We start from the raw sequence: 72,089 nt of genomic DNA, 5'->3' as shown, positions 1-72,089 counted from the left end.
TGCCTTATATAGCAGAAAGCTTTTAGGCTACAAGCATCCCATACCAGAATGGTTTTCAGCCTAAAAATTACATTATGATGACAATTCAGACACTAATTTTTTGTTTAAGCCCTATGGATTGAGCAGTTCTTAAAACACAACACTTAATAAAAATAATAATGAATAGTAAATCCATGTATATATGGAAAATGATTACGGAAAAGTCTCTCTTTAGGAGGTAGAAAAAGAGTTGAACAGAATTTACTGAGAACTTATAGTATTTTGTAGTCCATGATGCATGTTTCTATTATTTTCCTTTAACATTATGCTATAGCATAGCAGTAGGGGGACGAAGTGCCTCATAAAAAATCTGTACAGATATATTTTTGTGTAAAGATTAGCCTTCTTCTATGAAAGCCTATTTTTTAAAACACAGCTACAGTTAAAGAAAGAAAACCAGCCAATTTTCTTGAAATGCAGCCATGTGTGGAAGGTTTTACTTGCTAAAACACCAGGAAACACCATCTCAGTAATGCTTTTTTACAGGATGTACCTACTTCAGCTCAAGTGTTAGTAAACAGGGGGAACAAAAGTCCTAAGCAATCTGTGGACCACAATCCCCACCACAATCACCCACAGAATAGTTAGCTAGGGCTCAGATTCTCCCTTACACTAATAAAATCTGAAACTGGACTTCTTGGTCTCTCTTTTAGCCACCAGACTTGTGGCTTAGGTGGGCTCTCACAGAGATTTGTCTGCTCAAGGGTTTGCATCAGTAATAGCTGAACAGCTCACAAAAATTAGAAACAATAATAAAAAAAATCCAACTAAACATGAGCCCAGGACCAGCATCACCACTCAGACAAAAACACCTCACATTTAATTCTGAGCACAGGAGAGTAATTTTTAAGCAGCTCTGCTAAAGGTGCCCAACCTGTACATATGGTCCCTGCGATAATCCCGACCCAACGCATCCACCAACCTCTGCACACGGGTCCATATGGTGACCACCAGCACTTGTGGTGCTAAACCACAGGGCCAGTCCTGTCAATGTCCCTGAAGGCCAGAAATAAAAAGTTGTTAAAATGGGACCTTTCCATTTAGTAGGGTAACAACGCACGGAAGAACACTAGGATAACGTGGTCACGCACTGGTACAAGAGGCACAAACCAGCTGACTTGACAAAGTCATGCCAGCGTGCATGGCATGCACCCCTCGATATACAGGTTTATACTGGAAGGCTGCACCCCACAACGGCCACTCCTGAACACGGTAAAGCAGGGCAAAGCCTCATGTCCTTTTACAGAAAAACACTTGCTCTTCTAGCACTATCACAGCAGCAGCAAAGAATGCAGAAGTGCAGAAGAGCCCATTGTTTCTGTGCCAGCTGAACAGCCGTTTGCTGGGAGGGAGCAAAAAAGCAGAGTGATGCTCTGTGATGAAGTTACCAATTGCCCCAGTTCAGGCTGGGTCTCTCTACATCACGTACTCTTTGTGCCCAAGGGCAAGCGTGGAGAAGGAAATCAAGAGAAGGTGTTGTCCACACTTTACATCAGAGAAGACATAAAGTTGGTGTCGTGAACTTGAGCACTTCATCCTAAAAACTCCCCCCAAAGGTTGTAAAAAGCTGTGAATTTGTAGTAGGAGAAACGGAGCCCTGGAGGACGGAGCAGGTGAGAGGACTGGAGGTGAAAGCACTGTTGCATGCTAGCACCTGCACGCATAAGGGTGGAGAGAAATGCCCAGGAGGCACTGCAATGAAACCTCCACATCTCCTTGGCAATAACATAGGCATCGGTTTTGATCACTGGGTAGAAAAGCAGTGCAAAAGGCCCAGAAAGTCATCTGCAGAGCATAAAGCTAACCCAACAGCACTGACTGGCAACACAAGATGCTAGACGATTCTGGATTAGCTTAATGGCTTCATGTCTCATCAGCATGAAACAAAGGAGCCCTTGTTATTAGTAAGTATTTTATATTAAATTAAGATAATCAAAAGAAAAAAAAAAATCAGTATGAACATTTAGAACAAAGGCAGAGGGTAAAGAATGTGTCCTTTTAAGATAGCCTGTATTTCTTAGGAAACGCGTTACTGACTGAAGAAAATAAAATGGGAAAACCTGTATCTAGCAACCTTCTTGATTGACACAGAGAATCTTAGAAAACAACATTGAAAACTGATTCCTACAAATTCCCTTAATAAATGCAAGTCCCTCAGTCTGAGATGAAGACAGACAGAGAGTAAAGAACCAGGCCCATTTTTTTGGCAAAGGCATGTAGTTGGTGTTCTTGGCTAAACTCATGATCTTAAAATGATGACATGCGCGTATTTATTTTGGTGTGGCAATTAACTAGGAACTCAGACCAGAACAACTACAAACAGATTTCTGCCCCATGGGTTTATATAATGCTTGAAGAAGGCACGTAGGAATCATAAAGGTAATTCAGAAGTATTTTTAAGTTATTTTTCATAAATTTCAATAGAAGAAACAGGAGTTTAACATCTGGTGAGAGAGTTTGAATCCAGCAGCTCAGTCTTATCAAGGCATATGTTAAATATATGATAAAAAATCCAGCTAGCCCATTATCTCTAACAGCATCTGTGAATTTTTGAAACTGCCATTTCTGTAGACATTTGAATTGGTCACTGGAGGTGGTAAATAAGATGATTTGCCACAGATGCAAGGAATCAAATCCTGGAGCTGTGCACAGAACAAATGGGAGCTCTGTTCGAGCCAAGATGGAGCCTTCCCTCCTCGCTACTTGAGGCCAAGTGCACCCACAAACAGCTGCACTAAAGCCCTCACATCAGTTACGGCCTGACCGCTGCTGAGGAATTTCACAAAGTTGTATTTACTTGTTAAAAATGATTGATTTGAGCTCCCCTCCATCTTTGTGCAATTCGTCTGCACGCTGTACCATCTGCCGTAATTCTCCCAGGTTGGCTTTGTCATACCGTAACACACAAAAATCAATCACAGCTTCTTGATATGTCAGTGCCTGAGGAAGAGCGGCCGCATGCATGATCTCACCATTCATTTCACACTGTACTTTTGCTCCCTGCCCAGCGAGTTTGGAGACGGTACGTTGCTCCCCTTTCCAACAATAAGATCTTATCACAGGCAGCTGGCCCACGTTCTGCACTTTCATTTTTATTGTGTGGGTTCTGAAACTCTGATGCAAATAGTCTGCCGAACATCCTCCCTCCACTGCATGTGTTTTTTTTTTTTTTTTCCCTCTTCAACCTCCTTGCATGCAGTGTGCTCCAGCGTCATGCTGGCTCCAGCCAGCTCCCATTGTTCACATTGTTGTTTTTGTGTCAAGGGCGTGAGAGGAATTTTTTCTTTTTTCTTTTTCTTTTTTTTTTTTTAATTTTTATTTTTGCCAGGACAGCAATTTAAAGCTAAGGCCTTGAAAGTACACTTGCCATTTGCAGGAAAATAGCTACTGGATTCACCACAAGGCCAAAGATGAGAGGAAGACCCAAGTGGTTAAAATACAATAACATAAATTAAAGAAGGACTGAAGAAAGAAGCCATTTGCAGAATAGGATGAAGACACCAAAAATTGAATATTCTCTGCAATGGCCTACATAGAAGAAGAACTGCCACAGCAGATTAGATGAGTGGTCCGCTGGGGCTGCCGTGCCAGCAGCACGGTGGTTATCTCTAAAAGCGTGAGAGAAATGATGCGTGTGACTGGGAGTGACAAACGGGACAAGGTAAGCAGCCAGCTAATTGTGCAGTGCTGTGCATGGGTTATGCACGAGATACTTCCCGATACCTACTTGCGAGCAGCACTACTTATTTCTGTATGGAGTGTGTGTCTTTTTTTTTTTTTTTTTGCTTCATTCAACAGGAAAAACAAGAGGAAATGAACATTTCACCATTCCCTTCACAGTTTTGTTTTGTTTTTAATTTTTAAATACTGTTCTCCTTCACAGCTCATAAAATCTGAAGCCTGTCTCCTATAACCTTTCTTCTTTAAAATCTCATCTATGTTGATCCTGCCTCCTCCTGTGACCACTTTTATCACATCTTTTGCAATTGTTGCAACTGAAGACAGCAACCTTTCAGGTGACATTCCAGCCTGTCCTCAATACTATGCCCTCTAGGTTTACACCTTCTAGTTGGCTTTTATTGCCCTCCAACCAAGTATCCTAGGAACTGCAGTGGTTATTGTGGTTTCCCCAAAGCTTCCCACCAGGTTAGCACCAAGAAGCCCCGAGTGTCTAGGGTGAAGCCCATGAGAGTTCTTCAGAAGCTCTGGTCTTCTGTGGGACTTTCTGCTGACACAAAATTTCCCCTGCTTTCTCTCTGTGTCTTCAGTGCCCTTCCCCCTCCTCCTCTCCTCATCTGCTGGCTGTACAGATATTTGCAACCCTTCAGGTGCTTTTCATCCCCTACACTCATGTTTTGATCTGAAGCTCAAGGGAAGCCTTCCCATTGATTTCATAGAGCCTCAGGCCAGTTCCCAATTTACTTTCCACTCCCTTCTCTAAATCCTTCAAATCCCTACAATGCTCTTGTTCAAGTACCAACTCCTCCTAACTACAAGTCCCCTCTTAATTTTGCTCTGCTCTGAGCTGCTGCCAGTCATCATTTGTTTATTCTGTGGCTTCAGAGCATGCCCTTTGTTTGGCATAGAAAATATCTACGCTTCCAAATCTTACCTCATCAGTTCAGGATAAATGGTCCTTGCCTAGTAGTTTGTATTTTCTTTCAAAGTTTCTTATAAAGGGCTACACCAAAAAGGTCATGAAAAAATGGAGGCAGTTGGCCAGGAAATGGTTCTTCAAGACCCTACGCTGGCCTTTCCTCTTCCTAATTATGCTCTGAAGTGCCTCAGCAAGCAGTCAATAACAGGCCCTACACTAACAACTTCCACTCACCACAAACAGCTAGTCATAACTTGCTGAAATACAAAAGTTATTCATAAAGCTGTCTGCTCCTTTAAAGAAACCAACAACTCTGTTTGTTACACACTTGGGATGTTGTCCTCCACCTGTAGAAGTGCACTGAGACTCCCCTAGACTCCACCAGGATTGGGCTGAAGCCCACAATTCATTATTTTTGTGATTCCACACTACTTATTCCAAAAGCCTTAGATGTATACTGGTACCTTTTAGTCCTGGTAATTTATTGAACTTTAGATTCTCAAGAGGTTTTACATCTTCATCCTTAGACACTTCTGTCTCTGTTAAAGAGACATAGATAGGTTAAAATTGTATTTACAGAAGTCAGCTTTCCTCTCCCTAAATCACGTAGGACTTACACCAGCTACCGACAGTACTTCAAGTACTTTTGTCTTCTGTTGAACATCCTGTACAAACCATGTGGAAATTATGTTGTTTTCCCTCAGAAGTGCACTGGAAACAATGTGCACACACCCATGCATGCAGGAGTACAACACAGAGCTAAAAGTCCTTTTTCCTAAAACCTTACCTCATGCTGGGGAGCAGGTGACTCTGGGACTGACTGCAGGAGAGGAGCTGCAAGTCTTTGCTACTGGTCTGTTATTGCAAATAAGAGCAGACACATGATGAGGGAAATAGAACTCCCCCAGAACTTGCAGAATTTATCTGATGTGAGAAGAAATCAGGTCACCCACCTCAAATGCGCACATGCTGCATGGTCTTTGAGTGAGATGTACTGACACCTCATTTTAAACAAAGTCTGTAGCCCCATACAGTTTTCTCTGCATACACTCATCAGTCCTCTAAATGCTAGAACCTTTGAGGCTTTGACTAAGAAACCATTGCTTTATTTTATGGGCTTTGGTTAATAAACCACCATTTTATTTTACTGCTAGGCCTGTCTGACACCATGCAACAAGATTAATTAGGATAGAAAAATAGTAACGGAAGAGGACAGCTATGACGCAGGAGTGATGTGCACACCAGAAATATGCTGAAGGAGCTTGGGACAGGAAGATGGGAGGGCAGGATGTCTGCCCACTGCTGTAATAACACAAATCCCATCTTTTTTGTCCCTCCTCTTCACATTCCTCCAAAGCAGCTATTAGGATAAGGGCACAGAGATCACCAGAGACATCTCCCACCCCTTCCTCCATGTTACTTGTCGCACCACTGCCAGAGGTAGGCCAGGACACCAATTTACTTCCAAATTTTAAAGAGGGATACATGCATTTTGGTAGGCATCAAACCATGTGTCATTCATGCACCTGGTCTAGGTGACATATTTCTCTGATAGGAGTATGTCAGGGACTCCAGCTCGGCCCCACACCCCAAGTCTAGGCCACAAGTCCAAAGAGGGTGAAGGACTTCACTGCTGTACTCTGTTCTAGTAAGCTTTGCTTCTTCTTTCAGCCTTATGCTCTGCTGTCCTCATAAAATTCAGTTATAACATTATAGCCAATATCAAAGTGTTGACCTTAACATTAATTACTCAGGCTAGCAATAGTTGCAGGTCCCCAAAGAGTCCTTTCATTATTCCTGGTTTTGGACATTGACATCACTGAGGAAGAGAGATTTCTCAATAAAGCTGGAGCTAATGCTTCTCAAAGTTTAACTCATCCCCCTGAATTTTGATCATGCAATTGATCAGATTGTCGCAAAGAATGGGAAAAGCTTCTAAAAAAAAAAAAAAGAAAAGAAAAGAAAAACACTGGATTCCATTTTCAAAAGTGTCATTGAATACTCTTTGGGTTTGTCAGCTCTCTAAAATAGCTTGGTCTAAAAATTTCACATTCTTTTTATTCCTGCTAAGGAACGGTGCCCTTGACTAGTCTCTTGTGCATATCTTTCTTTCCTTTTTTATTTATTTATTTATTTATTTATTTATTTTTGGTGGAGATTACATGAAGAATTAAACAAATTAATAAAGTGCCCAAAGAACACATTAGCTCACAAGCAATATAAATGACACATCCAATCAATCTGACACATTCACTGCAGACCTATTCCTGTCTTCCTGTCTAGCTGGTTCTTGGGAGACTTAATTGTCAAAAGATCCCAAGGGAGATAAAAAGGGAGAAGAGTGAGGACAGAGTGGGGAGCACCATCTGAGGTCTTGGAGGCAACTGCTCCATTTCCTATCAAGGCTGAGTTTCAGATCCCCTGAAACAAGTAAGGGGTGAGAATATGAAGAAAAGTGAAGAATGAGCATGGACCTGCTAGATGAAGAAGATCCCATGGGAAGCCAGCAAGCTCCCTGTTATGAATTCATGATTTCTTCCTGTGCCCCCAGCTAACACAGTGCTATCAGAGGCACTGTTATGCCTCTCCTTATTTTCTCCTGCTTTAATGCAGAAGACGACATTTCTTAGACTTGCTTTCTTGACCTCTGCTACTTATTAGGTGCAGGAATAACTTGAATTTAAAGCAGTTTTTTTGTGCCAAAGACAGACTTGATTAGGAACGGTTAAGTTCCTCTGTAACAGATGCTGATATAATTTTTTAAAATCACATCCAATCCTTAATTGCTGATGACAAAGACTATTTGCAGCACACAGGGATGCCAGGAATACCCTTCCATCTCAGTGTTACAGGCAAGAAAAACATTGGTCAGCACTGATCATTTTTCTGTGGCACACTTTGCACACGCTGCTTTGGCTCACACCACCAGGGATGACAATGCTGACAAGAGGGGTACACGGAGTGCTTGTCAGAAAGCTGCCTCACTCTAATGTAACCATAAAAACAACAAAACTATGGCCAGAATAACTGCCTCCAGACACACTCCAGCTCCTCACAGCTGAGGGCTCAGGAGGGTGTCTCCTCCTTGACCTCCTTCCCCCTTACTCCTACAATTCCTCTGTGCCCATGAGCATTTCAAAAAGGGGGAGAAGGCCACTGGGCCTCCTCAGAGGCGTGAGCTCTCTGAGGGAACCATCCTGCTACCTGCAAATGGTGAGGAAGGCCCTGAGCTCAAGGACTGCTGCTGTGTGACACCAGGCTGCAGGGAAAGGACCTTCTCATGCCACACAGCCCTGGTCCACATGAGGGGCGTCAGTGCTGGCAGGTGTACAGGGAGAGGGGAAGGGCACAGGAGGCCCAAACCCACAAGCTCTGCTTTTCATTATGCTTGAAAGCAACAATATGCATCCTCCCCTTTGCTTCCATTTGGGCAGAGGCTTTGAATGCCACATTTCAGTTATGCCCAGAGCAAACTGCTTAGTCCTACTTTTCATGAAACAGCCACTAACTAGGAGAGAGATACAGGGTGGAGAAGAGGTTGAAGAAGCTGGGGGAAGGGTAACTAGGTAGGCAGACCAGTTGGTTGGGGCTGTGTGAGGGTACCTGTTGGGCAGCCTTGGTCTTGATTCCCTCAGCTGGGAGCCAGACAACACACAAGGCCTGCTGCTTGGACCATACCAGACCCACCAAGCCTGCTTCTGCTGCCAGGAGGAGCAAGGGGGTCCCAGCTGCCCACCCCTGCTAGCAGGGGAGCACCCAAGGCCTAGGAGGAACAGAGCAAGTGAACTACAGCATCGTGCCCATCCAAGGCACCTTCCTGGCAACTTCCTGACATGCATACCTGTCTTCAACGTCCCTATTATGCACAAGAACAGCTGACTACTGAAGACTCGATCATTTCTCATTTTTCTCCATCCTGTTGGCTGAAATGAACATCTTGCCCAACTAGCATCAGGGGACATGACAGATGTGTCTTTTTGCAATGACTGTATATATAGCCTTAACACAGCACTGTAGCCTTAACACAGCACCAAGCAGTAGGTTAAAAATAAAAAAGAATAAAAAAGAATATAAAATCAAATTTTTGGCAGCATTCATCAATTGCAAAATTTTATCTCACATACGAAGTTTCCAGAGGGAGCTGGTCATACACAGAAGCCACCCCCTTTCAGCCCATTGCCCTTCAGTCCCCCCCACTTCATCTCCTTCCAGAGCAGGCTAATGCCTTGCCCCAGGGGGGCACTCTGTGTACTTGGAGCCACCACCTTCAGAACTGTTCATTAATTATCTTTCCCCATGACCATTCTTTGTCCTCCAATGCTCTTTTTCTTGTCTCCTTCCTTGCTTGCAATCCTCATGGCCTTCAGTTTCTCCTTTCACAGCTTACTGAAGATCCCCCCATCCCTTGTGAAGGCCTCCTGCAGCCCATTGCCAACCGTGTGAGCCTTCTCATCCCTAGCACTCAGATTTGCAGTCACACAGGTGAAATGCAGATTGAGGCCTTCCAAGGCATCAGACTAAACATATCTCCTGACTTTCAGCTAACCTTCTACTGAGCAGCACTGTAATACTCACTTGCACATACTGTAAGTGCAGAGGCACATTTTAATAGTAATAAAAATAATGTTCTTTTTCCTCTGTTGAAAACATGGAAGATTTCCAGCAGCAAGTCAGGCAGTCAGCCTCCCCTGTACGCCTACTCCTGCAGGCGTGCGTAGGGAAGAAGTTCACTTTGTGACATGGAAGCCTGTCATTCCTCCAACCCGTCTTTCTTCTCTGATGCCCACATAGACACTCTTATATTTTTTTCCTGGATGCCTTCCCTCCTTCAGAGTTAAACTGAACCTCCCATCCTGATCACAGGCCTCTGCATTCAAGGCACAGCACAGAAAAGGAAAAAGAACATTTTTTAAAATTATTATTATTTTATTTTTTTATAACATCCTAAGCTCTGGCTCAGTGAAAGAACTGACTGGTCAGCGTCTCCACGCCATCATAAATTTCCTTTAAGTGATAAAGTTACTCATTCAGTCTTTACTGCCTCCTCTGACGAAGACTGTGGTGGCCAATTACTTCAAGAAACGCCACATTACAAATGGTAACTCATTCACTGAATTGTTTTATAGACCAGTGTACATCAATTTTGCATAGACTATTTTGTTTTTAGAGCTAATTCCTAATCCTAACTCACATCACAGACACATATCTCTGCTTGGATTAATTAAGATCTTAGAGAGAACCTTCTGCTCCATTACCCTCTGTTACTGATTTGTAAAAGAGGCCACAAAGCAATGCTCTTAATGATAATGAGGGGAATATATTATCCCTTAATGTCATTCCTGGTTCCTATGCTTAAAATGTGAAGAGAGAAGAAACTTGGACATTTCAGGGAACAAAAAGAAAATCTTTGTCAGCTGCATGGCATTCTTAAGTGGCAGATGTAACTCTTCAGTAGATGACCTACTTAATTCTCCATAACAAGCACTTTGGTCAGTGATTCCTCAAACCTGAAAACACTAACTAGGAAGAGGAGAGAGACTACCAGGAACAGGAAGTTACAAACAAAAAGAGGCTCTTGTTTATACTACTAATGACGTGAAGCAGCTCGACAGGACCAAAAGCACTAAGGGTCAAAAGAAGATGAAGCTTTTTTGGAGCACACTGAAGGCCAGTGCTAACTGAGATAGGAAGACTGTGCAGACCCTCCAAGTAAGGGAAAGAGCTGTGTGGGAAAGTGCAGAGGAAAGACAAGTTCTCTTGCAGGGACCAACTGAGCTGCTGAGCATCCTCAGGTGGGAGAAACCACCCTGGCTGATTTTATAGAACCTAGGTAAAAATAACCACATCAGCTGTGACCAGAAAAATAAATAAATAAATAACCAATAATAATAATAATAAATAATAAAAAAAAAAAGATGAATTGCATAAGATTCAGGATTTGCCCCCTACCAAGCTTCCTGCTCTTTGATGAGACAGAAATCCATCTTCTGCAGGAAAAGGCACCAGAGCAAAGGTGGAAAGGCTCAGTTACAGCAACAGGGCTGGACTGCTGAAGTAGCCAAAAAAAAAAAAAAAAAGGCCAAGTCCTGGCTCACAGGACTCTTCTTTCATCTTTATTTGAACTGTAACCCAACACAATCCCATTCCCACCATACATTTACCTTAAACAAAAGCAGCAGCAAAATCAAAAACTTCTCAGTGCTGGGGAGGGGAATCCCAGGATGCTTTTCTCACAAGCAGTCACTGGCTACTTCCAGAGAAATGCAGACCTTGGGTGGGCAGCCTGTTATTTCCAGACACTGAAGCCCTGGTAAATAGGGCCACCTTTTCCCCTGGTATGGCCTTCACTGCCTTCTTGTCTACACATCCCAGCATCTGCCCACAGTTATTTTGACTCAGAAAATAAGACTAAAAAAAAAAAAAAAAAAAAAAAAAAAGGCCAGTTATCTTCATTTTAAATGGCTTACTTAATCTCATCTAATCCAAATGTTGACTATGTTATTTTTGCAAAGTTGTGCAACTTTGGCAAACTGAAAGCATTTGCCTTTTACCTATCTATAACACCATCACACACAAAATACTCACACTGTAAAACGCATGTCTGCTTCTTTCCAAAAATAAAGAGGAGGTAGCTGAGTAGCCCACAGAGCTCACTGCAGAATTTACCCAGGGCTGGTCTGTAGCATCTAGGCACATCTGTCTCTGTTTTATACTAATTTGGCAGAAATATAAACCAGAAGTGACTTCCCTTAGTCAAAAAAAAAGATTAACAGGGAACAGAACAGAGAAGCATTGGCTTCTTCAGAACATATACATAACAGCTAAAGAGGTGAATAAACCCATTTAAATGGGTGTATGCAAGGCCAGGCCTATAGGAACTGTATCTCACTTGGTAATGTGTACAAATTTGCTGGAAAATGATGTGTATCTCAGCATGCAAACTGTTATTTGCCATTCCTGGGAAATTTTTAATGGGAAATTGTTTACCATGACCCAGTTATTGCCCTTGTTTTCAGACTCAGGAATAAGAGGTTTTACAATTTTTGGATTAAATACTTTTGGAAAAGTATTCTGCTGTACTACATTTTTTCCATATTTTCAATTTCTTTGTACTGGTTTAATTTTGGTAAAACATGCAAACAAAAGCACAAACTGAAGCGTACAGCATTTATGTTTGTAATTACAGAATAAGAGAGCCATAACCCATGCTGCCTCACACTTCACCAAAAACTTCTCAAGCCTCTGAAGTCAAGGATAATTTTACATGTACTCTTGCTGAAGCCTCAATCTAACTGGATTCTTAAAAGACCAGACAGAGTTGCTCTGTCTCAAAGCATGAGGAAGACATGTATATATTCACCAGTAATTTAATAAACTAAACTTATTTTGCAATTAAGATGGGTTTGGCAGGTACAAATAGAATCAGATTAATTGTGTCTGATTGATTTATAATAGTTTCTAATCTGAGCCACCAAAAGGGAATAAAAGGAGAAGCTGCTTTCATTTACACAGCGCTACCTGGAGGCCAGATTTCCTTTCCAGTAGTGCCTGGCTACTGCACTCTGCTGATTCTGTGGATGTTCAAAGCCAGACCAAACTTTCTACTTCTCTCCATGGCATGGCTAATTGGACCACCACTGTGCTACAGAGCTGCTAAAAGATGATGGCCTTTACTACAGAACTGTTTCATTGATGTTGATTCCTGTAACTTCTGCAGATGGGTAATGACAACAAAGTTGGACTCCATAATTGCAAAATACAGCTGATATTCATTGCCTGCATACACCTTTGTTTCTTATGAACCCATGTAGCTGCATATTAGCCAGAAGCTCTCAGCTCCCAATAGCCAGGTCTTTCCATCTGGGCCTAAGAACGGTCACTTGTAAGCAATCTATCGACTAACCAAGGACCTCACAGCAAGGAGTACTTCCAGGAACTATTTGCAAAACAAAAATGTGTGCACATGCAAACAAACAGATGGTGACATACTTCAAACTACCTGGACCTTATAGAGCCCCATGATGAAGCACCATGAAGCAAACATAGCAGCAGTTGACCTGTGCACAGAAAGACTCTCACAGCTCATGGGAAGATGCCTGGTCAACATGAGGTGAGTGCAGAGATTGTGCTCAATCACTGCCTGAAGTCTTCCCAGCACAAGAATGGCAATGCCACAATAACAAACTGGAGAAACCACTGCAAGGGATCAGTCGGAGCAGCTCAGTGACTGATCTACTATTAACTGAAAGACAAATCAGCCCCCACTCTGGCTACAAATTTACAGAGACCTAGGGCTTGCCCACCTCTTTGGGCATGTGAAACCCAGCCAGCCCAAGGAACCTTGTCCACTTTTTCCAGTTTCACTATAATGATGGTGTTTTCTCACATCAGTCTGACAAGACGGCTCAAAAGTTAAGCAGTAGAGCAACCAGAGCTAAAAACACTCCTGGGATTATTCCCATATTGTACGCAATCAGCTTTGCTTCCATTTTATTCCTACACAGTCCGAGGACATATATATATACATATATATTTGATTATTTTAATAGGAGAGGTGTAGGTGCTCTATTTGTGATTCATTTCTTTAGAGACATATTTTCAAGCTGCTTCTGATTATCACCTCTTCATTCAGATCTTCCTTTCCAAAGACAAGATTGTAACAAAAATGCCATTTACTGTCCCCATGTTTACAGCATTTTAAAGTTGACAGTGTGTTCTTCAGGACTGAAGGGCGCAGTGGATAGGGAAGTTATTTGTTTAAAAATGAAAACACGCAAGCTGTTGGAACAGAGGGAATGAAACCTCATAGGGCTCAAGCACTCTTTAAGAAATTCTACAGAAGCAGTGTAATAGCACTGAAGGCTGATTCACGTAAGGGGTGATGCATCAAATGCATGTAATTTTTGCTGTACAATCAAGAGCTTGGTCTACATATATGTCCTCATGCATAGTGAAAGCCTGCAATGTAAATAAGGCTGAGTCAGACTGTAAAAAAGGCTGTTTAATTCTCTAACATAAAGCATATGTTAAAAGCATGCTCTCTAAAAATTTCAGCAAAAAATCTAAGTATGTTGGTTTAGATACCAACATGAATTCTGAAAAAATTCCTTGAATAAAATATCTCTATTTGTATCTTTCCAGGCTGTGTTCTAGGTGGCTGCATCCCAATAAAGAGAAAATGGGTAGCAGATTCTAAGGCCTTAAGTTTCAAAGCACTTTGTAATTTTAGATGCCCCCTCTGATATGCTTTGGGTATGCAAAAGATGAGAGCTCAGCATTTTCTAGAAGTCAAGCTCTCTCCAAATTCAGATATAAAAGCTTAGGCACCTAGTTCTATATTTGGGGACATTTGAGTTTAAACACTGACAGTTCCAACACATAGTATTAATTCATACTTTTTCCCAGGATACAGCTTCCTATAGTCTATATAGTTAATTGCTTCTATGTAAACAACTTAACTTCTTAGGTATTTACTGGCTTCTCTTCCAGAGTCTCTGAAAATCATACTATTTTTATTTAGGAGTCCAAATATAGAATTGAGCTTAGCATGATATTTAACAGTCATACAAATGCTACTGACCAGAGCTCTCAATACTTTGCAACAGAAATGAAGTACCACAATTCTTTCACAGATGTTTTCTTAGACAGGAAAGCTTAAGGGAGAAAGACATCTTATTCCAAGTGGAGATGGTTTAAAAAAAAAAGAAAAATGGTAACATGCAAAGACTGCAGTATTACAAGCTTCTATAAAGATAACACATTGAAGACCCTTCAAAAGCCAAATATGTCACTCAAGTTAGGCAGAAATTAGCACATGAAAGACTTTCTTAGAAGACTAAAGAAAGCTACAGTTTCTCAGCAAATCTGATCATTATCATCAGAAAGTGAAATAGCAAAAATTAAGCAATTCGCTAACCTTCTGACAAACAGGCCTAACAGGGAATTTCCCTAACAACAAACTTGTGAACCAAGAGGCTCATTTGGGAAATATATTTCTCTGCTTGTTCTGGTGTATAATAGCAATCTCCTAAAGTGGCCGAATGTTAGCAAGTCTTGTGTAACACCAAGGACTCTGATTTAAGAGTATAAGGATAAATACAGTACTGGGAATTCCCTAGAAGTGGATCACCTCCACTTTCCAAGAACTCCTTAGAAAGTAACGATTCAGAGAAGAATTTTGCGTTGCTGAGTTAAAAATAACAATCAATGTGATATCTGCTTGAGATCTCAGTTAAAGCTCTAGCAAAACAGCTAAATACCAGTTCAGTTAGGTAGCTTGCTGATTTGCTTTCTGGTTTTCACGCTTCCAGATGAACGCGAAGATGTACTTTTCCCAATTCCTCTCCTGCTTCATCTTCTGCATAAAGACAGTGCTAGGCATCATATAACAGTAGCTGTATCTCCTTTTCAAAGTCTGACAAGAAGTATAAATTGTAATACTAAATGAACAGGAGTATGCCATCCTGATGAAAATTTGCAGACTGTGAAAGTAACTAACAGAATGTGACCAGAAAGTCAAGACTTACAAACATTGCTTCAACAATAGCTTTAACAAGCAAAACGTTGCTTGTTTTGGTTGGGGTCTTTAGAAAAGAAAATGGTATATTTGAAAGTGGCATGTTTTACGTAGTTGTCAACAGTATTCTTCTCCGTTTTGTTCAGTTGCCGTTTTGTATTAGAAAGAATGATTACTCAGGGAAAAGATGAACTTTCAGAGCAAAAGAGGATACCAAGTGCCAGTGGGCGACATAGGATGGGGAAAAACTGTTTTATATGGGGTAGCTCTTCACTCTGTGCAGTGAGAGATGAACAAGTTCTTATTTCTGCTTATTTCCTGCACTGTCACTGTGCCAATGTGGGGAGCCCGACATCTTCACGGGCTCCAAACAGCTCAGACAAGAGTAAGTTTCTGCAGAGGAGGAGCCATATTGCTCATCTTCTCCCTACACAAAATAACAATTTCAGTCCAAATCTAAACTGACTATAGGGTACTCAGGGGACTTAGTGAAGATTTATATTAACAAATGTGAATAATGTGAATACAGGATCTGTTCTTCCCCCACAGGTAAACAATTTATTAGAGGGAATGTAACAAACCAGACATAATGCCTTAATCACTTTTTTTTTTTTTTCTTCTGCACAGGTCTCCGCCCTTCACAATAAATCTAGCCTTGACATCTAATTGAACATTTCTGCCCAGGAACTCAGGTAGGTAGGTTGCTTGGTTGGCTTGCTGGCTGGCAACCCCACAGCCATGGTTAAAGGTCTTCATAAATTAACGTCAATGCTTCATGCAATTGTTTTTTTCAACCTGGTCAGGTTTCTGTGCACTCTAATTGTTCTATAGCAATGTGGTAAACACTTCCTGCAGACAATTTGTTAGGAAGTTTGGATTTTATATAACCCAGGAAATGAAGTCATCAGACCTGTGGGCTGCCTGTAATGATTCAGTCCCCTGGTTCCTGCAACAAGCAAGCACTTCAGACACAAAAATCCAGAGGCAATGAAAAACTAATGGAAAGAAAAAGTGTGCATAACGGTTTCTCCATTTGTATTCAGAAATTCAAAAAGTTGTAAAGAACCTCCACAGACTTCCAGTTGTTTATTTTTATCCTTGGTACCAAAAATATAAATAAAGTTTGATCTCTCTCCTCCTCTTGTCTTGATTACTTTCAGGAACAGAATGGGATAGGACATGTAGGTGGGGATTGAAGTTTCTGTCGATACCCTTTCACTGAAGCAACACTGCTTTTTTTTCCTTGCCTCATATTTCCATTGATTACAAAATACACATTTCCATTTTCATTAACTTCCCTGCTTTTGCATCATCAATCACTTCATCAACACTCTGGAAAAATGCTATATTGCTACAGCTTGCACAGCATTCCCTGAAATGGCCTAAGGGCTCTGAAATGCTCATAGCTTCCTAGTTCAAAACTAACTTGGATTTGACCATCTTTGGCACTTGCTGCAGGTCTCATTTATTTCAGAAAACCTTTGAGGAAATTCAGAGAAGTTTAAGATACTTTCTGACTTATAATATTATTTGCATTTCGCCTGAATAAATGTTCCCTGGGAAAAGGGATAATAAGATCAAATCCAAATGCACTAATGTTTCTGGAACTTGAGGCAAGTGGCAGACTGCTGGAATCCTCCAAATTACTGCTTTCTTCAATGCACACCAAAATAATTTCAATATGACTGGCTACATTTTGAACCTCAGTCATGGCATTGTACAAGTGATCAGTTAGTTATACTTCTGTGCCTATTCCATGCCTTCTACCTCATTTGTAACCTTAATACTATCTCTCCTTTTAAGTTTGTTTTACATAGTAGAAATATTAGTATCTTATGTAATCCTTTTTCTGTCCCATTCCTAACCTGTCTTGAAATGTAAAAAGTTCTCTCTCTCCTTGTGACTTATCTCCTGGGCCTCACCATTTTGCTCATGGACGTTCTCATCTAGACTTCAACACCATGCAGCTGTGGTATGTGACCTCAACAGAGTCTTCCCCCTAGTCCTCTAGCTATGTAAGAGGAACCAAAATATTAGTAAGCAGAACAACATTTCCTCCCAATAGTCACAATAAACGCCACTCCAAAGAAGGAGGAAAAGGAGAGACAAAAGAGAAAATGTAAAAAGGAATTTCACATTGCAGACAAAGAAATAATCCTTGGCTGCCTAATATCCTGGAAAATATTCCCCATTTAATCAAAATAAATGTTTAGACCAGGAAATCTGTTCAATCCATATATGTTCAAGTGCTAAGAAGAAATCGCATCATCTGCTTCTGAATCAACTGGCTTTGGGAATAGTTACTGGAACCTGGGGACTTCTTCAGGTCTCAGCTTTCTGCCAGAGGAAGAGCAACTGCTCTGCGAGCCATTGTCAGCTTATTTTTAGCCACACACAAAGCAATTTCAACACTATATGACCTTCATTTTTGATAGAGGTGGGTGCACTTAGGTCTTTCTGCACTTATCTATCCAACATGTAGGCAGAGGGTTGTATTGGTACAGCTCGTAGTGCCAGCCATCCTATTATTGTAGTAATGCGTCTCTCCCAGAATTATACAGCTGCAAATCTGGGTCTGCCACTGGCATGCACAGTTTAACAAAGTGCTACGTTATCCTTACACTGCTGCAAACATTAGGGCTTAGCACAAGCTAGTATTTGCCTGTGAACTCCATCTGACTCTGAATTCAGTGGAAAGTAGCCTGTCCCATATCTGGCAGGTTTTCTTTTTGGCTGGGACACACAGAAAAATCTGAGCTGGAAAAGAGGAGGAGGAGAAATCTGAATGATTTGACTGGGGCCTAAACAACCTAAGTGGTAGCACACAGATGAGAAGACAGAAGGGGAGGTCTGAGCGGCATCTGGTGCATGTGAATCCTGATCTGTTGGATGGGGCTTGACATTATCAGTATTCACCAGGCTTACACATATCCATAAACACTACACATGAAGGGAATGAGTGGATCACATGTATTTTTTTGAGTTTCTTGGGAAATACTTGTAAAAGCAAAGAGTAGAAAAAAAAAAAAAAAAAAAAACACAGGTGGGCCTGGCATGTGTGGAGATAGAAAACAGGTAATAAGAGATATAGCACTGATGGTCTCAGGAGAAATACGGAAAACAAGGGAATTTCAGCTCCCCCCATTACAGAACGTAATCGTCTATCATTAGATGCCATTTAGATGTGCTTACCCTACTCTGATTAAATGTACATAGCCTCTTTTATTATCTTTGATATTTCAAAGCTATTAGAGCTATTAGCTATACTGCACAACTTACTTTATCTTGTTCAATTTTGGTCTCACTGAGGTTCTTCTTTTCAGAGGTCACTTGATCCTGAAGCCAATGATAAAATTCATCTTCAAAAGAGGAGTAGAAATAAAATTAGAAGAAAAAAAGTCCTTCTGGAGAGCATCCTCCTGACAGCCTGTCCCACTGAATTTGATAGGAATACTCCTGGAAATTAAGCAAGCCTGGTTTATCCTTCAATTACGTTCAATGCTGACATTTATTAATTCCCAAGCATAACAACAATTCTGTTGCGTGTTTTTACATAATATACATGCACTCACACTGCTAAGTTCTTCACAGTTGGAAAACAGATTCAGAGCTCAAACGGGTAAAAGAGGCAACAGTCACAAGTAAATCCCAAGGGAGAAATAAAAGGACTTAATAGCAGGCTATTATTAAACTCTATTTGATATATTAAAAAATCACAAGGAAGCCTGTCAAAAAAATTACCATGATCAAATAAATTACAAGGCAAAGCTGCCAGTCATGTCTTGTGAACTGGTACAGCAGAGACACGATGGGAAATAAAATACCCGGAGCTCAGAATAAAACGAGGCTTGCGCTGTCAAACGGCCTGTCCTGTCTGCAGCCTCCCTGCCTCCAGGCAGCTACCACCTGCTGCCACCTCTGCACCTTGGCCTTCGCTCGTTGCTGGCCAGGGAGAAGCTGAGAGTGCTGTGCAGTCTGCACCGGGGCTAAAAGCCCCACTCCCACTTTGTTCCACCTCCTCCCCAGCAAAACCATTCTTCTCCTCGAAGCTCCTCGTTATCTCCTGCCTACACACTCGCTGCATTCGCATGTACTTTGCCACTTTGCAAAGTGCTCTTGGGATTACTTAGGTACTGCAGAAACCCCAAAGTTGCTCTGCTTTACAGCACCGCAATCCTGGCTTCATAAACCTCAACCTCGCACAATGGAGAACTGCTGGAAAATTAACTTCAAAATGTTCCCTTCTGAGTGCGTGACACCAAAACTCTGCACAGTGCATTGCAACAAGGGTTTCTGCAGAGAAGAAGCCACCCAGTGAAACACCTAAGGGACAGGCAGCAGAAAAGCTGAGGCTGGACACGCAGCCTCATCTCTCTCCTTCATGCCCATTCACAGCAGGAACTCCTGGGCAGAGCAGTATAGCCTGAGCTATAAGAGGCACTTCTCTTTCTGCAGCTGTCCATACACGAATTTCCCAGAGACACATGACTGAGTTTAAAGCAGTAAGTGTTGTAGCCTAATGATCTTACAGTGTAACAGAGGAAAGGTTGGAGCAAGAAGCAAGATTTGTCCGGGTCAGCTGACAATGCTAGAGAAAATGGAAAGGCATTTGGGCACAGGAAGCCTCTTTCAGATTTTAGGAAGACAAAGGCTATACACTATGGGAATTTGAGAGTTAAGATTTATTTATTTATTTATTTAGCTTAAACCTGTAATATCAATGTCTCAGGTAATTTTTCCCCCTCACTGCATTTACTAGACATTTGTTTGCCTGTTTTTGTTCCCAAGTTGCAAGCAGCAAGCTGAGCATCTGAAACCCTAACGATTCTAGTCAAAAAAAAAAAAAAAAAGAAAAAAAAAAGCAGCCAGAAGCCTGTGCAGCTCCAGGGCATGTATGTGCTTCTGCACCTGGGTGTCCCTGTGCATTTTATTCCACTTAATAAATAAATGTTTATGGAGCAAAGACATTGCCCTGCTTCCATTTCTAGATGTTTCTTGCTGTCCCCCCACCCTCGAGTCCTGCTGCAGTTAAAAGGACATCAAGAGTTTCTGTTTAGCTGCTTTTTTTTTTTCCCCTTTTCCAAATGGTATAAAATCTTGATAACCTCTAACCTAGCTGTCAAATCTAGTATGCTTAAGTGAGAGAACCCACTGACGTCAACAGAGCTACTCACATGAATAGTTACAGCTTCATTTGGCCTTAAGGCTTCAGATGTGTTTAAACCATTTAGATCAATTCTAGGCCTCGGATTGCTTTTGCAGTTTCAACCATTTCAAACAAGGAGGAGCAGGAGGAGGCAAGGGAGGAAACACCGGGGAGACAACAGAGCTGCCACCACTTCATTCGTCCTGGAATGCAGTTAATGGCATTCCAGGTGCACTTGGAGGAGCTGAAGCTTTCTCTCTCCACCGTACACACCCTGAAAGGCCCTTCTCCCAAGGCAAAACGTCAGACAAACCAAACCCTGCCCCACACGTTTGGTCCACAGTCATTCTGCAAACACTCCTAAAGGCTTATTTCAAAGCAAACAGAAAGCGCTCTGCAACCAAGCACAACTCCAAACCCTCTCAGAGGTGCCAGCTCTGTACAGGCTCCTGGGAGAAACCCTGGGGCAGCAAGAAGCTGTGCTAACAGCATTGCAAGGCGGGAAGGCCCTTGCTGCTGGAAATGCAGTAACTTCCTGCGGTGAGAACAGCTTCTAGAAACCAGCCATCTTCCCCCGAGGAAGCCCGTGAGATTTTTAAAAACCAAACAAACAAGCAAACAGACAGACACTGCAATGACTGTCTGTCTAATCTCTGGGGAAAAGATGGCGTAATACATCCAGCATGTGAATCACAGTTCTGCAAATTGGGTGTTCAATTTCAGCAGTCCCACTGGCATCAATACACCTAACCAATCGATCAAGCCAGGCCAAACTGTTACATGACGTTCAGCTCCTAGCTTGCTCTATATAAAAGGGAACATTTGCTCCTTGGGCTTTAGCAGTGGAGGGTTTGAACACAGACCTGTTTTGAAGATCAGGTTTTGTTACCCTCCTCACTTTCTTTCAGTTGCGTTGAGCTGTCACTGACATTTATTCTTGCTTGTTGCTCAGAGTCCTTGGGACAGCTACTGTAATCCTTTAACCAGCTGGCCTGCTGCCAATGGATTTTATGCTGTATTATAAACAGAATCTGTCAGACTACTTATCCTTGCACGTCCCTCACAAAGAAGAGCCCAGGACCCTAAAAGAAGAGAGTATGCTTTTTGTCGGAAAGGTTGTTTTGCCCCGAGGTTCTTCCTCTGTCCATCTCATGTTGCAATCACCAAAGATATTCTATCTGGGAACATGCAGGCCACGTTCCTACCAATCACCTCAACAAGCCTTACTCCTGCAGTGCTCCTCTATACCCTCCAAGTTCTCCAGCTTTCTCTCAGCCCTGACCTCATATGCTGGAAGCCTATGTCCTTTCTCCATCCCCTAAACATCCTTCTGAACACAGTCTCCCTCCAGTCTCCAGCCTGGCTCAGTTTGGTCCAAAGGCCAGCCAAGAGGCAACACACACTATGACAGGTTCAGAGCCAAATGTGTGACAGCCTCCTGATTCCTAAACACTTTGGGCTGGTTCTGCCCCGCTGACAGGGAAACCCCAGCAGAAGTAGGGGCTGAGGGCCCCTCCCTGCATGTTTGGGGGGTGCTTGTTACAGGTTCGCTACTTGCTGCTGAGTCCTGCAGACCTTCCAGAAAGATCTTACTTCCAAGCAGCTAGAATGTGGCCTAAAAGCCTGTGTGCTGGACTGAAAAGCAAACAGGCAACTTGCACAAAGCAAGACAATCTGACCATGAAGTCTTTTTTCCTCAGGTAACCCCCTTTAAATTACAGAAAAATTTAAATTATCCCCAAACCAACCACTGCAAGGCCAAGAAAATGTTGAGGTACAGCATGTTAATGGATTTGTCAAACACCTAGTAATAAAAGCACAGGTGTAGCATCCAGATGACCTAAAGCAGGCCCTGGAATAATGCTAGGCAATAGATTTAGGACAATGATGTGGACGTCCTTCTGCCAGTATACTACCTTAATGACCTTGAAAACCTCAAGCCTGTTAGTACATCTATGTGTAGTTGCTGGTAATTTCACAATTTATGAGCCAAGGCCAGGCTAGAGAGTGAAGTATCATGACTACCTCAAAGAAAGTACAACACCAGCATTGCTTCAGCACAATCTCTGCCTGGACCTATCATCTGTCATCACAGAAGTGAGGCTACGAAGCTCGATTTTAATATGGTCTCACTGAAAGGCATTCTTCCATCCACTTCCTCTTGTTTATTATTCTTTCAAATATCTGATAAGATACTTTTCAACTGTGGCTATTCACTTTCTGTTTGCGTAGGTCTTGGGTTCATCACAAGCTACAAGGTCAGCATTAATCTAAACAATGGTTGGTTGTGGGCGATTTTGCCAAGTGGAAAACAGTCTAAAGGCTAGATTGTTATCATCAATAGGGCAACAAGCAGGCGGGAGAAACGAGCCCTACGTACACGCGTATGGATGAAGCAGAGCTACTCAGATGCCAGGTCATGGGTGTAGCACATGCACTGAGAAGCCACAGCTCCTGTCCAGGAACCGTTAAGAAAAAAAAGTAGGGAATGAAGCAGGAGGGGCCTCCGGTCTGCCCTAGCATGTCAGCCAGGTTGGCCAGCTGGACACCTATGAGGAGGATGAAGGAGCTTTTCAAAATGTGCAGTAAGCTATCTGCTTCCTACCTGAAGACCACATTTACCCAGTGAAATAGGCTGCAAAGCATGGCTCTTCCAGCTCTGACCCACACTGTCAGCCAACCCACAGCAAGATCTTTTGTGGGCAGTGTACTGATGGAGTGCCCTGAAGAAAAAACAACAAACAAATAAACAAAAGCCTCAGTAAAACAAGCAAAATGATGTCTGCATAAAAGCTTTACAAGTAATTTCTTTGAGGACTGCTGATTGACAGCACAACCAAGAGAGCAAAGCTCCATCAGTTTGCAATATGAAAATATAATAATTGTATTCACAGCTTGTCAATTGTAGAGCCCAAATCTTCCAAAATATACTCCCCAAACCTGGAAATCATGCAGTTTCTCTCTTATCCTTTACATTCCCTTCTCTGAAACACACCCCTTCCTGCAATCTCACCAGCAGTGACTCACAGCAACCTAATGAAAAAAAAATAAAATTAAAATGCCGACAGTAAAGCCTTGCTTATGCAAGCAGTTTCATAGCCCTGTATTATATGAATCTATTTTCTCCAGGTCATCTGTCCACAGGATATACTGAGTTTCTCCCTGCCTACATGCACATTTCTGAGGCTGGGACAAAGCGTGATGAACACTGTAGCACTGGAACTTAATGGAACAAACTGCAAGTGACGTTCGTTCTTCAGGTTTTGTTTGATCTCCGGATCGGTGAACCAACCTTTCTGGAATCTAAAACTTTAAAAAAGGAAGGTAGATACAAGCACTGATAGTACAAGGCAAAGAGTGCTAACTCCAACTCAGAAGAACAGCAGCTCAAGAGGTAGAATCTCTATGGCAATTTAATTGTTGGTTTCTCTAAGAAGGATGGTAGATAACACTGTTCTGTGATCAGTATTTTGCAATGAGTGAAAAAAAAAAAAAAAAAAGATAATCAACTGAATAATTTATTTCCTTTGCTCAATATTCACAGTTTGCAGGAGCTGCTATCTCAAGAGATATCTGGTCCAGAGGCCTTCAAGGGAACCATTCCTGATTCTCTTATTAAACACCTCTGAGATATCCTGTTCTCTATATGGCTTTTATAAACACCCAAGGTAAAAATATTTACATGATGAATTAACTATTCTCTCTGACTGTGCAGTAACCTTGGGCTGACAATCCATATTGTGCTTCGAGAATTCCATTTTGTGCAGCAATTGTTCAACACACAATGGTCTGATGGCCCAGCTGCAGCCAAGAAGCGTGCTACAAAGCCAAGGAAAAATGCAGACATCCAAAATTGATTCTCTGGCCAACATCATGCCAGCACCCACCTAGCAAGGCCAGTTATCTAGTCCCTCTCAGTCAGACCAGCTGCCAGCAGCTCCAAAGGCCAAAGGACTTGCTGGTGATAGCTGGGCTGTGAGCAAGTCAGCGTGACTTCAGCCATTGGTAGCAGTACAGCAACTACTGATTAAAAGCTTTAAAACCATGAAAAATTTTACTATGTTGAGGTAAGCCTCCAAAGTAGCCAAGGATGAGGACTAACCTCTTGTAACATCAAAGCTGTTGTATTTGGGGTGATTATTTTGAAACGGTGTATGTGGAAGAGAAAAAGGTGAAAGGCTAATTCAGTTTGTATTATAAGCAGCTTGCTACACTTCACTTCTGCAGCTATACACATCTATGTAGATACTTCTAGCATGCTCGCTGAAGCAAATTTCCTACAAGGATATTTAATCCTGTTCATCAAGAACAAGGTCAATGAAGGAAGTAAGATTAGATATTTCAAAAGACGTGATAGTTCCCTTCTGTTGCCATAACAAAGAAAGGTACTTTAAATCAACATTGCTACACTGAATACAGATTTAAGCAGCCTTCCCTGCAGAGGAATCATCCCCTCAATGTTCTCTCTCCGGTTATGAGACGGGCTGCTGCAGTCGGGGTTACATCATGACTATACATGGCCTTCCCTTAGCAACCGGCTTCACTTTATTGATTCGATCACTGATTATTATGGCAACAAGCTCAATTCTTACTGTTCAGACACTTTTTAAAAGGTCATCAAGAAAACAGAAATAAAAGCAGTTTTTCTTGACTGTTTTTGTGGCACACAGAACCCATGAAGCTATTGGGAGAAAACAAAAATGTAACAAGAAGGGGAGATAAAGGCGCCAAATCCCAAACTACATAAGGGAGGCCATGCCCTTGGCTGTGTTCTCTTCTCAGCTCTGCCATAAGCTCCCTCAGTAACCTTGGAAGGGAACTGAATCTCACCACCACTTATGCTTTGGAAAGTCTCTCTCTTTTCAGATTTGTAGTCCTCACCTTAATTTTTGAGGGTGGTTGGTTTGTTCTCCCCACCCCAGTCCCAGAAGGACTTTCTGAATAACCTCACTCTCAATAAAATAAAATAAAATAAAATAAAATAAAATAAAATAAAATAAAATAAAATAAAATAAAATAAAATAAAATAAAATAAAATTAAAATAAAATAAAATAAAATAAAAAGTTAAGAAACAAAAGTGAGTTTAGTGTTTTTAAGAAAGTATGGAATTGCAGGCAAATGGTTGCAGGGTTTCATCATCACCTGGCAGAGAAACACTAATCCCACAGCTGTGTAACTATCTGAGTCAAATGTGCATGTCCAGTCTGCAGTACCCCAAAATGCAATGATCTGGCTTTCTTCAAGTCTATTCTGTTATTCTATAGCTCTGACATAAAGCCTAACTCAAACTGTATCAGAGAACTATGAAATCACACACAATATTCCCATTGCAAACACTCAAAGCTGATATTCCTCTGATGGCACGGATGAAGTACTGCTATTCCACCTGCACACATAGAGTACTTTTAAACCCCACAAGAAACACAACAGCAAAGTTCAAGCGTTTTGTAAAGTAAGCAAAGAGCAGACTATATGGTGGCCAATTTCTTGTTCAGAGGTTTGTCTGGGAAAAATTCCAACCCATGTGATGCGTGAGACCCCATCTTATCGTTAAAAGGAAATATCACTTAGCAATGTTTTAAAGTTCAAGACAAGGAGTAGCTAACTAAATATCAATATTTTAAAATAAAAGAACAGCATTTCCTCTGCTTCACCTGAGTTACTCATAGGTAGCTCATAGCATTTGTGCTTTCACACGGAGTTCTCAAAATATGATTTGATACTATTTCAGAAATTAAAATAATGGCTAGTTTTACACCATCATTTGAATTAGATCTGTGTGAGCAAACTACTGCATTTCCTGAACAGCACGAATATTCTCCTTATGAATGAATCAACTATTTCCAAATATGGATTGGAAAATATTCAGCTACCAGATATTTGGAAGAGCAAGCACCAAAACAGGCTCAGAAGTCTGATACAGATGTCTAGGACTCAAGAAAGCATTCCATCCAATCAGTTGCTGGATTTACAGTCAGTCATTTCTCTGAGTCATCCATTTCATTGCTATTCTTCATTTATTTTGGGTGCGGACTGAAAGCAGTTGCTCTTAGTTCCTGAAAACTCTATGTTGTAAAACTTCCCACACCCCAAAGCAAAAGAAGTAAAGAAGAAATGATCACTGTTCCCTTCTGTGATGAACCCGCTCCCTTTAACGAGTGGCTTCTTATCCATCTCCCCTATTCCTGCTGATGTACATGTCTAATGCCTGCTGCTAACTGGTGTTGCCCATCTCCTAAGCTTTCCAAGTTCCTACTGCTCTGCTCTGTTCACAGGAACTATTTATTGTACTGTGCCTGTGACTGCAGACTTTGAGGCCTTGCATCTGTTAACCGTGTTCTCTCATTAAGGTTCCCACAACAAACAAAAGCCTCAGAAGTCTCCTTTCTTCCTGTTCTTTTCATAATGATGTCCTTCATTCAATGTTCATCATAATTCATACTTTATCCATCTTATTTCCATTATAAGTTCAAAATCTCAGCATTCCAAAACAGCATCCAAACAAAAGGCTCCCCAGATATGAATGCCATCTCAAATCAATTACCAGGGTATTCATCCTTCACAATAATATCTCTATTATATTCCCCTCCTATTGAATTCAAAGATTACACTGCTGACATGCTTCCAGTGTTTTGGGAAGGAGGGGAAGGAACACTACTCTCATAGCTAGTCAAGAGAATCATGTTTTTCAAGTTCCTTAAAACGTAAATCCTAAGCAATAAGGAACAAGGAGCATCTTTTTTGTTACATGTGTACTCTGTACATAACACAGAAGCACTTGACACACCCGCAAGGTGCTGCCAGAATGCAGTCTTCATCAGACAAAATCAAATTCAGCGTTAGGAGGATGACATTTCCATTGGAGAAAATAAGAACTGCACCTGCATTTAGCCCTCTCTGAATCTCATTATTCTGAAACAAATGGAGACAACAGAGAACACTTGCCTCTTAAGAAAAGCAGCAGGTCCAACAAACTATCAGCAACCAAGCATTAGTTATCATAATTAGCAATTTTAAGGCTCAGAGTTTTTTAATTAAAGGATGGATAGTTTGAGTTATAGCAAACTAACTAGAAGATTCAATAAAATATTCTAATATCTGTGCATGCCAGGAATCTCTATTTAACCATCTCTTAACGCTTTGATTATGCTTGAAAATTTGATTAACAGAATAAATGTATAAAGCAGCCCAGTGTGAGCATGAAATTACTTTCATATTGTATTCAAAAAAACAAATCCGTTGCTATAATATACTGAACATTACCAAGATTACGCTGCTACCTCACCAGTACAGGTAACACCACACTGACAACTAAATTCAACTTGCCCTTTTCTAAATACCTTTAGAAATGTTTAATACATTCCAGACTGTGTAGTCATGCATGTCAGCTAGGACTGGGTACGCTAAAACCATAAAGAAATATATGCAGCCTCCAAAAACCACAGCATACTTCATGATTCATTCTCCCTTATCAAACCTCCTTTCATTTCTTGCCTCTTCCTACTGTTTGCGTCTTACGTTAAAGCCCTTCACAGCCAAGTTTCTGCCTTTCCTTGTCTTGTAATTCTACTTCTAATAAAGCCCTTTGGCACTGTATCAACACCAACAACACAAAAACAAGTAATAGAGAGTGCTGATTATAGACATGTTTATCAGACCTTTGAGTCCAATACCCGTTAACCACAGTCTTCTATGACACTCAATATCTCTTCAGAGGCAGCCAACATGATATCATAGAGGTGCTACAAAGACCACATCATGAATCACTTTGTTAGTTCACACAGCTGTGTCTTTGGGAACACAGAAGTCAACTGAAAACTCCAGCACCAAATCAGCTGCGATGCTGCTCTTGCAGCTAGCAGTGTTAGAAAGGCCTCGTGGTCAGTACCCAGTAGTTACAGTTGATTTATTTGGGTTTTCAGTCTGTGCTTTGGATAAAAAAGCAAGCCTCAAGGAAAAGATTATGTAGAGTTTTCTGGACAGAACTTCACATTTCCCTCCCTAGCATGGGACCATGTATGGCACATGACCAGGGTGGGTGCGCTGTTCTGAGAACACAAATACAACTACATGCTTATAGACTGAGTTATTACTCAAAAGAAAACTAAAGCAGCAAGAAAGAAGCATGCAGTATCTTATTTAGCAATCACATCTTTCAGATGAACTCAGAGGCAACTTTAAGTTGACTATGGGGTACGCCTTACATATTTCAAGTATTCAAACTGCACACATGTTCTGGACTAGAAGAAAGATGGTTACCTTACCCAGTCCTCCCACCTACTATAGTTTAGCAAATACTTTTAATGTACTAGTAGTACTTTATTACTTTGTTGTGATTTTTAATTCACATGTGTGTCAGTCAGTAAGATTTTGCTTTTCTGCACAATTTAAACTTTCATTCTTGCCAAATTGTAAGTTATTAAAAGATTTTGCTCAAGTTTCTAAAAAGAAAAAAAAATCTTCCTGCGAGAAAGTCAGAAAGAATACTTTTTGTTCAAAGAGAAAGTTGTAAAAGGTGACAGCCTATGGACTATAATATAAATAATTTCATAACTTTTCATATGGTATCATGAATGTTTTTATATGGTATGATGGCTGCTGTTGTCTACGTCAACCACTATAATGTATTTTGATGAGAAACTCCTTAGAAGTTAAGTCAGGATTTGATCCAGTTCCCCCTGAAGTTTATTTCTGAAGAATAATTTTCTGAAGATTATTTCTGAAGATGAGACAGAGAGGACGCAACAAGAATTTGTATCAGCTTTCTACATACTTAAAAAAGAGTTCTCCATATTCTCAATGGACCGGTTAAGCAGTAATAAGCTTAAATTTAAGCAAGAAAGATTTTCTTTCAATATTAGGGAAAAACTCCGAAGTTGATGTTAGCAAAACATAACAGTAGATTGCCTGCTGAGGTTGTGGGATGTTTGTCACAGAAGACACTGAAGACAGACCTCCATCACAAATCATTGTGTTTAATGATCTCCAGCCTTCAAAGAGGTGGACTGGATGGCCTCCAGCAGCTTCTGCCCAATCTTCCTATGAACCTATGACCCTAAAAATCAGTTTTACAAATAGCAGAACTAATGTGGCATAGTTTACTACAGATTTCTGTTCTACAGCTCCTAATGCTTCCCTGCTCGGTTAAATCTCTCCCATGTGCCAAGAGGCTTTCCTTCTCTGCTTGTTTCCCTCAGCCATCTGTGTTGGGCTAGCCAAATAACAGCACAGGCCTTGACAGCCTGTGTGCTGCTGGCAATAGGATCGCTACCTTTGAGAAGACAGAAAGGAGAAAATTTTAATGGAGGCTTGCTTTTGATAGTCCCTTCTATACGGTGTCATCCATTTTTTCTTTTTCAGGAAATACCATCTTTATTTCTTCTAGCCCTCCAACACTATATGTGGAAAATGGATTAAAACAAATAGAAAAGCTATGTGAGGATAAGGGGAGGGACGGAAAGACAGATATAAACATTGTGAAAGGATTAGCCTTGTTACAAATGGACTTTGGAACAATCTCCAATAGGGTTATGAATCTTTTCCAATAATTTTTTTTGTAAAAATACACACACACAAAAAGTGAGGAAATTTTATGACACTAAATTTCCTTAGCAAAGTTACTGTAACACAAAGAGCTTTAAGTCATCACATGAATCACTGACAATTTAATCAGCTTCTCAGAGTTTGTCATCCTCATCAAGAGTTGAATTTAAGACCTTCAAAAAGTTCTTTCACTCCGTTTATGAACTGCTGCACCTACTGATTCAGCCACCCACACCACACTTTAAGACTACTAGAAATTCAGCCAAGATTCCAGAAAGCTAATATTCATCCTAGAGGCTAAATATGCTCCTACCGATGTAACCCCTAGCTCTTAAGAAGCAGCAGCACATTTTTCTTCAGCTGGGAGAGATACAGGGAATCAATACCCTAACATGGAACATCACCAGGTGAGAGCTCCTTTCACCCAACTGCAGCAACCTTCACAGACATTTTTTGAACCCCTTCATGTGAACAGCGCTGGGAGACCCCATACACTGCAAGAGGCAGAACAGATACAAAACCCAGTGCTAGATTCAGTTCATCCACATTGGGGCTGTCCTTGAAAAGAACTTCAGACTGTTAACATGCTTAGACGAGGAGGTATTATTTAAAATAAAATTACTTAACATGAATGCATTTGGCACCTAGCAGGAACAGCTTTTTAAAACTAAAGCTTTGTAGGTCACAGCCTGATCTTGTGCCAAACTAAATGAATACTGCCATCAACAACAACAAAGCCTGCCATTTGGAGTTCTTGGGCTGAGAGATCTTCAAACCCTAAAATATGAACATGTCAGTTCCCCCAACATGTACTGCCTGATCCTTCTTTGAAGTTGAATAAAAGCACCAACAGTGTAGATGTCCTGTTTCTAACCTTCTTTATTAGTTGCTTGATTTACATTATGTCTGACAATGTCTTTGCAAAAAAGCTAGCATTGAGCATCTCTGGGCAAAGAATCTTGCTGAAGTACAAAGAAGTGATGCAGTGACCAGCAGGTCAGCTATTTCTTCTGGCTTCTTTGGAAGAAGTCTTGTCAGTCAGTGCCAAACAAATTGTGACCCTCTAAAGTGAAGGACAATACAGTTGCGTGACTTTTGTGGTTCAATTTTGACTAGTCTGAAAAGCCCTTGAGACTTTTTCTAAGAAAAGGGTTTGTGTGTCATTGAAAAGACAAGGGCAATGTGTTCAGTACCCCATAATTTGAGTACCTGGTACAATGTCATTCCACAGCCCGCAGATTTGTGGATAACACACGATTGACGTTTCATTGTGAATTGGATCAACATATTTGCAATACCTCATTTTGTTTTCTGTTCCTTGACTTTTACTGACATCCAGTGGAGACACACTCAAACCTTTTTCAAGTGCTAACACAACTGTTTTCTTCTAAAGCACCTCTAAATTAAGCTGTCAATGGGAAGGAAAGGCTGCTTGGAACATGTCTGGTTTTCAGAAGGTTCTTCCTTATTTAGTCTGTTTACAAAATATATTCCTTTACAAATTCAAACCTTGAAACTGTTTCATTATTTTCAAACACTACTTATTCCCAGTTCAGATAAAACCATCCTCATGGGTTAGTTTCTGTTGCACTGGTGCAATTTCATATTCTCCCCCTGCTGCTTCTTATCAACCTACAAATATAGGAAAACAGGCTAGAAACAACATCTGTTTCAAAGCCTGTGTGCTCATCTCTGTCAAATTAAGCCATCTCTTATGTTCTCATCATAATTTGAAAGAAGGCCAGTGTTTTATTTTTGTATGTGTGAACTCTGCTTACTGACTGGAGGAAGACTGTGAATATCTTAACTAAACCCTCACATAAGAGCACACAAGACTCAGATCTCAACAATGGAGCATGTGGGGTCCATTAACCAGAATCACTTTATGAATAACTGGAAATTAAACCTGAACTCTTCTTATCCTTCTCAACTAATCAGAGCTCCTAAATTCTGTACTTACTACTGATACTTTAAACCCCACTAGTGCAATGTGGTGTATTTGGTTAGGCTGATCTGTTAAGCAGCACAGAGGAAACCTTAAATCCACACTTCTAGATCCTATCCACCCTGTACTGAGACCCACTGTATGGTATATTCAGAAAATCAGGGGTGCTCTGAGGTTTACATCATCCAAAATCTTTTACAGCCCTTTAAAGAGGGAAGCATCTTCAGATTTAAGAACACGTGATTACTACAATCCGAAACACAGTTATCTCAGGGTGGAACGCATTCTTCCTTGGATACTTGCGTGCAAATGCCACTTAGATTAAACAGGAGCTCTGGACAAGGAAGGGAGCAGCTAACACAACCTCATATGAAAAGTCTGTGCTCGACCATCAAATAGATAAAAGCATGACACAACTCACTAACTGTGGTGAGTCACTTCTCACCATGGAAGGGTGTTCTTTGCCTAGGTAATTGTTAATTACCAGCAAGACTGGGAGACTTGATCTTCTTTCAAAACACTTCACTTTTCTTCCAAATACATAGAATATCTTTGTATGTGGGAAAGGGTGGTTCAGGCCTCAATTTCACAGGTAAGTGGGTTTGACCTGGATAGCTTAGGTTTCAAAGTATTCACATAGCTTACAGTGCTATATGAACGACTCACAATCTGGGTCAAATGGCCAGCAACAACAGGCAAGATAGCTCCCGCGATGGTACCACCAGACCAGGAGAGACAAGAGCTCACATTATTTGAGATACAGATCTGCTAATTAAGTGAACAGCAACACGAAAACTGAAATTTTCAGTGAAGTTATTGTAAGATAAACTGACATAGTGGGTTCCTTGTGTTTTCTCTTGTCTTAAAAATAATGATTGAAATTACATTGGGAATATCAAAGATGGACTGAACAGGTTCAATACTAACACCAAACTCAAATTCAGACAAAACTCATTTATGTACCAGTATCCAAACTGTATGGTTCAGTTGCCTCTAAAAAAAAAATAATTCTACTAGATTCTCCTGATCTTGGTTCCAGTAAGACAAAACAAGTGGGTAGTATAATCACTTGCGTGTCTCTGTGAGCACAAGAACAGAATATGTTCTCTGAGATACATAATCATTCTCAAGACAGCATCCTGGCATGTCTCAGATAATCCACATGACCTTCTGGCCTGTACCTCAAACAGGAACACCTTCTTTGTTTGTTTTCTTTGGCACAGATCTCCCTCTTACTTCACCTCCAGTTTAAGCTCCCTGCTTTCAGAAACTATTTCCCTAATAGAGAGAGTGCTATCTAGCAAGGTTGGAAGAGAAATTTCTTCATGGAAGAAAATAAAACTTCCTGGAAAGACTGGGAGCCATCCTGTAGCCATCCTGCTCTTCATGAAAGAGAACTCTTTTCAAACAGTTTTTTCATGTATCACAGGTATCTTGATCTACAGAGGGGCCAATTCATACCTGTTCATGTAAAAATGGCAGTAGGATGTTACCCTGATGTTGATCAGTTATCTCATTAGTAGTCACTAAGCAGTTGGGCCATTGACAGCCTTGGCACATAGTCCTGTTAGCCTCCCTAGGGTGCTGCAGCCTGAATTCCTCAAGGGAAGAGTTGACGGGAAGCAGGTCACCAAGGTGCAATCCCAGAAAGTGGATGTAATTCCAATAATACCCATGTCCATCCTTCTATGAAACGAAGGAACAGCAACCTAAGAGGAGATGATTTCTTGCTGCACTGGAAGTGATCCACATTACCTTTCCATAGATATTTCACCAAGGTGCCTAATTACTAGACCAAGGTTTACAAACTGCATGCATTTTCTGCGTATCTGCACCTACTACTGACCCACATCTCAGCTACAGACTGAGCCATGCTGTCTCTCCAGCAAAATCTAGGTGGCCATCACCTGCTTTTGCTTTGGGTTGGGACACACTGCTACTATTAAATGCTGCTTTATGGCAGAGTCCAGCTTTTCCCATACTTCATAGTTAGAGCACCTTAAATGATGTTTCAGCTAACAACAATATTACAGGCATGGGTGTAATACTGAAAAGAAAATGCAAGGAAAGCTACACAAGCGTTTTACCTGAAGCTTTCCAACTAAAACAGCATCTGAAAAATTAAAACTGAAAGATGACAGATTTGAGGAGGAACACCACCAGAAAGTAGTAGCATTCCTCTATCTAAAAAGCGTGAAAACAAGCAGAAGTGACAAAATTCAGACTCCAGCTTCAGGATTCCATTTTCCCACATTACATGCAATTACCTTGAAGAGTCAATTCCACCCTCCTTACCCACTCCAACATCCTAACATAGGCATGGTGTTCAAGTTTTCTTTTTAACAGGAAAGTAAACGCTTCTAAAATGCAAGCCAGCAAACTATTTCAGAGAGAATTTCATTGTTCTGCTGTCTTTGTTAGGATACTAATCACATAGTACTGAAAACAGAGGACGTTTGATCATTACTTGCTTTCAGCTGCCAGTAACTAGGGGAGAAGGTGGAGAATTTAAAAAATAAAACAAAACAAAACAAAAACAAAGCAGTCAAGCCAATAAGATTGTCTTTCAGAAAGGGCAAATACAAATATTTATTAAAACATTTATTTTACACACAAACTGCCTTGATGTGTACCATACTTCTTGGTATTTCAACCCATCTGAAATACCAGCTGTAAGCAGTATGTTAAATACATTGACAAGCTGTCTCATTTCATTTTACATGCAGCTCTTTGTCTTTTGTAAGTACTTTCTTTAAGACTTTCTGCTTTTTTTTTTTTTTTTTTTTTTTTTCCAGTGAATTATCTTAAACATGCCTATCCTAGCTGTAGAAGTTTTAATGTGGCACAGCCTACATCCATGATTTTTTTACAAATGATTGATTAATAACACCATTCTTTACACGTAGGCCACCATCACAATGGAATTAAGTTATTATTAAGTGCCACAGTGTACCTTTTTTGAAATATACACTGACATTTGGATTATGTTCTGTGCAATCCGTAGCACAAAAGGACTCTTACCCGGTATTGGAGTTTAGATACAAGATCATTATATGAGATGTGTTTTAACAATAATTGTTCTGCATATCTTGGATTTGGGGTCCCGTTTTATAAAGAAAAAGTCTAATTTTCACATGATCCATCTCTCTGAAAAAAATTTGCCTACCTGAAAACTTCAGCTTGCCAGCATGCCTGAGAATTGTGCATCACATTCTTGAATATTAAGTATGCTACATTAGTGCAAACACATCAGTAAACATGAATTTGGGTGACTTGGTCAGTATCATGCAAGTTAGACATTGATAGAAGGAATTCTTAACTTCCTGTTCCTTTCTAAAAAAAAAAAAATAAATAATAATAATAATTAAAAAAAATCTTTCTCTTAAAGAAATGGTTGATCAGTGACTTTTACCATATTTTATGCTCCTGAAACAAATTGTCATAGGACACAACTATAGTATTTCTAGGGGCATATATACCTAAAGATTCCTGTGGACAACTTCTGCTGAACGTCACTCGTCTGACCTCTCTCCCTTGACATTGTCTCAGACTGGGCACAGAAATACCTTGGCTTGGGTGGCACTGGCACACTGAAGCTATTTTTATTTTATATAGCCAGTATGGGCTCCACAAGTACTGCAAGGCTACTAAAAACAGTGGACACAGGCAGCTGCCCCACAAAGCTCTGCTTCATGACAATCAATTCCTCTGCTATCCACCTGCAGTGTCTTGGCTCAGATATAACTGAGCAGCATGAAAAAATTCTGGTCAAGGCATAAATAGCACAAATGATGTTAAGCAATATGTCTCATGGTCAGTTTTTTTTTTAAAGAAACTAATTATACCCATGAGAAAATAAATTCAGTAATACCTGAACACAACAGTGGAGTCACAGATGACTTATACAACATTATACAGTGACTTATACACTTGTGCAGTGTCTGTTTTACTTGGGCTGCACATGTGACAGTAGGTGTTGAGAAGAAAACAAATTTTGTCCTTTCATACAATGAAAGTATAGACAGGTGCACATTTCCCAGGAGATCTAGGCAGATTTGTGCTACCACCAGCAGAAGTGTGTGTGGAGTGCGCACCTCATAAGGTATGATGTAGATGCAGCCAGGTCTGCATTTGAAACAAATCAGATGGTTCTGTCCCTGACAGATTAATAACCTCAAATTGAAAATAAATTAACAGGCTACAAGAAAACTTTTTAAAATGAAACTAAATTGTTGTAATTCAAGAGTTTAAAGACCCTCAAGCTTTAATTTTAAAGAATATTCCAATGCAAGATGTATGCAAGCAAACCAACAGACCCAGGAAATGCCTTCCTGACACCTAAAATATTTAGAAAATAAAGGTCTGCAATCAATAACACATGGTATGATGCTGCTATAAAATTAAAAGTCTTCATGTGCATCAGGAAAGCAAACAAAGAATGAATTTTCAGATGAGTCAATACAGACATCAACTGCAAGAAATTATACATGCAGTACAGCCCAGCTTAGGGCATGCTGCACTGGTTTTCTAACATACACAAGCAATACCATTAGGACACATTTGGGTCAAATTTATATTACACCAAGCATATGTAAGAAACATTTCAGAGTAAAGTCAGAAAAAAAAAAAAAAGTTTACTCTCAACCAACTTTCTAGAAATAAAATGCAAATGCTTTTAATTATCACAGATTAGAGAAGCCTATTGAAGTATTTTTTCTTTAATAAAACTATTCAAAACTGCTCACAGCTGGTCTTTAAGCAAATATAGAGCAGGTAGGGAAGAGAAAAAACTGCAGGCCCTTCTCCTGACCTACTGCGGGGAACAATTTCAGCTTCCGCTTGGAAGAGCAGCAACAATTGCTCTATCCCAAAGCACGTGTGGGGATAAACACACACACATATACCACCCAAAAAAAAAAAAAAAAAAAAGAAAAAAAAAAAAGGCATTTATTCAAGAACAGAAGATGTTTCACCAGAACCACTGAGATGTTCCATAATGTTCTGAGTTAAAACAGACGTGAAGTCACAGCACCGGGATAGTTCGGGCAGCAGAGGACCAGCCCTGGGCCTGAAAGCTGAAGCCAGATGCAAGTTGAAAGTAGGGTACAAACTCTAAAGAGAGGAGATGATTAATCACTGGAACTAGCTACCAAGTGAAGCAGCAGACTCTCCACCCCTTGAGATCTTTGAATCATGTCTGAATGCTTCTCTGGACAATCTGCTTAGCCAAACAAATGTTTCTCAGTACAAGACAGTCGAAATGGGTAACGTGAAACCAGCTGTACTACGGAACAAATCCCACAGGGCGATCTAATGTCCCTTCTGGCCTTACGTCTTGGATCATTCTATGAATCACACACAACTATTTTGGTAGGGTCAGGACCTTGGACTGCAAGTTACTGGTGAAAAGAGAAATGCCTTCATATTTATTTGTAAAACAATACGTGTATATTCATATAACACATAAAGAACACAATTTCCAATACCATTATTAAACAATATGGCGAATCTGTTATGGTTTTGCCATCCTGACTTTTAAGAAACATATTGGAAAGAAATATGGTTGTAATTAACTTCCAGGAAAATTATTATTCCCAATTCTACAATTCCACTTAAAATTGATTATCTGTATTTCCATATAATAGAATATTATTTTATTACCCCTCTTTCTGTCTTGACTTCACACAATCTTAAGACTGCCATGCAAAACCTAACACAACTCAGTTCTAAAGGATTGAAAAATCTATCTTCCACCATGAACATTACAAATGTGTGTATCACGTTGCTGTTTTAAACACATAAGAACTCACTTACCTTACATATCTATCAAAAACCTTAAACTCTTAAAATCTTTAGTTAATCTCTTAGAATAGCAATCTTTGCTTTCTTCCCGTAGTTTAGGTCAGCAATCAATCACCCCAAGTCATTTTAATTGTCTGGTGCTTTTCTCATCATGTTACAATTAAGAATTTAACATTTGAAAAAAAAAATCCTATGCTCATTAAATTAAATGAATGATGAGTAAAGCTGTGTGAATATGTATATATATTTTTTTCTCATTTCAGCTGTCGAATACTAATAAAAATTCCTGGGCTTGCATTAACTTTGAAATGTATTTCTCTTTTGGAACAAAAGTAGGCATGTGAAGGATGACAAGACAAAGCCCAGTAAAATGAACCCCTCTCACTTCCAGTCTTCCCTCGTATTGAAAGAAATAATACACCACTCACACCATAACCTGATGTAATTTGCTTTGGACAATTACAAGAGAGAAGGAGGACAAGGAATGACCAGATTCACAAGAAGGAAAGGTTGCCAATCTCTTTACCCAATATGTAACTTGGTAAAGACTGGTCAGACAATACACATAGACTGTCCTTCAATCTCAGTATCCAGTTTAAATTCTCATGGTGCCCAAGGTGATTTGAATGCATTTATTTTATCTATAAGAAAAATATCTAAGTCTCCAGTAATGGAATATCTGTGGAAGTCTCCACTACCTCTTCTCCTAGAGCTGTTCTGAAAAATTAAATACACCCGAAGAAAATGACCACACCACAGCACACACACCTGGGAGCTGGGGCACCCTCTGTCTAACTAGGACAGCTGCTACACAGGAGATTGCATTCTCTCTAGCTCAAAACATCCTCTCATAATCTGTTTACAGTTCTCTTGGCAAATAGAAAATATGAAATTTCAAACTTCTGTAGGAGAGAATTTAAGTTTTCCATTATGTTAAAAGATAGAAAGGAAATTCTTTTTTAGTCCTATCATTTTACCTAATCTCCTTTCCCTCCTCCCTTCCAGTTAAAACTGAGTTCAGAATTTGACCCCAATTTTCAAGTTGTCTCTGGAAAAAAACTTGGAAGAAAGTAAGTTCATTTAACAGAAGTGAATCTTGGAAAGAAAGAGAAAGAAGTCGATGTGTGAAAAAGCAGCAGGAAAACTCTCTCTTCCCAAACCTAAGGAATAGGGAGTTGCTTTTTTGTTTTGTTTTGTTTTTGTTTTTCCTGCTTTGAAACAGAATTACTGAAATTTTTGCCCCTTTTAAATGTATAGGCAACTAGAACGTGCAAAGCTTTCATTTTTTTCTTGCTACCCATCCATCCTCCTCATTTTGTTCTCCAGATGCAGCCTTTACAGTCTAATCCAACCCTTCACATTTCAGTAACAGTTAAACTCACATTTAATTTTGGGCATGGATTTTCAGAACCATTTGTCTAAATGGATAGATTAAATTCTTTGAAATCTGGCTTAGCTGTACTGAAGTGGAAGGAGACATAAAGCTTCCTAGCAGGCCTTTTATACAAATAGTCAGCCTTACAGATTCAGTCTACAGACTGAAGAATGGATGGAGAAAAAGAGTCGGGCTTGGGAAGAAAAACAACAAAAAAAGTCAGGCTGAAGTTTATATTCTTATCTTCCACTTTTGGCAAAGTCATGATTCAGGAAGAGGATAAAACAGACTTCATGAAAGGTGTGTAAACTGTAACAGAACACGGCAGGAAAGTGACTTGTCTCCATCGACATTTTTCTTTTGCACATATAAATCAGGCTTGATCTTTCAAGAGACTACAAAGTCAATGTAATTGCATAAACCAACAATTTATACATGCTTCTAAAGCCACAGGAAGTTTTGCTACCAATATCCGTGGCAGACGGAACCATGCTTGGAAAGCATAATAATTTATGAAACTCACATTTTAAGGAGTCCTTCTAACTGAAATCCTCTCTCTTTTCTTTCATGTTAACAAGCATTGTAGAGAACAAAAGCAGGAGAATAAAAAGCCTTGAATTTATGACAACAAATCTGAAAAAAAAAATGGAATATATCTCTACATCATATACAGCAAAAACTGAACCAATTAGGTAAACAACTGTCTTTGAAGAGATTGAAGAATTTAAAACAAAGTAGTAATGATCCATAACAGTTGTGCAGCACATTATAAATATTTCTCTTAAATAGTTCAATATTTTGTAGCAGAATATCAACAAAAATAGTATGGTCTTTTGTTTAAAGACTTTTTTCTAAATTGTTTCAAAAAGGTTGAAATAATTTAATTATGCCCCTCTGCAAACTGAAATCAATATTATAATTTGTGTTAAATCTGCAATAGCCCAGAGAAAATAAACTGAAGAGCCATGCTAAGTGATATAAAATGTTAGTGTTTTTTTTTATTTACTTTACTTTCTTTTTTCCCCCCTCTCAAATAAGTCATAACCAAAAGTAGAGAAAATCACTCATATTTGAGTATTTGGAATTTTCAAAGAATGTGTATCTTTTCACCAGATGTTTGTAATTTATGGAGTTAAATAAAGGTTGCCAAATGATCTGTTTTAGTGGTCATAGATGTTTTTATTTCTATGTAGTGAAAGTACAATGCAAGATCAGAATTCAAAATGGACATAATCAAGAAGCAAAGTCCCAAGGCATCTCCCAGATCTGAACAAGGGTATGACAGCTGCTCTGCATCAGAGAGAAAACAATTACAAGAGAGGACACCCAACGGTTAATTGTTACTCGCAAATACAACCAAACTCACAAAGAGCAATTCTAGATGCTTACTTTTCTGGTGGAAACCTGTAACTTCTAAAATAGAAAGAAGCAAGACAGGGAAAAAAAGAAAAAAGAAAAAAAGATCTCTTTTTTTTTTTTTTTTTTTTTTTTTTTTTTTTTTTAATTCTTTAATTCTTCTTCTTTTCAAATCAAAGAACTAGTACTGGACCTGGACAAGTAGCAACAAGCAGACTGTTTCTGGAGAAACAAACCTAATCAATTCTGAACACATCCCCTCTTTTGTACAAACCAGAAGATTTCCATTACACCTTTGGAGGTTAAACACAGGCTTTGCTTTAGTTATTTTCTTCAGAAAAAAAAATAACAATAAAAGAAACTTCTCAAAATTCTTCCTTCATTATGGACTTTACTGAGCATCAACTCAGACCATCACTTGACACTGCTACCTCGATTGTCCTCTGTAGACTTTTATTTTCCAGGTCCCTTTTCTGCCCTTGCAGAGTGCTTTTCCATAGCAGGATTTCCCCTGCAAATTTACCACCAAATTTATGCAGGCTCACTTTGTGGCACTGTCACAGCACTGTGGTGCCTGAACCCCACTAACCCACTCTCTGTCACAGGAAAGTTCATTCTGGAGAACTCTGAAAGTGCTCTGAAGGTTTTTTGCTCTTTGTTCTCAGCTGATGCATCACATCCCCCATCATAAAACAGGCCCCCAGAGAGATGCTGCTTCACAAGGGGTCAGGAGATGACTCCTCTGCCCCTGCTGTACCATGCGCTGCTTGATTTTTAGCAAGACACCAACCTGCCCATTTTGCTCTGTACCTCTTTGTGGTAAGGACCAAATCTCTCCTGAATCTTTTGAGTGCATAGGCACATTTTAAAAAGCAGGAAAACTCACCTGTCTGGCAGATAGGAGAGATGGGTACATGCTAAAGTGGGCACATTAGAAACAGTAAATTCCATTCATCTGCATTTCCTCTCATTTTCCTGAGGAGCACCCTGACACCGGAATAGCTTCTTTGTCCCTTAAGCTCAGTGACACTAGAAATAGCAACACAGACCTCCAAAGTCCTTTGGATACAACCCTCTGGAGCCTCTACCACAGCACAAACAGAGAAAAGACAAGAGACCAGTCAAGCACGAGGAGAATCCATTAAGCTTGGACCCTAATGGGACAGAAATTGTTTTGTGGGATCACAAGGGGGCAGTATTAGAGGTCTATCAGAGGGGGTTGGGGGAAAGCCTATTGTAATGGGTTTTAAATTCATTCTGCAGGACTGCACATAGCCTTTGGAAAATGTAATCGTTGTGTTTTTCAACACATTTGTTTTGAAAATATAATGTATTGTATTATAATGTATTGTATTAAAATGTCATGTAATGTATTACATTATCAAACGACATTAAAGCCCTAAACATTTTAAAGTAATTTCTCTTCCTCTTTCTCTCATCTGATGGCCAAAGGAAAGTTAAAAGCTGAAACAGATTAAAAAGATGTAAAGATCTAAAAACAGTACAACTGGAATGTCATATTCCCTTGCTGGGGACAGTAAGCCATATGCCTGCCTTTAACTTCTTATTAGTAATAAGTTTTAAATAAGCTGCTCTAATATCCTTCTCTCTACCTCCTGGTACACAGTACTGCATTTTTGTTACAGCTGTCGTGATAACTTTATATTTATCTTCAAGCACCAACTTACAGAATCAGGTGAGTCAGGTGATTGTATAAGAATCTGAACAGTCATTAAAAATAATAGCAATTTCTAGTTTTTGTAGTTGTAGAGGAAAAAAATCCAGAAAGTCTTGTTCACTGATGACCTAATGACTCAAAACTCAAAACTGTATTATGAAACATGCTTTGTTACTCTTAGATGAATTTGTAGATCCCTCTTCTCAGTTACAAACCTTTGGACTCAAATACGCAAGTCATCTTCAGCCTACTTCCCAAGTATATCTGCCCAAACAAAGGAGATTCTCTTCAACATGATTTTATATGTGTGTGTGTGTGTTTGTTTTTTTTCTTTTTGTTACAGGAGAGATGTATTAATCACTAGACACACAGCACAGAAGTAAAATCCATCATTTCTCAAGCTGTTTATATAAAAGTATAGAAAAAAAAATAACAAAATACAAGCCTTTGTACTTGTATCAAGTCAAACAGTGGTTTCCTTACAGAAGCAGCCTTCCTGAGAAATTCCCATATTGGAAAGCTTTGAAAATTAAGGGCTTTTACCTTTTCTAGTTCCCTGAACTTTCAAAATAAATACTTTAGGTACTAGCTTCCCACCCCCAGAGCAGATGTTGCTTCCCTTCATTAGGGACTTAAGTCCAACAAGATTGGTATTTGACTCAAATGTGGTCATTGCATATTTTAAAAATGACTTCATTGAACAATAACTGCATTAAGCAAAAAAGAAAGTGACAGTGAAACACATTTAAGCCCTTAAATGTTAAATAAAGATAGTTTGTGTTGTTTAAAAATAATAATAATTATTATTATATATCTTAATAATAATTATTATTATATATCTTATTTACATGACTGTAATCAGTATCAAAGAGAGGCCTTTCCAAAAACGCTAGGGTTGAGAAGTCAGCAAGAAGAGTTATATCCAAATACAATTTATGTACATTCTTGGCTCTTATGCTGATGTTGCATGTGAGAAGGGCACTCATCAAAGGCCACAGGGAGCACATGAACATGAAGCTGGTCTGTAAGAGTCACAGCAAAAGAAGCAGATTTAAAAAAAAAAAAAAAAGAGAGAGAGGAAAAAAAGCTAACTTTAAAAAGGCAGCTCAATGAAAGTAATAATTCCTCCATTATAATAGAGCTATATATATTTATTATCACAGAGGGTCTTAACAGCTGTGGTGAAAGTTAAAATTAGGCAACAAAAGGGAAAGCTTTGCAGAGCACAGCTAAGTTGATTATTGTAATTCATATCTGGAAGCGAAAGCACACATCCTGAAAAACTCTCCATCTGGCATAAGAGGTGACAGCCTGTTTAGCAATACAGATAGCCCTGAACATACTATCTTTATGCTCTCATCAAACACTTGGTCTCATCAAAATCCAAGTGGTGATATGCAAAGACCTGCACAGAATCTGGCCAGAGGAATAAATAACCTTTTGTTCCAGACCCATGTCCATCAACTACATATTACTGGAAATACATAATTCTTAATCAATGAGGAACAGACAAAAAAATCACCAGAAAAAGGCCTAAATGTAGTTCACTCTCAAGAGGTAAATGAATGAGCAACGATTTTGCTACTTGCCAAATGCATGGGTATCAGCCTTCTTTCTGCAAGGTTTTCACTTCCTTTCCTACAAATGCATCAAACTAATCACATCCTAATGTTTACATTAACAGCAGTGAATTAGTGGCAACACCTGCATATGCTCATGGTCAAAAGTTAAATAACAATATGAAGAGTCCATCAGTTTCTCCCCAGCATCAATGCAAAAAAAAAAAGGGGGGGGGGGGGGAGGGAAATTTTACATTTACTATCACATTCCATTTACTATCACACACCACATGAGATCTAATATAGATAATTCTAATTGTATAATTAATCAGGCTGATAAACACCTATAAATTCATATATATTTTTTTTTCGGTCAGGAGATAATGTCTGCCCCTGTTTAAAATAGGAAGAAATACAGTCTATATGATTTCACAGACAAGCTAGAAGCTTAAATGCAATGTGTTTCTAAACTGAAAATCACTGTTATGTACGGAAATTGAAGGATTGAAAAACAGAAAACACCACCTCTAAGATGGAAAGAAACAAGTGTGCTTGTTGCAGTTTCATAAGTAGGGACTGGATAATCTCCTTCCCAGAACACTAGAACACCTGACATAGGAAATTGCAAATACAGGAGAATATATTTTTAATACTATAAATTCTTTCAATAGGGATTCCCACTAGAATTCCCTTGAAAGAGAGAGAGATGGTACTACAATTTTCAAACACTGGAAAAGGCTTCCTGGTAAGACAGTTGATGCCCCATGCCTATCAGTGTTCAAGAGACATTTGGACAATGCTCTTAATCATATGCTTTGACTTTTGGTCAGCTCTGAAGTTGTCAAGCAGTTGGACTTAATGACCTTTGTAGGACCCTTCCAACTGAACTATCCCATTCTATTCTACATCACTGGGGAACAACACACAGCATCTACATTAAAAAAAAAAAAAAAAAAAAAAAAGTGAGGTAGCCACAAATTAAACTTCAGGCCTAAGATTCTATTAGTTTGTTCACAGTAGCATAGAAATCTTTAAAACCAATGTAAAAGACAATTAAAGACATAGGAAAAAAATGAAATTGATAACATTACCATCTATCAAAGACAGGTAGTGTCAGAGCAGCCTATTCTTTCAGAGGATAGCTAATTTTCTTAAGAAATAAAAAACAGTAGACCTTAACTACATAGATTTTAATAAAGCATTTGGTGACATGCCACAAGGAAAAATTGTTAAAATGGAGACTGATGCAGAAATATTACGTGTAGGAAGATGGCTAAAGGGGATACTATGAGTTGTTCTCCAAGCCAGAGAAAGTGTAATGGAGTACCCCAGACTTAATCTTGAGACCAACATTTTTTATAATGAGTTTGGAACAAAACATAGGCAAGAGATGATGAAATCTGCTGAAAAGGCCAAGCCCTGACTCTCACTAATACTGATGTGATTGAAGCATCTTCAGGAAAAACTAGAGGGTTCAGAAACAGGCTGAAATATGATAATAAGAGCATAAAGTGGTAAACTTAAGAACCCTGAAGAAGAAGTTAATTGTTTGGAACTGACAACAGAGGCAGAGCAGGCTGTAATCACAGGATGGATGAAGAGATGACAGTGCGCCACCATGGATCAAGCAGCCATGAAAGAGGCAAATGTGATTTAACAGTGCATTGGATAAGACATCTGACACATTTCTCCTCAGCAATTCTGTGCGTAGTTCTGGTTACTCACTTACAAGAAATAAATAGTCAAACAGAAGAATGATGCTGTGAAAAGCAGAACAGGAAATCTTACCTTTCAAGAGGAGGCTAAAGAGAATTTGTCTTACATAGCTCTGCAAAAAAAGAAACTGAGAGGGAGCATGATTAGTCGCTGAATATATTTGTTAGGCAGCAAGTTGGAAGGAAAGGAATAGTCTTTAAACTAAAGGAGAGGACATGAGAAGTACAGTCCAAGCTGATTCTGCACAGTCCCAACTTGAAAAGAAAACCTCCAAATCTATCTTGTTTAACAAAAACTAAATTTATTTTGGAACTTGTCAGAAGGGAGTGGAGGAGGACTGGCCTCTCTTCAGGCCAGTGAGTTGAACTCTAAACTAACCCCAGGGCATATCTTCAGCTGGTTTCTATCATAACCTACTTCTATCATAACCACTTTCACAGTGGACGCTTATGCTGCAATGGTTCAGTCTCCACATTTCTTCAGAGAAAATGGTTTACCAGGCTGCTTCAGTGACGGAAGCAGCCTCAGCGACAACTGCAGAACTAGCAACTGTTGTGAGGTTAGAAATAACACACCTAGATAAATTAAATTTACCTCAGAAGAACAGAGTATTCAAGCATCGCATGAGGAGTACTTCTTCAAGTCCTGTAGAAGCTCTGCTTTCACAGCAGTCTGAGCTGCAGACAACAGAAAGCAAAGGAAATCTTTAAAAATGTTTTAAACAGCAGAAATGAAGTTAGAGCTAGAGACTGCTTGGGAACCGCTTTTTTACTATTTAATATGTTCTTAGTATCAACTTTTGGAGGGAGTACAGCTAGAAATCTGAGTAAAATAAACTGTAATCTGAGAAATACAAGAAAAATAAACTGGCAAAGCTTATTAGTGGTATGCTGATAAGTTATTAAAATCTGGCTAAACTTTAAAGATGTGATGAAGGTGGCTCAGGGGGAGTGTGTACCATTATGCAAAATTAAGCACAGAATTTCAAAACCAATAAGTCTGAGTGACAAGTTGGTTACATTAATTGCAAGTAAAAATGGAGCTCTAAAAATTACAGGGAGCATGAAACTACAGCATTGTTACTTCTAAAAAGAAAAATTAAACGAACATAACGATGGTACTTGAGGTGCATAAAGGAATAATGAAGCACAAATAGCTAGGAGTAATAAGACTTAACAATAAGAATTCAAAAAATATATTGGAGGATTGAAAAATGCAAGAGAACAAGTAGTTCCATAAATAAGGTGACAGAGCCCAGAAATATTTGCTATCAGAAAAACAGAATTAACAGAATAATTCATTCCTTTCTTGTATCTGTATTTCACAAGCAGAATGTTATTAAATATAAGGCCACAGAGAACATACTGTGGTCACAGAGAAGTTCTGAAGGCTGAGATTAACCTAATCCTCTTGTTGAATCCCAATGAGCATCTGAGATCTTGCTTAAATTAAAATTTTGAAGTTTATTTATCTTGACCATGCCTTGCGTTTTCCACAATTTGAAAAAGGTGAATCTTCTTTTTAGGAGAAAAAAAAACCTACCATGACTTGCATCAGAAACGTGAATCTAGCAGGGAACTCCTGTGAGGTCTGCAGTCACTTGCAAGCCCTCTGAATATTCATTCAGAAAGGATCATGTTAGGAGCTGTAGTAAATCACCATCTGTTGACCACATTAAGCTCAGGCTTTAGTAAGATCTCTAGACATTCCCTCTGACTAAGCATGTTTCTCTGCGTCATTCCCCATCAGTAACAGGGAAAAACAGGCACGGTCCGCTGAAAGTAAAAGTAAGGACTGCATTCTCCCCAAAAGGATGATTGTTTCAGCTTTCCTTGGCACACTTAAAGAGAGAAAAAAAAAAAAAAAAAAAAAAAAAAAAGCTTTCCTGCTGTCTAAAATGCAGCTTCTTCCTGCTGTTTAGCTTCTTTCAGTGCCTCCTGGATGCACCTGGTCACTCCCGGTTCTCAAACACCAGCTCAGCAGGACGGCGGCACGCCAGCTCCACTGCAGCAGGGCCGAGCAGAGTGCTCCGCATGGGCTGGGAGAAAACACCGGGGACAGGACAGGTCATGATTCCGGCGAGGAGGGCACGGAAAACTGTGTGGGTGCACAAGCACATGAAGGTTACTGTCAAGCATATGGATGAGGTGGCAGAATTAAAGCTGCAGGGGTATTCACTCAAATTTTCAAACATAAGCAGTGCTTTTACCATCAAAAGACTTGGTGTCATTTTAGTTTTGGGGTTTTCTTACCTTTGTTTTTTCATGTTGAACAAGAAAAGCACGGGTGGAAGGGAAATAGTACAGCACCAGGGAGCTGCTTGGAAGACAGAAGAGAAAGAATTGTTCCCCTCAGCAGGTAGAGCTGGACAAAAGAGACGCTGCTTAATCGATAGGGAAAACCTTTTCCAAAAGGTGATGAATGCACAAGTACTGAACACAGACAAGGATATTTTCAAGTAAAACTTTATTTGTTGGAAGAGCTTAGTGGACATATCAGAGCACGAACTCAAGGAGTATAATGAGCAAACCCTAGTTGGGGACAATAAATGGAAGTGATGTGTTTAAAGAAGTGAATGGTAATATGAGTTGTAACAAGATTTAGTTCATTCTTTTGGATTTGCTAATTAAGTTTTTGGAGATTTTTATTAAAATTAATTAAAGATTAAGGTTTTTAAGATTGTTTGCCTTGCTGATATTCTTTTCTCTTTTTCCTGAGGGAGGATAAAGCAATTGGTTTTTGTTTTGACTTGATTTGTGTTTTTCTTCCCCAGTATGAATACTTAATGAAATAAAGAAACTTTTAAAGATGTGAGAACAAAAACACTAAAAAAGGAAGAGTGTGGGGTGAATACTGTTTGCATTTGTTCCTCAGATGGAAGGCCCTTGGCGTGCTTCTCTTCCTACATGATGCTGGGGCTTATGGTGGTTGAAAGGCTGCTGTCCGAGTCATTAGCAGCCAAAACAAACATAAAAACAGCAAGAAATAGAGGAGACACTGAGCCATCACCATTCTTGTTTTAAGACAGTGCTTCAAGAAGTTCAGTGTTATTAATAAGGGCAAGTGATTCTCTACGAGCCAAGGTATAGAAAAAGAGCAGTATAGTTCAGAAAACTACACACATACTCTGTAAGTGTTTTCTGACTGATCCCCATAACCTTGCAGCATATCTGGGAGTATGCCGTCAAACCCCACGACAAAATTAATATAGTAACTGACTCGCTTGCTCTGCTTCTACTTGTTAGCTCAGCTAGCATGTGAATACGCTGCAGAACAAATGTGCTGGTTGCCTCCTCCTCCAGCTTTTACTTCAGCTATCTGCCCTAACGCAGAATGGATAAACAGTTTTCTTGCCAAATAGTAGTGGATTAGCTACAGCAGTGGTGACGACAGCACAGTGTGTGGAAGGATAAGAGTTACAATAGATACTCCCAAAGCAGTAACGTGAGCTGGGATAAGGCAGGAATGAAATGTCATCATCAAGACGAACATTTACACACTATGGAAATGATGACCAGTATTTGGATTGAGCAGAAGGGCGAGTTCAACGTCACAGAAACTCCCAACGAAGTTCATCAGACAAAGGTCACGTATGCTGCACTTTAACCCCACAAGCCATTCCTCCAGCTTGAATGCAGACTGTGTTGCTAAAACTCATTCTACATGGGGGAAAAATAAATAAATAAACAAACAAACAAACAAACAAACAAACAAAGTCTAATAGTCATATTAAATTGTCCCTGATTGGAAATATATTGCCTTTGATATTCTTTCATGCTGGGTTCAATCCTAAGAGCTACTGAATATCTTATGTGCCTCAAAGCCCTGCCAGACCTCAGAGCTTCTCAGCTCCAAGGATTGAATGCACATCTGAGAATAAATGGAGCATGCAAGATTTGAAGGTACCTGGAACAGCTGAAGTGAAATTCACAAATTTGCTATAAGTATAAAAGCATTGTGGCATTATATCCATGTTCCTAACGATGTTAAAACGAATGCAGTATTTAGCAAAACAAACAGAACATTTTATGACATTTTCAGTTCTGCTACTTTTGTATATACATATTAATGTAACAAAATTCTCTGACATCTTCTGAGCTGGAGCATATTCACTTCATTTTATACATAGTAAGAATGATTGAAGAACAAAAGCTCCTAAGAGCAACATCTAAACAAGATCCTGAAGCTTCAAGCCAGTTTCCAGTCCTCCTACAATTTTTCTGTGTAATGGTACAGCCAGTTTCCTATCCGAAGCCATGGAAAACAGTGACACAGTTACAAAAAACATATTCTGGCTTGCAAGGAGCTCTGACGCTACTGGGCTGGCTGTGGAAAAAGGGCCCGAAAACCTTGTCCATGGTGCCAGAGAAACCTGCTGGCAAGTGTGAGACTGGAAATAAGTTTACAAGCGTAAGTCTTGTACCTGACCAGAAAAGACTACCATTTCCTCCCAAGAAATGTTTATTGGTTGATATAACCCCAATTATTTCAAAATTGGTCGGTGGCTTCTGTGTCATAACATATTACATTTTTCCTTAAATTAATTGACACTGAACATTCTGATTCACAAAACTTCCTGGGGGCCTGGTAAGTTTCATTAGGAATGATTTCTTAGAATGTTTTGGGGTCCATTATTTACTTCCATTTTGCGTTATGAATTTCTACCTGTCTCATTAGTGGATGTCCTTCAGCTCTTTTCAGCTGGCCACTTACCCTCACAGTCATTTCTGGTGCTTATCCTTTCTCTCCTAGTCTCCAGCAAGTCTGGAGCTCTCTCTGGTTCACTGCCTGGGTTATATTCCATTACAGCTGCCACATTATCTGCAGCAACCATCATTAAAAAGGCTGCTGCATTACCACCAGAAAGGGAGCAATATTTCAACAGCTTTGTGTAGCAAATGCACTGGGGGAGGGTTTCTGCCACCTTTCGCCAAGTTCCCGTTGCTTCACTTTCCCCGTTGGTTCTCCTGCTTTGTAGTTCAGGTTCTGAATTTATCTCAGGTTCCCTCTGTTTTGCTCTCATTAGGAAGGCATTCGGGCAGCATTCTTTTCCCCTCATGCTGGAGAATTTGTTCCAGGTCACTGCTGAGCTGTAGACAGTGTCCTTGAAAATGCAACCTGTAATGAAATGAATGATTGTCCTATTGGCTGCCAAACTTTGCATGCAGGACTCCCACCCCCTACGGCCCTGCCAATGGTTCCCCACTAGTCTGGACAGATGTAGAGTAATGGGAGAAAGAGAAAAGTGCAAACGAGAAATTGGAACTGTTCCCCCCTCTCAACATATAGTTAGTAATGTGTTTTGGGCAAGTCTCCACTCACCAAAGCGAGGCTTTGAAAATTACAGAATAGCTGTGCTATACACCCAGTTTTTGGCAGAGCAGGACCTTTTCATGAAGCTACCAGCCATGTGAATATGTCTTAAATTCTTAAATGTTAATCCTGCAGTTACTACTAAGAAAAAGGTCCTAGAAGCATTACATATACTAAAGTGAAGATAATTTCTCAGAGATGTCGTAGCCTAATTCACAGAAGAGGGATCTTTTGTGACAAATGCCTATTGCTAGAAAATGCATGATGCCATCCTCTCCTAAGCCCAAATCAAACTGTTGTGAGCTTAAAAGAGCCAAGTTCGCACTTAAACCATATGTAGTACAGATGAACAAGGGTGTACTTTGAAAAGTAAAATCTTTTGCCTCTACCTTTGAGTTGCTCCTGAACATAGTTGGCTGTACCACTCACAATCATTACCAATCAGACAATCTACAGAAAATCATCACAAGACAGTGATAGAAACTGCAGACACCATCCACTGTGCTGTTGCTAGCTCATGAACAAGCGAGATGGGGGACATCTCTCAGCTGGAGATCTTTTTGGAAGAGGAGAGGACAAGGAGCATTCCCAGACTTTTCAGCCAAGGCTCATCCCATCCAATGTTGGGCAACTAAACCTCTCTGCTTAAAGAGAAACACTGCTGCTGCATGCACAGAACCACTTAATTTAGGAATGGAGGTTTTTACTAGGCTATGCGTGCTGTATGTGTGAAAGGAAAATGCTTTATAAGGTAGTTTAGAGCAAAAGACTGTCCCTGGAGGAGTTATACCATGGGCTGGTGCCTAAACTGAGATGCAATGAGTCCAGAATATTCTCTCTTTCATAGTTTAATTTAGATTAACACGTCTCATTCCTTTCCTCGGTCCCTGAGGTTCCTCTGAACCCTTACTTGAGAGCTTGTTAGGAACTTGTTGGGGGGGAGTTGAATCATGAATATGTAACCTGTTGACCAATGCACCTGGGCATTGGTCAACGGTTCTGTTATCACGGCTGAAACTTTTGTTCTGACTTGGCTCCTCTCTGAGGACACACATGCTATGAGGACTCTAGGACTACATACCAGAAGTAAAGAAACCTCTCTTGCAAACCTGCTTATCTCTCTCAATTGACCACAAAAACCAGCCCAACCAAGAGTTGTTTCACAACCAGCTGTGCTCAGTTTTACTTTTAACTAATTACCACCTTTCAGAGATCTAAACTGAGACAGTTTCATGGGTCCCCCAAAAGAAAGCAGGAACAAGCATGCTGCAGCTGTTTCTCTGCAGCATTTCTCTCCCTCTAAAAGTATTCTCAAGTTAATTTTGACGAGGTTTGAAAGGAGTAGGCTTGTGCTCCACATTGCAAATGTTTTCAATTTGACAGCTCTGTCGGTGTGGGGGAGGGAGAAAGATCAGTGATATCTTTAAGTTATGCAATAAAAAGTTCGTTGTCTTCTTTGAATGCAGATTTCTATTGAAGTTTTAAATAGTCCTATTCACTCAGGAAAGGATTGAAAAAGGTGGTTAACATAAGTCAGCTGAAGAAGCCTGCTGCTGTTCCTGTAAATAAAGCTGACCTTCTGGAGTAGTGACGGAGACCACTGACCTTTTTTCTACCGCCCTTGCACCAGTAGGAGCGTACCCTTACACGAGTATCTTATTACCAGCCAAACAGCCAGCTCCGACGCATGGCAGTACAGAATAGCACACAGCTCTAGCATTCACTGAAAGGAAAATCTTGCTTTCAGAAAGACGCAGAGGGCTCAAGCTTATGCTGAGCTTTGCAAAACAAAAAATTTCCCAAGAGATGGACAACAGATTCCTGGGATTTAAAAGGAAAAAACAAACAACAACAACAACAACAAAAAAACACCAAAGATTCTGCAACACATTTCAGAAATTACAGGCCATGAAATCTGCAATGCTGTAACTGTAGAAGCCGTGATGCAGGAAGACATTTTTTTCTTCTGTCATGTCACTATGCCACTATTTTGGAGTTGCAAAGAGAAGGGAAGAGTGTGCTTGCAATACTTTAAGGAAAACCACCTACCAAAAAGCCTAACAAGATCACAAGTTTAAATTAGTTCTCTTTAGCCTTCTTCCATCATCCAGTACATGTTTTTCTATTTGCAGTGGGGCACCTCATTCAAGCAGTCTTGCTTCCTCACAAAAATTTAGAATATAGAGCTAGCACTCTTGAAAGCAATGGGACTCTTTCTACATGGATTTGTGTCATCCTCATCCATGCAATGTCAACACTTGTATCTGCCACATGAATGAGCTTTCCCCACATCATGTTCCTGTGAGGCAGGAAATACTTGTCATATGTTACGGATGGGGCTTCAAGACAAACAGGATTATGGGATTTACTGAGACCACAGGTGAATTTTGGTGGCTGAGATGCTGCATTTGGCTTTCAAGTCTAAGCCTTTTCCCTTTTGCTAGTAATTTATGTTTACAAGTATATGTCTGTATATATAAAAACCTCACCTTTTATTCTATTCTTCTACTCCTCCGCAGTCCACTAACATAAACTGTCTGTTCTTCCTCACTGCTAGAAAAAAAAAAAAAAACACCACCAAAAAAAAAAAAAACACCAATAACAAAAAAAAAAAAAAAAAAAAAAAAAAAACATGTAGTAATGACAACTTCTGTTCCAGCAGGAACACTGTAGATGAAAAAAAAAGGGAATTTGGCCTGTTTTCCCATTGCTTTTGCCTACCTCTTCCTCCTTCCTAAGATCAAAAGAGAAGTTCAGGAAGAGCTGTTGAAGACACAAATTCCAAAACCAGCTTTCCTTTCCCAGGCTCTCTTAGAAGCACTGAAGAGATCATTGCAGGACCACTGTATGCAAACAAGCGAGCTGGTTACGGAAGTCCTATTAACACTCCCATAAGTAGGACCCCAAAGTTGCTGGCCAGAGCCTGCAACCTGTTGTCACCCAGCCCAGAGGCCAAGGAGGATGACACTCCATCCAGATGCTCAGACTCAGCCCCAACCTTCTGCACATGACAACATGGCAAAGCCCAAGCAACTCTCATTGTGGTAACTGCCCTGCACCTCCACTGTGGCCAATACCATGAAAATAATAGGGACTTTAACTGACGGGCTTGTGGGAGGAATACACTTTACCCCTATCACATTTACTGCAGGTCTGGTAAAGAAAAAGAGACATTTAAAAGAGAATGAAATATTCTCTTTCCTAACAAAGAGCAATATATTTTTAGACTTTAAAAATGATATTATTTCTACATGTCAATCTTTCAGAAAATTTTCTATAATAGATATCTATTTCAAATGAAGTCACTTCATTTTCAAAGTTTTGATATTGTGCATTTACTTTTTTTTACATTCTGTGGATGTTTATCCTGTAGGCAAGTAATATGCTGCATTAATCACATTATAAGTGTCTAAAATTGCACATTTCTTTTTGTTTATTTAATAGAACACTACTCTTGAGCCCTATGGCTATAACCTTTCTTTCCACTAATTAATCTACAGCTTTGATACTATTTTCAGCACTATAATTCCCCCAATTTACAAAGATGATCAAATGACAAAAAAGCACTGAAGAACCTCCAGGTGCACCAGAACTCCACTAGTAGAAAAAGTTGTAATTATTTAGAAGTCAGTAACTTAATAGTGCATTATTTTGTAAGTAAGTCGAGCAGTACTTTCTATGTAACTTCAGATTTAGGCCTTGTTGAGTGGGGCTTGGGCAAAGCAACCTTCAGAGGTCCTTTGATATCACAGTATCAATAGTTACAATTCAATCTGAATAAGCAAGTAATTACTGCAAGTATTTCATTCTTAGTGGTTTTTGTTTGTTTGTTTTCTTGTTTTTTTCCTTCTTGGAAAAACATATGGGGAGAGAGAATTTTTTCATTAAACTGTCCAGCCTAATGGCCCGATAATCACCACCTGTGCTCTAAATCAGAAAACATACAAAGAATTCACCACTTTCTAGAAAAAGTAATAAGAAAGGAAGAATTGCAATTCTAGAAAGCATCCAAGATATCCTTCCTTCATTTGTGCCTCTCCAAGGAGCTTTTGAAATGCAACGTGATAGAGGTGGAATTGTTTACAGTGTGTCTTGTCTTGACTAAGTGGGGCTGCCCAGCCAGTGAGTAAGCTATCCTGATCCATATGTGCTCTATGGAGATTCGGAGAACCCTTGCATCACAGAAGGAAATAAAGGCTCATCCCTTTACACACATCTGACAGCCACCAATTCTCCTTCCAAACACTACGCCTTTTATTAATGTCACAATCAGCTAATTGGGAAAAGCGCCATCCACCAGACTCCTTGGAGCACAGGAGCTTGCCTGAGGCTGTGTTGCATCTTTGCAGCCTCTGCTGGTATGTGACCCCAAACCAGTGGTCACCCAGTGTCCACCTGTCCCCACAGGGTGATGGTATGGCTCTGAAGCCACAGCACAGTGTGAGCAGCCAGGGAGACGCAGCCCCAGCTGCAGCACACAACCCCCTCTCACTCTATGTGTGAAAGCTGACATCTTTCTGGCCATGCCACTGGGCAGACAGTCTGAAAAGATTAAATTTGCACTTAGCAGGGTGGGAAGAGGAAGATATGGAACCTTTCGTACATGAGAGGTGCAACAATGGCATTTAAAATAAAAGCTTCTATATTAATCCAAGCAAAAAAAAAATGTATATGAGAAAGAATGGATTTAAAAAAACAACAACAACAACAAAAAAAAATCAATAAAAACAAAGGAAATAAACATACCTCTACAGTGCCAGGAATTCAGAAAATTCCAGAATGTCTTTGGGAATAAGAAGATCAATATTCTGAATTCTCAGAATCAAAGCTGAAAAAGGCACTAAAAAGAAGAGACTATTTGCAAAGACCCTGTGGAAAGGTTGATGAGGATCTTACACTTAGATCTATCTATACTGACAAACGAACCAAGGCCAGGGAGCGAGCTAGAGCATGGGATCACAAATCCCCCATGCGGTTTTAATGGTTGGCATGCTCCTTGGAAGGGTTTTGGCCTATGTCAGCTAGCACAGTGCCTGGACACCAGGGCAATTCCCAGTGGGAGTATAGACAAGACTGCACCCTGCCTGGCTTCCCCTGCCCCACAGGGCCCTCCAACACTACCTAGCAGGTTTTTCCCCACCCAGCATCTCCTCGTGCCACAGCCCAGGGTACGCAGAGCTCTACTTCATCTTCCTGCTATAAAACTATCAGGCTGCAATGTGGACCAAAGGGCCTAAAGTCACCTGAAAGCTGACTCTCCCTCAAACCACCTCTCAGACACTAATTCTGACGTCCTGGGACCAGTGGTGCACAGCATGGGCTCACGTCAGATGCAGGCCCTGGGGCTATGTAACACGGACACGGTGGTCTGTGCCACCTGGTCTCATGGCCAGAGAACTAGCCCTGAGACACTGTATTAGCAGTACAGAGGTAACCTGAGGCGAGTCTTCAGCACCATCTTACTCTGACACTGATGAAGACTGTATGTTCATCAAATAACGGGGTTAGGATTTCTTCACAAGGGATATCATTTCAGGGATCTCTTCATATAAGGGATATCATCTGCCACATTCATTAGAAGGGGGAGGGGGAGCACTCCTCCCTCAATTTGGTAACAAATTTCTAACTGATTAAATTTCTGCAGGGTAAAACAGCTTTCACAGAATGCTCTATAGAGCTGTCAATGAATACCATCACAAAGCAGATTGACAGGTGCTAAACAAAGCACGTTTCAGGAGAAATTGCACCCAGTTTCCAAAATATCCATAAAGCTACTCATCATATGAACCTGTTTCCGCAGTCTGAGATCTTCTACTTAGTTTTCCTTACTCTGCTATCCACACAGAAAGCATTTCAAAGGATAAGACTAATTATCCCATCTTCTATAAAGCTTTCTGAAAGATTTCAGAGTATTTAAATTAGTAATAAAAGACAGAGACAACTAACACAGACTAAAGGACAAAAAAAAGATAAAGAAATATGCACTGGTTGTTAACTGTAAGCAATGTAATCTAATGCTTCCACCAGATGCCAGCAATAATGATAAAACCTGCCCACAAAGAAGATAATTCCCTTTTTATGGTCTAGATATGGTTGACATTCACAATATCTAAGCTGTCGGTAGTAGTGATGGAAGGGGAAGAGGATAGCAAAAACATCTGGAAATAGACAAAGTTGGAATAACTAACTCAGATTGACAATGATTAGAAACTCAAGGCAAGAAGATTTTTATTCCTTAGATCTGTAAGTCTAGATATTTAGAAATGAAATTAAGACAGCAGATTTCATTCACAAATGAAAGTATAAAATTTTAAAATATTTTTAATAGATTTTCCTGTACTGTACCAACTTGAATACATATATAAAGTCCTTAAATATTTAAAATGTTTAAAGTCTACTCCTATTGATATATTGTTGTAACCTAACTAAAAGTATTTGGATTCTGTAAAGTTTTGAAATTCCATGCATTCAACTCTGATGTTAGATATAAATGATCTTTGCTAACTTCTGTCAGCCTCATCTACTTAATCTCATTTAACCAAGTATTTTGTATAGCTTTTATTGTTCTACAGTCCAGAAAATGGCCGTGCAAAAATTATGTGCAAAAGGACATTTTATCTGTGCATACATACATTCATACTCAAAATGAGAACCAACATTCACTAGCAGAAAATAAATTTCTACTTCTAGCAATCTTGTAAAAAGCATATTTTTACTGTTCTATGTATTGAGAATATCATCAACTAATTACATAATTATACAACAGAAAAAGGACACAATTAGTAGATTTTTGCTGAAGGTGAGCAGTGAATCAAAGGTGTTTTGTTTTGTTTTTCTTCTGTTTTATGCACTGAACTACAGGAAAGCAGAAAGATAATAGCAACTCATACCCATATCTGTAACGTTGAGTATCTCAAATCACTAAGAGGTCTAGTCTGGAGCTGTTCTGTAAGACGATGTTTGCAAACATCAGATGTAGCTCACACATAATTTTTGGAGACAGAAATCCACATAGGCTAAATACTGTATTCTGTGAACACTATTCAAACAGAACCACCTGGAAAACATATTTTTGGACTATAATAGATACTATAAATATTCTAAAATCACCAGAAAACTTCATGGCTTACAAAATGAAAATAAAGATTATAATAATTTTGCATTTCAAACTCCTGAATTTGTACTTCCTTAAGACCAAGCATATTATATAATTATTTTTAGCATACTATTAAATTAACTGTTTGTTGATTTAATAATAACATTGAGATATTCTGTGATATTCGGCTATGCCTACTATTTGCAGAAGATTCTGTTACATAATCATTTTATGCCACAAATGTATATATAGCATGTTATATAAATATAACAAATGAAAGAAAAATAAATATTTACCTAACCAAGACTAATATTTTCTTTATGCTGCCCCCAAACCCTCTACTGATGACAATTATACAATGAAATGTGAGTAGAGCATACAAGCTATGATGAGATGATACCACATCTCCAGAAGTCATTCTTTGAAACATATCTGGAAAATGTAGTGCAATTCTGAGTTATCCATTTTTTCACCTTTGTTAACAGGAAAAAAATAAATAAAGAAAGAAAGAAGTTCAACTGAACTATTTGATGCTAAAGAAATGAGACGGAATAAAAATACTAACATGCATTAGTTCTCTCAATTTCTGTCAAGAACTCTTTTAATGATGAGATTACATAAAACTTGTACCTTAGAAACACAGAGAAGTACTTTAATCAGTTTCTTTCTGCCCCTGACAAACTTGAATATAACTTTCTTCAACAATGCAGCCCCTTCAGTTAAGCCCTTCCAAGTGGCTTTCTACTGCCCATACCCTCCAAGTGGGCCTCTAGTAAAAATGGAAAAAACAAAACTTAGTGGTTCTGAGGTAAGAAGGAAAATAGGAAAAATAAAAATAAAATACAATAAGAGAAATTATTTCAGGCATTTCTACATTATTAAGCAACTCACTGATGTTCTCAGTGCCCCAAAGGAAAAACTTGCAGCTCCTTTTCCAGATCACTATACATATTCTGAACATACATCTGCTTCAGTCTCAAAATCAAGTCAAGATGGTTTAGATTTTTATAAATGACCCCACCAGCTTTTTTTAATTTCCTGCCTGCCTTCTGCTCTTTTGCAATGCACTGCCATATACATTCATATTTTCTCTTTTCCCAGATGAAATATTCAGATTTCAGAGAAATCTGCTGTTTCGGGAAATTTAGTGACAAGTTTCCCAAGTCACTTCAAATTTTCCATACACGTATGATTAAAACATTAAGATTTTTGAATCCAAAATGTAACTATATTATACAGTTAATAAATATTCTTGAAAGTTTTCTTCTAATTCTAAAGAAAAAATTAATCAAGGAGTGACCGAGCCAGACTGAGAAAATTGTTGGACTCAGTTTGGTTGTTTTGCAGACAGGACACTCTACACAAATCAATTGAGAAACTAACCTTCCTTTAGAGAGAGACTGTAATTCCCTACCAGGGGTATGCAATCAGACTGTTGTTACAAGTTATAATAAGTATTAAGCAATAAGTAATAATAATCGAGCAGCTTCAGAGACATTCAACATTCAATAACCTGGCAAGCTACAAGTCCACACAGGTTCAGATCTGTTTAGGACACTGAAGATTACACTATAAAATGAATTTCTGAAGAATCTGTTGCTTGTTTTATATTTTGATGCTTACAAAAGACAGCTCTGGAAACCATAGTTCCTGGGTGGAGGCTTAGAAATGGTTGAATAAACTTTTGTAAAATTTACCCTTACTTTCTCACAGTGCAAGAGGATGAGACAGTTTACAAAAGCATTTGCTAATTAAATAGGAAAAGGATCTAAGCCTAGATCCATGTTAAAGAATTCTGCCCTCAATATTGAACATTATATTATAACTATATTTATATTATATATTACATTGTGTCCTATTCTCAGATTCTAATAACATTTAGTTTTTGAATTTTTGTTTCAGACCTAAATTTCAGGAAACAGTTGATCACAACTTAGTATAAATTTGACTTTTAACTTCGAGTTTAAATCAGTGATACCAGATCTTTAAAGTTGAAAAATATTTTTTTGTTATCAATACCCAAGCAGTCAGGGTGTAAAACTCAGAAGAAAGCATAAATGCATAAATTAATCTTATTCAAGTCAGTGTCTTCTACTGAGCAAGGAGAGTGGAGGAGGGCACTACAAGCACTGATGCAGAACTACAACTGTTTCCTACCTTTAGACATATTTCCAGTCTTAGGATTGATTATGCCGTCTGATTTTCATAATCACTAAGGAAGAATAATCCTAAAGAATTCCACATCATCCTAATCTTCCTTTCCTAACATCCACTATTAATCAGTTTTTTTCAAGCATTTGTTTCCTATTCTAGCTTCCTTTCCAGCCCCCCTCTTCCTCTGTCCCCCTGCACCCCCCCAAAAAAACAAACAAACAAAAAAAAAACTAAGCATCTGAGAGAAAGAAAACATTGAAACCATTAAGTGAAAAAGACTGGGGAAGCCAAAGAAAAATTTAGAAGTAGAAGAAAATACAAATACATGAGTGTTAACTCGTATCAGTGTATCCCTGGCTTCTTCTACTAAGCTTGTGCTACTTCTGTGCACATCCTGGTAAAATTTATAAATCATTCGGCAGCATTTTGTGCTCTTGCTGCAACAATTTCTGCTACCAGAAAATGAAAGATTGAAATGTTTTACAATTATTTATTTTAACACACACAGTATTTAGAACTTATGACCGATTCCTTTTAGTTTCTAATTTAATGAAATATTTGAATTCTTTCATACAGCATTTTGTCAAAAGAAGGTACCGAGGAGATAAACAAGCCAACAGGAAATGGGGCACATTTTCATCAGCATTTTCAAGTCACCATATTTTCCATATTCCAAATACCTATTTGGAATTAGTAAAATGCCCTGGAAAGACCAAGTGTTTTTACAGAACTGAAAACTCCATCTGAATAAAGTTTTCACACTAAAGACAGTTTTGCACTATGTAGAATCATCATGGAATCATTTAGGTTGGAGAAGACCTCTCAGTTCATTTAGTGCAACCTTAAAACTTGCAAAACCTTATCAACATATGTTCTGGATTGTCTGTCATTTGGTGTCTGCTATTTAATTCTCAACGTCTTTCTAAAGAGCTGCAGCAGCACAAAGGGAAGTTACAGACTTGAGACAAGAATCAGAAAACTCTGTTTGCCTTATGCAAAAAAAAAAAAAAAAAAAAAAAAAAGGACTAAGGTATTGCCCTGGATGATTTCGCCATAACACTGAAAAACGACTTCCCCCCCGTATTTACAGATAAACGAGTAACTCACCAGGAGAAGAAATACATAAAAATTGATGAAGACTCCTAGCAGTATCTTTAAACTATGGTGCATATAACCCAGGGATCTCTAGACAAATTTGAAAGGGCACAAAAATGCAAGTGCTGGAAGTCTGATGACAAAAGGGGTCTCTAGCTCTACTTGAATGTTTTTAGAAGACCAAAAGCAAAAATATTTGAAAGCCACCGGTTACCACTGCAGTAACAGCTATCGCGTTACTCCATAAGTCTATGTGACACACAGGTTTTTAGAGTTGGGAGTTCTGGTATCCAACATCCATCAGCAGCCTCAGCAAGTCTGTTCCCAGGTTCCACCAGCACCATGGCCAGTCAGTTGTCTAAAGCAAGCACTGATTCTGCTATCTGCCCTTATTGTGCTGTTCTGCTGTTTTCACAGAGCTAACTGCCACATTTTCGTTGGAATGTATAAATATCTATAAGTATTTATGAGGATATATACATACATGTTTTATATTTTGTGTGTAAACATATGACTACATATATAATTCAGAAAAAAAAAAAAAAAAAAAAAAAAAGTCTGCCTCTGAACAAAACAGCTGTAAATACATCTTAGCATGGGAACAGCTTGCCTAGAGGGATTGTGCAGTCAGTGGATGGAGCCCTGAGCTAGCTGGTCTCATCCAAGAGCTGACCCATCTTTGAGCATGAAATTGGACTAGGGACCTACTGAAGTCCCTTCTGACTAGAATTATTCTACATTCCTACAAAAAGGTGACGAAGAGATCTGGTGAGCTTTCAGTTTACATCTTTCACTCCTTTGAAGTATCCCTAGAGTATGTCTTGCTATTTCGTTTAGAACAAATTCACATCATATTCGCATGTGTTTCCATATACACATAAGGATTCTTAGGATAAGATAAGGATTTCCAAGTTTTTTTGTTTGTTTGTTTTGTGTTTTGTTGTTGTTGTTTGTTTGTTTGTTTTGTTTTTGTTTTTTTAATTCCAGGAGGTCTTCAGAAAGGTTTAGTATCAAGAGTCTTGCAGGAGAAATCTCAGAAGCCACTAAGTTATTGTCTCAGAGAAATCTATAGGCAGGTTGTGTCTCATTCCCATGATTACATCCATGTAGCTTTTCAGAAGAACAGGCTAAAACTTCCACCAAAAAACTGTAGAGATATTTATTTGCAAATTGATTTGAAAAGTTCAATGGAAACAAAAACGAAATAACAGGCTTCTGTGCATTTATTCTCTCTGCATTTTCCTACCCTTTCAATTTTCAGCCTGAAGGAGTAAATTCTTCATTATTGCAGAATTTTATACCACTAAGAAAGGAACACCTACAACTGAAATACAGCATCAGAATAAGGCAACTACATAAACACTTATCAGAAATCCTTGTACTTTAACCACCTCACCCTGCATTTAGGGGACAAAAGAATCAAGAAGCTATTCTGTTTGTTGCTATCTATTAGAGAATACAGCCTTCTCCTAATGTTGTTGATTTGCTAAATGTCCCTGTCTAGCACAAAAGCCTGCCACCCAGTTTGCATACCCACAAGTGTTGCAGCCTTATGGCATAAGGCCCAAGCTGCCATTTTGCAACATTCTGGTAGTGATTTCAAAGCATTCTCTGAGGTCTAAATACGTTTTTGTTGCTTATCTATCTAAAGATACCATTTCATTTTCAGACAGCTTCTAGGCCTGTGTTTCTCAACACAATATACCCATATATTCTCCACTTGTTTTTGCATTCCCACCTTATGTGCTTATTTTGACTAAGTGGTCAAGCAGTTTGCTGAACGCATGCCTATCAGCTCTTCTGGATGTATATTATTCAACCTCGATTACTGATTTTTTGCACTTCTAGGTTTCTGTGATGTACCGCAAGCAGGTCTGGTTACTTTACAACTGCACAGTTGCTTTCTCTCTCTCTCTCTTTTTTTTTTTTTTTTTAATCAAGCTGCTGAAGCAAAGCCTGTATTGCTGCGGCCTTGCTTCTTTTGGATTGCTATGCAGCAATACTTCACTCGACTGGTTGTTAAAACAGGCTGCACTTCACAGCATGGACTACGTCTCACCTACTTCCTGCAGTATCCTGTTTCTTGTTTTACTTGGTAAAGTAATATATTTTTCTATGTCTGCATTATTTTCTTTTTCTTTTTAACACAAACGTCAGTGCCAATGGAAGTGCTGGACTGGCAGTTTAGAGAAAGCAAACGTAACGACCAAGCACAATCTTAGAGCCAGAGAATATCCGAGAACATCCCAAGGTGGAGGGGACCCACAAGGATCATTGAGTGCAATGCTTATCTTTCTTCTGCTGCTCATCTAAAACACCTCACCGCTGGCCTAGAGTGGCTATCTTTGGGGGATGATGAAGCTCTCGCAGCTCCCACTGCACTTCCCAGACCTCTCTGGTGCTGAGACAGCCCAAGAGGACTCAAGGAGCGACAATACTTCTGATGCTGAGGAAGGACACATCAGAGTTGGATTAAGACAAGAAACACGTTGGCTACAAATTGCCAAAGCACCTTAGCACAACAGTGGCTTTCAGCTACAGTTTGCTAAGCCAGATTTAGAAGAATTAAGCCATGTGTGACCACAGACGGAGATCACACCCCACATGCCCTCACCAGCTCTGAAACTACACATTTTCTTCGTTCTCTTGCCACTTTGAACAGATGAAAGCAAAACCAAAGTGCCTCACTGCCCTTCATCATTAAAAAAATGTATCCTGCACTCCAAGCACCAACGTCAGCAAACTGGAGAGAACAGGGTACTGATGAAAAGCTGGCTACAGTTCTTCCCACCAAGAGGGTGTAAGTCTGTGCTATGGGCAATTTGGGCAGTCTGTGCTATGGGAACTAGAATCATAGAATATCCTGACTTGTAAGGAACCCACAACGCTTCCTTCTCTCTCTCCCTCTCCCTCCCCACCCATTCTATGATTCTATGATCCCAAACCATTCTATGATTCTATGATCATTGAGTCCAACTCCTGTTTCCACATAGAAACTCCCCAAAATCAAATCACATTTCTGAGAATGTTGTCCAAATGTTTCCTGAACTCCAGCAGGCTCAGTGACCACTGCCCTGGGGAGCCTGTCCCAGTGCCTGACCACCCTCTGGGTGCAGACCCTTTCCCTAACCCCCAGCCTGACCCTCCCCTGTCCCAGCTCCATGCCGTTCCCTCGGGTCCTGTCGCTGTCCCCAGAGAGCAGAGCTCAGCGCCTGCCCCTCTGCTCTCCTCCTGAGGGAGCTGCAGGCCACCATGAGGTCTCCTCTCAGCCTGCTCTGTTCTGGGTTGAGCAAGCCAAGGGACCTCAGCTGATCCTCAGGAATCTTTCCCTCTAGGCCCTGTATTCACCACATTCATTGCCTTCCTTTGGACACTAGTAGTTTTATACCCTTCTTATACAAAACAGCACATGGTATGCAAGGTGAGGCCACACCAGCACAGTGGTCCATTCAGATCCATCAGGTCCCTTTGGATCTTCTGTTACAACACTGGAAGTTGCTGAGTGGCATTTTCACACTACAAGTTTCTTTAATTGATCATGACATCCTTGCTACTCTACCCCCATCCTTCTGAACAGAGGACAAGCCCCAAAGGCCACCTTTCCCAAACCGGAGTATTTTCTTCCGAGCCTTCCGAGGCTGAACAGTATCACAGATCTGTAGCACAATCGCTGACGTTAGCAGCAGCCCCTCTCATGATGGAGGAGGTTTCAGCTTACGTCTAGCCTGCACTTCAGATTTAATCGGAGGTAGCTGGTGGCACTTGAACTACATCTCTGGAAACCTGCCCACTTTCACGGCAACAAGGGAAGGGGCAAGGACACAGCCATGTCTCTCCTAAGTGATACTTGCTATTCAAGCCGCTATGAGGTGGGGAGTTTAGGGAGGGGAGGTGGTGAGGGGGGAAGAAGAACCACTTACAAACAAAAGGTGCATGCTGACGTTAATCTCCATTAATGAAGCCTTTACAGAGCCTATGTGCTCTGAGTCACCCAGCTCAGCGGCAAGCCGAGAGAAAGCTCATGAATCAAACCTCACCACGGCAATGAAACGGCGCAGAGGGGGACAGGAAGGAGAGCAAGGCAGGCCTTGCGTCAGACCCACAGCCCGTGCCCCTGCCTCTCTCTCCCTGTCTGGCTCCCCTACACCCCTGGGGTGCTCCTACTGCCTGCAGCATAACCTACAAGGGACATACCCTGCCTGCCACTGTCACAGCACCATGGAGGCCCTGTAAATGGCCCCATGGAAACAAAAGCTTGCAGCAGTGGAGCAGATGGAGGAGGGCCCAGCAGCCACACAGCTCTCCTGCCACCGCTGCATGTCGATGCTGGCATGGGCACATGCCATGCTCCGAGACTCCTCCCAGCAAGGATGGCATGCAGCTCAGAGCAGGGCAGGACAGGAATCGAAGCCATGGGCCTGCAACAGAAGTTGTAGGCTTCCATGCTGGCAGGAGCAAGGGCCTCTGCTCCCAGCTACTCAAGCTACTCCTTGAGGGGGAGAAAAAGAGATTACACTAACAGGAGATGTACTCAAATCCTACATGCCCAGTGGAACTGGCACACAGGAAGAGCAAATTAGCTTTCAATAAAGACTGCAGTCAGGTTTTTCTTTTGTTTTTCTTTCATTTCTTTCCTAAAAAACAAAAAACAAACAAACAAAAAAAAAACCTAGACATCTTGCTGACTGGTACTGAGGGGCTAGCTATACAAACTCCATAGCAAAGCACACCCTGGCATCCAAAACCAATGTGCCTTGGGAGCAGAAGCATCAAGAGCTCTTAGCTACTGTTTCCTGGCTAGGATCTCAAATGCCAGTAAATATTACCCTCTTTCTGAAGAAGGGCACCACAGAAACTGTCAGGAAGGAGTTGGGAACTCTTCTGTGTGAACATGGTGCTTTAACACTCACCTGCAAGACCTGCAAGTGTTTTTTTTTGTGACTGCTAGCAAGCATAAGAAGCCTTGCTCTGAGGTTGTTCGCTTGATAGATACTGGCTTACTAGCACTTTCAGGAGATACAAGCAAGAAGGAAATGGACTGTCATGAAAAAGCCTCTTCTCTGCAAGCATTTGAGAGCTGTTAAGACAGTGCTAGAAGACATGTGCATCTGAGATCAAAAGGCTCCAGTGTTTAAAAGGGCCTCTCTCAGGGGGAAGAGTTGCAGTTGCACATGGAAAAGAAACAAAGACAAGAGGACATGTAAGCCTGCTTGGGTTACCTTCATGGAGTGGCAGAGCCTCAGGAGCAGCTGTTCACATAGAGTTGTTGTTTTTTTTTAAATGGTTTCAGCGCGTTATTAAAATTAAAGTGATAGCTGCACGGTATCATTTAAGCTTAATTTATTCTGCAGACAGAGATCACTTCACTCTGTCCAGTCCTGAGCTTGCTATAAATCGTTTGGCTCAGTTAGTGTAATCTCAAGCAAAAACTATATGCCCTGCCTCTCAGACAGGTTTGTTAACCGGGGCTCAGTGGTTCACTGACTGCATGGCTTTCTTGCAGAATGAGCTCACATCTGCCCCACAGATACTGCAGGACAGATGGGTCTGGCTCACTGCTGGCCCAGCGCAACAGGAAGAACTGCAGGTGTCTGAAATTAACTGGACCTGATGGATCAACAGAGTTGATCTGTAGTGTGCATCTGTCTACAAGCCAGGGTAAATGAACATGAGGGAGATTTAGACTAGAGGAATGCAGAAGATGTAGTCTCATTCCTGACAGAGACGGTGTTCAAAGTGAAACTAACTGCAACTAAAATTGTTACAGATTTTCCAAACCTAGAAAGTTCTGCGAGAGATTATAACTTTCCTCCACGTTTAACTGTGACAGTTTGCCCAAGATTTGACACTCTGAGACAGAGGCAAAAATAATTGAGCTGCACTGACTTAATAAGGAAATTAAGTATTCAGAAAGCAAAGGTAGTCAGTGCCATCCTCCTGGGCTTAAAATCCTTATCAGCTTGAAGCTAATTCTGCTTATTCCTCCTACGGAGTTGGAATTTTTACTTAGACAATTCATGTTCTGTACCTGCTTCTGCTCTGAAGCTTTCAGAGACTTTTCATCTCTAGGGATATGGAGAGCCTGCAGCTTTCACTCAAGCCTGTTTGTAGCCACCAGGTTTTGTCAGCTTTGGAGTGGAAAAAGCTGAGAGAGGAAAAGAAAACAGAAGTGGTCCAAAAGTGACTTCAGAAGCTTACTAGAGTTTGCTTGCTTGCTTTTTGCAATCTGAAAGTGAAACTGCAAATAAGGGGGGAACAGAAAGACCATCTGAACTGCTACCACTAGCTTCTTTTAAGCTTTTATTTATCACATATTTGTTAATTTCACACCACTAACTCACCAATAAACTGACTTTCCAGCATTGCTACAACAGCAATGTGCCAGGCAGATAAAAGCTTTGTCTGGATGGGGTAAATGGCCAACACAGTTACAGCAAAACAACTTTCTTCTCCAGCTTTTATTCTGATACCACAGTTAGCAGGGTTGTGGGGTTTCTTTTCTCTGCCTGAAGCAGACTCTCGCCACAGAACAGTTAGAAGACAGGTAGGAAAATTGTCCCACTGCTGGCTGGCTAGAAAGGACCAGTTTCCCTCCACTACAGCAGCAGGGAGAAGCACCCTGGCCAGAAAAGCTGTGCTAGCTGAAAAGGAGAATCTACACGCAGTAGTTTTAGCTCCAAAAACCAGAGGCTTGCCAATACGTTGAGTTCACGTTGCTGGCATTCAAGCAGTTAAACACAACTGTGAACCCTGGAAGTTTTCCCACTCTCACTGAAGCTCCTCTCCAGTACACTGATAACTGGTAAACAGATGGTACAACAGACACGGTGTCAGCTCCCTCCTTATTGGAAATGCAGCTATCCAACATTTCGTCAACCTGCCTACAGTGAGAAGTGACTGAATTAGAAGTAAAAACATGCTTGCATTTCCCTTTCATTTTTAACTACTGCACATACACAGCCTGTGCCTTTTGCATCTCTAACAGAGTCCAAATTTGATTTTTCAAGGCAGTTTTCTCTAACTTTCCCATCCTGGCTGTTATGGCAAAAGGTGGTAAACTCCCCCTTATGCAATCTCCTACAACCAGTCTAGGATAAACAGTCATTCAACCTGGCAGCATTCTCTTCCTCTAAGCAGCATCCAAGGAATAATATAGACACTGCAAACAGTGTCATGAACTCCAACACTCACGAGCCAGTGAGACTGCCAGAAGCATCTGGCACTGTTTGCAGGAAAAGTTTTGAGTTTGTTTCTAGTTGGGCTTCCTCCATGCTTTGTTGCCATGTCTGACTTCCTTCCAGCCTTTTACAGGGGCTTCACCAAACTGAGCACCAAATTCTGCTTCTGGATAAATACCTCCGAAACTCTCCAGCAACTACTTTACTTTTCTCTCTCCCGTGATGATTCCCAATATTTCCCAAGCTGCACTCACTTTCATCAGCCTCCTGTCATTTTTTTTTTGTCCTCTTACAATGAGGCTCCTTTCTCCTCCCTCGATGTAAGGCTTTATGTTCATTAGTACTGCACTTCCCCCACTGCCCACTTCCCCCAAAGCGCTGTCCTGGAGCCAAACAAAATTCGCATCTTGTTCTGAATTCTGCACTTCTAGCAGAGCATACATTTTCTCTCGCAAATGCCTTATATCAAGAAGCAACTACGATTTGGGACAACTTGCCAAACAAATCTCCCTTTTCTTTATGTACCAAAGCATTTTAAAGTTGCTTGACGTGGATAAAAAGCACAAGATTTTAAACAGGCTCTATTATTTTTGCAGCAGTGGATACAGCAAGGTTTGAGGATTTTTATGTGTGTGTGTTTTTAGTTCCAGGCTGAGTCAATATATTATGGAAAACAGACCTGCCTCCAGTTACCTAGAGACTGCTTAACCATGGGGTTCAAGTGACACTGTAAAACCACTCCACAGGAATGCCACTCAATTGCTTAATTCAGCAAACCCTGTTGGTGGATTTTTCTCCCTTATAAATCACACTTGCCTATTCATTATTTCCCATATTGCACAAGAAAAAGAAAAGGAAAAAGCTTTCTTAATTGATAGAGATTTAGACCCTTGTTAAGGCTGAGATTTAAACATATAATTAAGTCGAGAAAGTCAGATTTTTTTTTTTCCTGCTTTCCTTGCCTTCTCCATTATTTCTCTATAATAAATTTATGCCTCCTCTCCTATGAACATTGCCATCAGGCACACATGCAACAAAAGCTTTGTTATTTCCAAAATGCCACTTGCAATAGGAACTTCAGCAACTCAGCCTCATTCTACTTCTGTGATGCAGCAAAGTGTTTATCACTATTTTCACATGAGTGAACTGTGCCCCCAAAAGGGTAAAGTTACTGCTTGGGTGCCTAAAGCTTGGCGCATTTTCCAGAAAGGCCAAATGCCTATAAACCCATTCCCTTCTCAGGGAGCTGCACCTCTACAAAGTAAACAACATTCATGTGAAAGCCTAAACACAAATCCAAGTGCCTATCTTTAGGCACCCGAGTCTGGAGGGGTTGGCCGCAGTGAATAGACCCTGCCTGCAGCAAGAATCACTCTACAGAGCAAGGTTAGGACGGAGGAGTTCCCAATTCTTAATTTAATTCTCTAGACCATCCTGCTGCTTAAATGAGAAACCCAACTGGGAATCTTAATTACAGCAATATACTCACCAAACATATTGTATTCATTTACTTGAATTACTTTAGGAACGGCATCACCAGCCAGGAGAACAAACACAATCCTGCACAAAAATGGATTAAGGCCCCACAGCCTGGCATAAAAGGAGATCTTGGATCCTACCACACTTGGATCCAAGGACCCCCATGGGCCTCTTTAGACACTAAGCTGTGGGAGCCCCAGAAGCAGGCAGCTAGTGATGCCACACTGCCAGACCCACTCCCTTTCTCAGATATCTCCTCTCCTACCTGCATTCAGATGGCCAAGTCATCAAACGTGACTTGTCATCATCATGGGTGCATGATTTACACCCTCTGTTTCCAATCCCATGCTGCCAACAGGTCCCACATGCTTCCCTCATTCATCCACTCCAGTAAAACAGCATGCTAGAGCTGACACTCACTTCAGGTTATCCTTCAAAGTCACCTTCATGGTATGGCAAAGGGGGGTGTCTTGTAACCTTCTTCAGTTACTTCCCATCTCCCAGCAGACACAGACCAGGAGAGAGAGGACAGTGTGGCAGCTAGCAGAAACTCTTTGAAAAGAGCCCAGTGATGCTCTCCCCACCATGCTGAGGCAAAGCTTAACCCCCTCTGCACACAGCCTGGTGACAATCCATAGCCAGAAGTAGTTCACTTATATGGAAACTTTCAGACTGTCTTCCCAATAAAGGTGAACCAATTACAAATCAGACACACATTTGCTAGCGAAAATGTTGCAGATCTGAAATTAGGCTTTTTTTTTTTTTTTTTCCCCCCACATACACACAGGTTGGTCTGGCAGCTCCCATTTTGTCCAGGAACTGCCTTTGGGGACACCAGTTTCCTCCTTCTCTTGCAACTGCAAGAGGCAACCCCTGCAGAGACTAAAGAAACATGTAGAAAGTCTTTGCATAAAACCCTTCCCAGCCAGTGGCTCTCTGAAGAGCTCAGAAAGAAGGACTCTTTGAACGATATCATTGGCTTGCTGGGTCTGCCGAGGCAACACAACCACTTGGATGTGACTGTGTTTGTTTGTCTCACTGGTAGCACGGCACTAGATCCTGCTGTCACATGCCTCTGAACACTTCAGGCCAGGGAATGTCTCTCAAGATTGTTGGTAAATTCTTATCTGTATTACAGTTGCAGAGGTGACGCTTGCAGACGTAACCCTGAGCAAATCTGAGCCAGGCGGTAACCCTGGTAATTCGCAGGGGGATGGGGAGAGCAGCAGCAGCCAGCTGGGAGCTGATCAAGATGCCTCACGCACAACCCTTCGCCTTCTGCAGCTGCTAAGGCTCAAGCTAGGACCTGTAGGAAGCTAGACAGGCTGCGAGCATGCAGGAGAAATGTGATCGCTGGCTGCAAAGAGCTGAAAATGCTCCTTGCACCCTTGACATCGTAAAATAAATTAAGACTTCATTTAATTGCTTTTTCTTGGTCTGCACCACTCACCACCACTACAGTTGGGCTCAATTTGCATTGAGAGCTAGCTGAAATGTGGGAGGAAAGAGCGCGTGTGAAAAACGCCCTTTGGGTTCATTTCATAAGCTTCCCAACCGGTTGTCGTGGTGGCCTTTATTCACACCATCCCTAGGGGCCGCCGTGCATTTTGGCAATAGGAAGATCCCTCTCTCTGATTACTGGGACCCAATGATGTCAGCTGAGCATGTTGAGAGTTCGCTCGCAGCTTGCCGTGACCGTGAGGGAAAAGACATTAGCATAAACCTCAGCAAAAGAGGCTCAGACAAATTTGTCTCACCTCGTGCTTGCCCTGAGCTACCAGATCAGTCGACTACTTTCTGCAACTCAGCTAATGTGTAATAATTCCTCCAGCCATAGCAACTCGACGATACGCCTGAGCCCGGCCAGGACTGGGGTGAAGTATTTCAGCCCTTTCACAATAAGCATAAAACTGACATGACTAGTCTACATTTACGTTTACTTCTCCTTTGAACCAGTTTTGTTTTCCCCCGCCTACATGTTGCTCTTTGACCTCTAAAGATCTGAGGAGTGGAAGACACCATTGAGAAACCAATCTTCATTTCACAGGGAGGACAAAGTTTATAAAAGTAAGTGGTAAGTACAGACAGACTTGGCTATTTTTCTTTTCATAAACAGCTAAAATTAGCCAAAACCTACAATTTCAGAGGAAAGGAGGGAGGGGTACAAACAGGGAACCGTTCCCATTTCAAGTCACATCTCATGAAAATGTTTGGTCAGGAAAAAATGTTTTAAACAATGTAAGGTTTTCTTTCAGCATTTTCTAAGCATAATCATTCATTTCAGAAATGCTGAAACATTTCATTTCCACTTTATTACATGTCAATGTTTTGCTATAAGACAGAATTTTTCAATTCATTCAAGTTTAAAAAGAGGAAATGAAGCTAAAATATCGAAAAGTGAATATTTCATTTATGGTTACACAAAACATTTAGAATTCCCACTGTACCATTTTTTAAGTTGACAACTAATCCAGGAAATCCCATATTTTGCTCCAGCAGCA

This window comes from Netta rufina (genome assembly GCF_964035555.1).
Source record: "Netta rufina genome assembly, chromosome: 3".
NCBI lineage: Eukaryota > Metazoa > Chordata > Aves > Anseriformes > Anatidae > Netta > Netta rufina.
Note: the sequence above shows the minus strand (reverse complement) of the source record.